This window comes from Lampetra planeri, chromosome 25 (genome assembly GCF_965212315.1).
Source record: "Lampetra planeri chromosome 25, kcLamPlan1.2.h2, whole genome shotgun sequence".
NCBI lineage: Eukaryota > Metazoa > Chordata > Hyperoartia > Petromyzontiformes > Petromyzontidae > Lampetra > Lampetra planeri.
In genome coordinates, this window is record NC_136131.1 from 11,000,879 (window position 1) to 11,072,967 (window position 72,089).

The window sequence follows — 72,089 nt, forward strand, 5'->3', positions numbered from 1 at the left end:
TGATTCTATTAGCCACGAGGCAAGGGTAGCGTATCATTTGATTTATTCGGCCCTTCTCGACCATAACTAACAGCCCCCAGTTTACGGACGACCAAGCATATGAAACACTTACATTTGACGCTTGCTGGAAAGTGTATTAAGTAGCCTGGGCCATATTTCACGACTTTCATTGCCCGGTTCTGGTGAACTCAAAGAATAAACGCGGAACCCCCACTGCATGTAAGAAACGAAATGCGTTTTAAGGTCGCTCTTTTTTTACTTTAAAATGCTTATCCCAGAGCTTGTGCGAGCCGTTGAACATTTAAGCAAACGCTGGGAGAGAATTGCGTTACATACTTGTAAATTCGAGTGGCAGTGTGTCTGGGTAAAAATAAAAAAAAAATGACATGCACGGCCCTGGAATTGCTTGCTCACCCCACTCGCTGGAAGAATGGCCTCTACACGGGAGGGTATTTGGTCTACTCTTCCACACCGGCTAGAGAGGATTCGGAAGAAGAGTACCCACACTTTGCATCACCGCACACGACGTGCTGATCGGCGAACTCTGGTGAACCCATTTATTCTGCTGGGTGGTAAGCAGCGCGGGAGATGTAAGAAACCTCCACCCCGTTGTTTCAACTGCAACACCAGGATATGGCATCGAGGCAAATTGAACTGACCACCTCTGGGCTTGCAGGGCCCCGCGCAATAACCGTTACACCAAGGCAGCTCCGTACGTCCAAACTTGTGTAAACGATTCAACATTTCGGCAAAAAAAAGGAAAAAGATTGGCCAAAAAAATAAAGGAAAAGTACGACAAAGTAGGTTTTTATGTTTTTATTTGTTTTTATGTTAATTGATAAAAAAAAGCCCCTTTATGAACCAAGAAGATTTACACAGCTTAGATCCTTCAAACACAAACACAACTTGTGAAAAACAACTAGTGTATACACTCCAAAAAAGAACAGAACTCAGAAGAAAAGTTTCAAGGCCATCACATACATTGTATGTGAATGTAAAATAAAAATGAAAAACCGGCAATAAAGATACGATACAAAAAATACAAAAAAACAATAACAAAAATAATGACGGAAAACATAACGTATCACAGACGTATGGCAGTACGGTAGGCCGCAGTAGTCTACACTCTTGGCTGAATTTAACTTAGAAAACTAGATTTGGCAGCATAACAGGGACATTCTTAGGGGTCTGGCAAGGGTTTTAGGAACCAAAACTACTCATTACAAAAGTGCAAATAATTTCTTTGGAAGTTGTACATTTATCATGACAAAGAGAAGACTTTTTTTGTTTGTTTTTTGTTTTCATAGTGATGTTATAACTCCATTTTTCTTCGTAGATGTTCATGCCATGCTCACTGTGGAGACAGAAAACAAACAAACAAAACGTTAGCCGTCAAAAATAATTGTTTTCGGTTGAATGTACGCTGATCGACACCCACAAATTCCCCACTCAGGTTTAAAAAATGCATGTATGGTACATATGTTGAACTTCTCTCGCACCGTACGTCGCCAACCGCACTCATCGGAGGTGAGAGGAAAGTACAGTCTGTCCCCGCATGCGCAACCTCTCGCAACCGGTTGCTTGGAAGCGATGATGCAGTTGCAGGGCAACGGGTTGCGTGACCGATCTCTCAAGTTGTGGACCTGGGTTGGCTTAATTAAATTCAGCCCTGTACTGTGAAGGCAATGCCCCCCTCCCCGTATCGAACACATGTGTTAAGAGGTTTAAATTAACGCATTGAGATTGGTTGGGAAGACATGCAGTCGAGGCTTTCCAAGTGAAATTATTTCTGTGTAATGCCTCCCCCCCCCTAACAATAGCAGATAATTTTGGTATATTTCACGGATCAACCTGGTCGTTAAAATCAATGCACATACATACTCTTCGGTTTTTTCGGTAAAGTCACGTAGGTAAAAATAAATAATAAAAGTAAAAATAATAGAAATAATGATAGAAATAAAATTATAAATCACGACGCACTTGATACGGTAAATCTAGCTGTGACGGTCCCACCTGATGACGGAGACTTGTGTTGCCTCCGAAACGTCGTGATTTATAATTTTATTTCTATTATTATTTCTATTACTTTTACTTTTATCATTTACGTTTTACCTACGTGACTTTACCGAAAAAACCTAAGAGTATGAATCCTTGCAGTCACGAAAGCTTCACATCCAGAATGGACGTACACGTGGGCACTATTATGGTGGCGATTCTCTGGTCTACATGTGTGAGAAATGCACCGTAGAAATAACAGTAATGCGATAGTAATGACAATGTGACAACGCGATATTTCATACTGTTGCCCAAGACACATTTGAGTGTCGCGTGTTTGTTTAGCAGCAGTAAATATGTCTCGGGCAGTCCAATTAGTTTAATAAAAAAACTTAACTGCATAACACAGTCACCTTGGGACAAAACCATTAGCATAACTCATTAGATCACACTCGAGTAATAAGATTGATATGGTGCGGCTAACCAATTATGTTGCTTAATTCCCGACGATTTTGCATAGATGTCACTAAGCTGTGGCAAGAAGGAAAAAAAGGTGGTTGGCTCGAGGTATCGGGTTTCCCACAATCCCCAAGGCTGCACTTCGTACCGAACATTTCAGCACACATCTGCCGTGCCAAATGGTTTGAACACGACTCTAATAATGCCTGTTTGTCGGGTATTTTACGAATACTACACACAAGGTCCGAGCTCTCTGGCCCGGTTTTGCGTTGTGCTGCTGGGTGTTCGGCGTGCCGGTCGTTCAGTCCCTGAAGGAGCTTCCCGGGAACGTGGAGCGAAACGTCGGGCGTCGTGTTTGAATGACAGACGGCGCGGCACAACCGGGAAACGCAATTGGGAGAGCCTTGTGGCACGTCCGCGAAAACTCAGGCGGCAATAATAATAATAATCGTCGGTCTTCTGCCAAACGTTATTCCCAGGGAACGTTCTCTCCGGCATCATGACCAGAAACAAAGAATCCATTTGGAAATCTCACGAAGCTGCCCAATCCCATGAGTCCGTGAATGGCTGTGCAAGAGATGTTCACCAAACAGCTTCTGAAAAAACCTCCCAAGTGTGTGGGGTTTTTTTTTATGTACACACCCATATATTGGTTAACTTAAAACGTAGTAGGTTGGATCACAACGTATCGGTGTTAATTGCATGAGAGTACAAGCAATAGTTTAATTCTTAGAGCTAAAATATAGCCAAATTAAGTTAAAAACGTATTTGTCATGTACCTTTTTGGGGTGGGAGAGTGGGGGGCGGGGGAGATTGTTTTTTTTGCAGTTATTATTGGTGACCGGGCAGAGAACGTCAACCTGCTACGCTTGACAAACCGATCTAATTACAGGCGGCTGCCCCAGATAATCGACCACAGGTTCTCAGCGGTGCCGACTCAGCGTATCTGACCTCTCGGCCACCTGGCCACCTCGTGTCAGGTGATGTTTTTTTTTTCTTTACGTCTCAAAACTTTCATGGTTAAAAAAAAATGATGATGATGATCAAGAAAATGGGGAGATTGTGCTGCGCTGCTGCGTTGCTGCACCTCACCCCATTGGGAACCCGTTTATAGACAAATATTCGAATTCTTTCTAAGGTCTCTGGACCCCCCGCAAGAAACCAGTTATCTCCACCCACTCCACAATCCACACTTCAGCAGTTTATACATTGTATATACGTTTGCAGTTATGTGTGTCTGATTTCAAACCTTTAGTCCTGCAGAACTGAGCAAGTCAGGTGATAGGACAGTTAAATTGTTTGGCTTAGCATTATGTGTGTTTGTATGTTGAACTTATTAGGGTGCAATGGCTTGCTGCCCGCCTCCCCGTGATTCCATACACTATCGGAATTCAGGGCCTCAATTTAAGCACCAATTATTATCTTCTAAATATAAATATTGCAGTGAATGTCGCGGCTTCTAGTAGCTGGAATGGGGTCATGTTGGCTACGTACGGTGCGAAAGAAGTCCAACACACATACATGTGAACAACACGGGGCTCAAAACCATGGCTTCTTGGACACGCAATTCTCAATGCTATGCAGGTACCGTGAGGCTTCGGAATCAATGTTAACGATTATCTGGAAGGGATGATGACTGTGGTCGAGACTAATGATGCACTAACAGGCACAAACGGGAGCACACGCGAGAGGACGTCTAACACGGAGATGGAGCGATGAAACCACCTTGCGTGCCGGAGTAAGGTTGACCGTCGCATCTAGGGGATGCCTTCATGCAGCAGTGGATAGATCATGGATGTTCAAGCCCACTTGCTTTTAACAGTTTGACTGTGTTGCCTTTAACGTTTCGAATGCATGTGCTGCTCTTTCTGTCGCTCAGCGAAACTCAAAGCGTGGATCTATCCGTGCTTCTCTAATTCCTACTTTTTTCTTGGCAATGACGTTTCTTATCCATGTATCCTGGAAAAGTAGTACGCTCTATTTAAAAAAAAGAAATACCGTCTCTTCTCTAGGAGCATTGTGCACGTTACTTTTCATGATCAAGTTCGGCTTTGCAGAAAAATCACTCCGAAAAACCCACTCTCTCGAATGCCGTTGGCTGTTCGGAAACTATGCGCAAAATTAAACGTCGCTGCCGGCGAGATAACCTCGCTGTGAACGTCGCCTTCGCAGGATAGGGGCTTCGGCCCGAGCGGAGGCAGCGCAGGTGCAGGGGCTCGCTGGGTGAGACCTTTGTTTTGGTGGTGGGGGGAAAAAAAAAGCATTAGGGGCCTGTGTGGGTTCCTCCGAAACACTGACAGTGAGCTGAGCCTGTCTGTCAATAGGCACATTAAATATGGTTCCCAGGAATGTGTAGTGGCCAAATGCATATGCAGGTGCTTGGAAAGATACACAGTATTACTATTCCTACTCGCTACAGAAGACAGGTGGCTCAGGGGCAGAGCTAGAGGCTCACAATCTGAAGGTTGTGAGTGCAAATCCGGGGTTGGGTTGACTCAGCCTATCGGTCTTCCAGGGTCGATAAATGTGGTACCTCGTTGTGAGGAAGTCTACGGTGGTCATCTTCTCGATGGACTCGCCCCCAACGGTAGTAGAAACAGTGGAACTTCCAACACTCGCTCAGGGCTACGAGCGGGACACGAGCCATCCCTCGACTCTCGTTTGAAACAGGAAAGCCACTTTGGCTTTTGAACAGAAGACAGCATTTCTTTGAATGGCCACACTCGCTGCGTCTTGCGCGTATATAGTCGGGCACTGACAGCGGGCTAACGAAAACATGATACCAATCGGTGTTGTTTTTGTTATTTTATTTAATCGCACGACACGCCAGCGTCGACACTTTGGGGCATGGTGTCGAACTCGCGTCGCGATTGGTCGGAGGCAATAAACAGGATCGTTTGTCCTCCCCTTTTCTTATTTACATTTTTTGTTTTGTTTTATCAAAATATCAGCAGACGCGGCGCAGATAAAGCAATGCGGGCCTTCCTGTTATTTCCGGGCCCGAACGTTAATGTACAAAGTGTGTTGCTTTTCTTCTCACTTTACAGCATCGCTCTCTGTCAGGAATGAAACCTGTCGCGTTTGCCACGGGCCAGGCTCAGCCGCGTGCTGCCTGGCCCAGCGTTCTTTAATACGCGTTTTATAAACACCCGGACATTTTAAATGCACGTACTTCTTTCCCATGTAGCCAACCGTGCTAATCGGAGGCGCGCGGGGGGGACGGACAACAAACTCGACACCCAAAAAGCACAAAAAGCGAACTAAACACAGAAAACAAATGTGTTTCGGTTGCACGGCAACTTCGCTGCATGGAAACCCTTCGGATTGTGATAATTGGGTGTAAGGAATAAGAAACGGAGTTCGCATTGTGGATCCTATTCACGTAGCCGCAAAGTAACCATTGCCGTGTATCTGCGAGAAACCAATGAATGATTGAATGCGAGGGGCTGAAAAACTGGCTTAGTTTCCTCGTCAGCATGAGTAGCCAAAATGTAGACACATGAAATAACTGATGAAATGGAGGGGGTGGAACAATGCTTTGCTTCAAGAATTAATATAAATCCTGATGCTCACATTACAGGCATTGAATAGCGTGTGCAATAGGTGATACGTTTTTCCATTCGTACATATGTTCTATTTAATGACAAGCGACCCCCTGTAGGCACCTCGGGCTGCTGAGATGTACCACAATGATTTAAAAATAAAAAATCTATTCTTACATTTTGTGAAACAGTTTTTGTTAACTTCTTCCCACAATTTGTTCTTCCAAATGTGCTGTCGGCATCATGTCACGAAACGGAAGAACTGCGATGGGACATAATGCCGATCCCTGTGTTGTGGCTCAGAAATCTAAAGACTTCTCAAAGGGCTTCTGAAAAAATCCTTCGAGCCAAGAACCCACAACTTGGATCGAATCACGACCCTAAACGCAACAAAGCACCGTCTTTCGAATCGGTGGTGGATGGGTTCGAGAGAGGTGTGTGCCAAGGGGTGACTTGTCCCACCTCCTAGGAATGAGTGATTTTGGACTCTTGTTAAGAACTGCGAAAGGCAACCGTTGACGTGGCCCACCATTCCTCTACTGGCCCATGCCACATTGCGACATCGGGTAAAACCGAACATAATGATTCTGAGAAATTTGCAAATAAATAATAATAAATATCCATTGCATGATGGATAATTAGCATTAACTCAATATTTAATTTTGCTTGTGCTGGACAGGCTATGAGAAAATGGGTCGGTTTGTGGCATGAAGGGGAGTCGGCGTGCTAAGAGATAAAACAAAATACTTACAGAAAGAATTTGAACCAAATCTTCTGTCAGCCAAGCGCGCATGGCTGGAATAGCCTGTGTTTATAAAAAACAAAGAGAGAGATAATTTAGGGTTCATCGTGTTGACATTTCATCTTTATCTGCTCACGCTGTGTGCTGTACTTGGTCAATTAGGGCTTTTCAGCGTCACGTGTGCTATTTTAGCAAACGGTGGCAAAGCAGTTATGGCGCGGTCCTGTGAAACCGGCGACCCGAGTTTCATTCCCGCTCGTAGCTCAACTTGAGTGGGAGGTGATGTCAGAACTGGTCCTGCCTTCTCTCCCCTTCACCAAACCTGCGCTGACCAGCGTGGTGAAGTATGGCAATAAAACTCCCATGCCCGACATGGCATGGGATTGCTTTCATCCAGCATTCGGTTGATAAAAGGACAGATTTGTTTTTGTCCCAGTAAATTATCAGTGAAAACATGAACGTTATATCGGAAACTGGAAAGTAAATAAAAAGTTGCAGTCCTGAAATAACTTGTTTGAGCCACTGCTGCAACAAGGGCCTCCAATACGGGAAGCTCAAGAGGGTATTTGGCCTAATCTTCCACCCGGGCCAGACATCTTAGAAGACATACTCTTAGGTTTTTTTCGGTAAAGTCACGTAGGAAAAATTTAATAAATAAATAGAATAAATTAATAATATTAATAATGTATCACCTTGATACAGTAAATCTAGCTGTGACGGTCCCACCTGATGACGAAGACTCGTGTTGCCTCCGAAACGTCGTGATTAATAATTGTATTTCTATTATTTTATTTTTACTATTTTATTATTTATTTTTACCTACGTGACTTTACCGAAAAAACATAAGAGTATGAATCCTTGCAGTCACGAAAGCTTCAAATCTGAATCTTAGAAGACCTGAGTTCCCACACTTTACCGCAGACCAATAGACTTCACCCCAACGCACGCAAACTGCCGACTGTGCCGTACCCTTTGACACGGCTGGGTAATTTAGGATGCATACCCCATGTGCACCACGTTGGCGAGATGTTAACTACCTCGCCTGGTACACAGGAGGTCGTCGGTTCGATCCCGACCCTGACGCCTGCTGTATTTGGAGTTTGCGTGTTCTCCCCGTGTCGCGTGGATTTTTCTCTGGGTCCTCCGGTTTTTACATCTACATTTTTAGAATCCACATGCATTTAGAGTATCTGGCTGCTATAAATTTCCACGGGATAAGCCATTTTGCTGAGCTATCATTTGCGGCCAGGTTGCTTCTGACAAAGAGCTACGTAGCTCAGTGGGCCTTACTCGGTAAAATATAAAAATATATTAAACAAAAAAGTTTCAACTGTTGTATTGGGATATCGAACGGGCGACCTCTGGACCACAAGTCCAGTGTGCTGACCATCTCACCCACGCAGCACTAAACGGTGTGAACCTCGGCACCTCCGACCACACGCGCACGCACACGCTGGCCGGGCGTCCCTCACCTTCGTCCCTGCGCACGCCCAGACAGCCCTTCATCTCGGCGAGCGAGATGACCTTGTCGCTGTTGAGGTCGCAGTGCTCCACCAGCTTGCGCGAACACCGCCGCGGCTTGCCCTTGCGCTTGGCCAGGCGCTTGAGCGGCTTGTTCTCGCGACGGTCCACGCGCTCGTCCTCGTCCAGGTCCAGCGTGCCGAAGTACCAGTGCACCACGCGCTCCTCCAGCGTGTGGCTCGGGTTGGGCTCCGAGAACCTGCGTGCGTGCGTGCGCAAAAAAAAACAGAATCGTCGGCGTCTTTATTTTAATGCCGGAGGAATCCGGTGAGCCACCGAGCGCTTTATGGTTTCGTTTTCAGCACGGTCAGAAAGTCGCGGCAACAAATCCGTGGCACCGTAGCCGTAAGGTGAGAGCGCAGGTGGTGCAACTGCGCCGGGACCCATGGGCCCAGAGGGGCGCCACGCTACGAAGAGTTGGGGGATAATGGCAGGGTGAGGCCCCGTTCCGTTTGTCGCACATTGCATGACAGCCACTGCGCTTGTGTCCGTATATGTACGCTGCTCTTCCTGCGTGTCGCTGCTTCCGGAGATCACATTACAGCAATGGATTATTGAATCCATCTGTGTGGAAATTATAATGTTGTCCACACCGTATAAGTCTGTTTGTTTGGGTACTCTGATTGTCTCGAACGCAGAGTAAAACACTTATTCTTGTAATTGGCCAAACATTGAAATGCAACACTTGCCTGAAATAGAGTATTGAGGCTCAGTAAGGTTTTCCTGGTTAAATACATTGCATGATTATTTTTGTTATTATTTTTATGGTTTTAATTTGCCGCTATAATGGCTATCCATCAATCTCTCTTTACCTATGAGAGGTCGCCCCTTCTGCTTTGCCATTCCTATAGTCTAAAAAGACCTTGCTCCAGCTAGTCACGAGGCAGCTTCTTTGTTTACTTACACACAGATCAAGCGTGCATCTCACCTCTATTGTACATCATTGACATTCAATCGCTCTCCTTCATGCGTCGAGATGAACTCACATATATTTGTACATGTGATGTTCAAATGTTCTTGTTCCGTGGAATTCGCTCTTGACATTAAACTCTCTAGTATTTGTGTAGCATTTAAAGGTAATGTAGTATTTTGGGGTCAGCCGTGTATTTTATTTTTTAAACAAATACTCACGTACAATATGTCTGTGTCCTTATATACAAATTTCAGAGTGCAAATAGGCTAGCCTGCTTTCACGTTTATTATTAAATGATTTATTTCCAGGGATGTTACTTTATAATTAATTGACTATCTGTGTGTGTTTTACCCTGACCACCTTTGCAAGTGAGATGTTCAATCTCGAGTGGATGTTCCAAGCTAAATATTAAAAACAAAACATTAAGTTAATTTAATTGCTACGTAGTGCACAATGACCCAGTAATTCTATTACTAGAAGCAAGTCGGATCTATGCGTTACGGGTGACCTCTTTCTAAAAAAAAAAAACGTCACGTAGAGCGCCGTAATATTTGCGTCCCGTGTTTTTATTTCTAGGAGCTTCGCACGGTCACTTCTTGAGACCTGCTGACAAAACGCGGGGGCAGTGGCACAGCCCGGGGACAGCGCCATCGCCGTTTGCTGTGGAGGTTCGCGGCTCGAATCCAGCGGCTGCCCCGATTAATACTGCGGTGTGCAACAACCATGATAAAGTATGAAAAGTATGAATAGGTTTTACCCTTTCTGGCAGTAAAACAGGAGGTGTTACGATGTCCAAACACCGAATAAATACCTTTTGCAATGAATCAAGTCTGCATTAACCACACGAACTTGTGGTGAACATGCAAACAAACATGCTCTTATAATATATGTATTGTCATATCAGAGCAGATTTGATTCCTTGTCAAAGGTAGCTTTTTGGTGTTTGAACATCTTAACACCTGTTTTATTGCCAGAAACGGTATAACCTATTTTTATTTTTCATACTTTGATACATACAAAAAATGTCTCAACCATGATAAAAAATAAACGGAGAAATTGCATGGTGGCCTAGGTCAGCATGTAAACTAAACTAAACAATTTTTATTTTACCAGGTAAGGCCCACTGAGCTATATAGCTCTTTTTTTAGAAGCGACCTCGGCACAAATGATATCCCAATGAAGTGGCTTATCACGTGGAAATGTATTGCAGCCAAATACTTTAAACGCATGTTGATTATAAATGTGGAGGGAAGAAAACAGATGACCTGGAGAAAAATCCACGCGACCACGGGGAGAACATGCAAACCCCAAATATACATACTCTTTGGTTCTTTCGGTAAAGTCACGTAGGTATAAAATAAATTACCTAGTCACGAAAGCTTAAATTAAACTACAGCTGTCAAGGTTGGGATCGAACCCACGACCTCCTGTATATCAGGCAAGGTAGTTAACATCACGGCACCACGGTGCCCCATAAAAATCACACGATGCACCACCTGCTTCACAGTGGACGTTAAAGATCCCCTGACTCATTCCCAAGAGTAGGCCATTTTGTTCCGATGTCATCGTCCATATTTTCCAAATTAGAAAGTTGCACCGCAAAAATTACTCAATTGGGATGATACTCAGTGGCAATCACCCCACCCCCCTCTCACTGACATACTAACGTTCCCAGGTCACTCGTGCAAAATTAGGCTATCCTGATCTCTTGAGATCACAGCCGGTTAAACAACATACATTGTGTGTGCTTGAGGCTCAGTATCATTCAATAAAATACCTGCACCTCCTAGCTCATGCTGGGAGAGTGGGATATAGTGAAGTGCAAATCCCTCAGCGCTGGACTCCCACACAGTGCTGTTGTCAAGATGGCATCAAACCTCGAGCAGCCTCTCGTCTGATTTCCGGTGAGAACGCGTGGTGATTGCTAAGCTCCGTATTTAATTGTCCAAGTCCACCGTGTATTCATACTTGTGCTGCTATTTAGACCAGAATGTCATTCCCTTTGCTGCACCATTTCAAAGACCACTCCCAACTTTTCAAATCTAAAGGCCAATTTATCCATGTACCGTTTTATTGTGTAAATGTTACATTGAATCTGCATCCACGATAATTTCGCTTATATGTACGTACGCTGAACTTCTTTCGCAGTGCACGTAGTCAACTGCGCTAATTGGAGGTGCTTGTGTAAGTGAATAAAGAATGTATGTGCTTCCGGCCATTTAATATTAAACTTAATATGTGCATTATTATCTATTATCCTGTTTTTCAAGTACAGAATGTAGATATATTCAAACGATATGAATTGTTATCTGCTGCTGTATGATGGTCTCCCCACACTGTATCGGCCATGGGGGGTTGTTTGATCATACTTATAAAGGGTGATGGATGGCCTAAGACCGGTTTGGATATGACTTGCCACTGATGTTAACCATGGCTGGAATTCAAACTCAGATCCCTGGGTCTGTTGTGCATTGCCCTAATCACATTGTCCATATATACTCTCACATTTTTACGTGATATAACACCAAATGGAAAGTGCGTTTTACTTTTGGCTAAACCTTCCACGTAACATTTTCTCTGCTGTACATTTGCCAAACGTCTGTAACTGCCAAACCTGAGCTCTCCACAATTGTCGTCAGCTGCATTTACATTCCTGCATAATTCATTTAGCCAGTTTATAAGGAGAAATGAAATGTACATTTTAAATTAATCACATTGAATTCCCGAATAAACAAACCTCGCTTTGGAAACAAAGGCATTTAATGCACGAATTTGTATAATTTAAAATAATTGTACCTATTTATCAATGTCGTTCAGTGTAAAATGGGGCCATTAAAGCGTGTAACAACCATACAAATTCCCTCGCACCCAGGTGATACTTAGCATGGGTTCGCCTCTAACATTAAGCCCAAGATTAATTGTCACATTTTTTAAAATTTCTCTCTCTCCCCTACATTGTTTTACTGCATAACGAGCCGCCAGTCTGTCGGGGTTAGAAACGTGGCCGTGCAGTTTTATTTTTTTGCCACATCTTCTTCACGGAATAGTTGCAAGGGTCGGGCTTTGTACTAACTCTGAAATTTAGGAGATCTTAATTATTCGCTCTGAAAGTCAGGTACACGTACACAGCCCTTTTCTCAATCCACTACTGAAGGAGAACCTCCCCATTTGCGGGTGGAATGAGGAGGGTCGTCTTTGTACCAACGCATTAACATGCTGGCTAGGACGGTGCTGTTGAAGGTGGCAAGCTTAGATGAGGGAACGCGGAAGTATAGTACAACAAGGGATTTTGCTGGACTGCCCACCACATAGCACAGGCCTGCAGCAGCCTATAACAACCAGGCATGCATGATGGTGACCCATGCAAGCATTTTGCAGACTCGAATCTGCTTCTCTTCTGAGATCTGACGAGGCTATGCACATGCCAGGTGATTTGGTTATATTCCCGAAAGTATAAGCCAAGGATAATTAATTTTACTTTATGAACTCTAGCAATGAAAATGAAACCAGTGGGTTTGTAATAGCAGTCGTAAAGTAGCCTTCGCAGTTTATACATTTTATTGCATTCTCTAAGCAAGCACTAACGTCCTTACCTGCCCGCTGTTTTCGAGTTGATGGCATTAACCATGTCCGTGGTGAGAGCATCCAAGAGACTTGTCACGAACTCATTCTTCTTTACTCCTGGGCATCCTGCAATCGTGGTCAGCATGACAATGCGTCAGCGTAATTGTTACAATAACGAAGGTGCGAGATTGTTTCAACACTTAAAAACAAACAATTAGATATCCGTTCAATAAGCTTTACCCGTAATTTGCTGCCAGATCACGGATGCATTCAGATGGGAAATGGCGGTGCCTTTGCATGGGTGCGCACGAGGAAGGACGGCGAGCAGTTTGAGGGTTTTTTTTTTACTAAAGAATAAAGATGCACTGTGGTAACAGCTATAAATCGTGGAGATTTTTTACAAATAGGTTAAACTTCTGCAATAGGGACGTGAGAATTGGTTGTAGGCCTGTGAATGCTTCAAATCCAACCAACATTTATCATATTAAGAGGCTGATTTTGAATGATAAATGAGTAGGAATGAAGCACACACAAGCGGACATAGGTATAGGTGTTGGGAGAGTTCATTCAATAATCCCTTGACAAGTGGAATAAAAAAAACACATGCCCTTGGGGTGCCTAATATGTTAACAGGAGACCACAAAGCCAACACAATGTCTGTTTATTGTGCCTTACTGACCATATTCTGATATGAAGGTCATCAACCTTTTTTTTAATTTACCCTTTACATCCATCAGAAAACATTGCCATAATTAATTTAGCTGTTACCACAAAACAGTTTCGTTCTTCCATCATTTGTCAATGTCAGAAGATGAAACATTTGAAGAAACCGCTCTTTGCTTTTCCAATGTGCAGTCATGCAAGGGCGCCGCCATCTTGATTGCATATGTCTGCCACCTGGTGGCAATTTTTGAAAGCAAAATAATGCACGTACAGGATATCCCACCCACAGTTGCAATTTACTCAAATTGCACTGCGAATCGTTACCGAATCAAATACACTAGTGTAATGGTTAATTTGTAAAGAAATGCAGCAACAAATGGGCCTTCTATTCAGCGTTTACCAGCGATATTTGTTTAGGATAGGCGAACACTGCACCAGTTTTGACTTCACTGAGGCTCATCAGCAGCATGTGTCCTGGATAGGTTGATATTATGGGCGAGAGTGACTTGCAAATGGTCCACCCATAGCAATGCCATCTTCAGAACACTCAACATTATTACCATTTCTGAGCCACATAAATCTCACTGTAGAAATGGGCACAATATATATATTTTAATTGCTGGACTTCTGCTACCTCCTACGATCCCTGCGACCTTGTTCCTTTCCACGCGGGACTGATATTTGGAATATCCTTTGGTCCTGTCACGTATGTAAATGCTTGCTGGGTTATTTTCTCAGCTCAGCGTTTGTAAACAGTCGAAATTCATCGGTGAGCACCTATGTAAAGAAATGACAATACGATTATAAACGTACATGCCAAGCCGCTTGGTGTCAATCCACTTCTGGATGAGGGCCTCCCCACGGCAAGTTGGTTATGGGGCAGTGGTGGGGGAGGGGGGTTGTTTGACAATATTTCATCACGATGGTCAGTGCAAGTTGGTGAAGGAGGTTGTGGGGGAGGACCTGGGACAGGTTGAGATATCGCTCACCACCGATGTTAGCCACGGTCTGCTCGATTCACGGCGCAGTGCGTTAACCGCTGAGCCACCGCTCCACTGCGCAATATATGATTACGGCTCGCAAATATCAAGTGCATTTTGATTAAGTGGACGTGAATGGTTATTAAATTAATATCCTCCCACAAGGCCCACTTTGGTGACGAAATGCATTGTTCGCCCACTATATCCATTCACCTTAAGCATTGTCTCCAGCTTTTATGTCCCATCCTATTAGCAATGCTTGTGTAGGTCCCAAGGCTTTATTCAAACACTCGGGTCGGGTCTGCTGCTTTACAAATCGTCTAACAAAGCGCAGGCAACTCAGTCATGGCGCACGAGCATCCCAGGAGTGAAACAAATCATTTGGACCATTTATACAAATGCATGGAGCCTCCATTCCTTCATGTTCACGCTCTGTTAAGGCTGGACAAGTCTACCATGACCATATGCAGTGGCGCGTCAAGATTGTTACTAAAATTACGGCAGGCCAGCGTGCTTAACCTCTCCAAAGTGTTACATTTCAGACTTGTGAAAAAAAACAAAGTATGACATTATTAAATAATATAACGCACATATATTAAATTGTTTGCAATGGCGTTCAAAAGATAAAGGTGCGGCAATGCAATTGCATTTTCGCGCCACTGCTGTCGGTAGGGAGTTTTAAAGAGCAGCTTTAAAGGATATTTGGCCTACTTTTCCACACTGGCCAGACACCTTGGAAGTGGTGGAGTACCCACAATTCACCCCGCCGCACTCGACTTGCCGGGAGATTATGTTGAGCAAGCGAATTCTTTGTCTATGAGCGTATAGACACTCATGAATGTAACTGGCCGGGCACAAGGAATGTGGTGGAGCACACAACGACAAAGATCCCCCGTATAGCCTCAAAATACTGCTGCGCAAGTGCTGTTGGCGAGCGCCTATGAAGGTCGGCACGGCACACGACGGGGTGGGTGGTCAGCACCACGCCAGACCGCCTTTGTCTCTGCAAGCGGCGATGTTTACACACCGCACCAGGTACTCATTTGAGGCTGAGTCGACCCTAGAGGAGGTCCAGGAACGGTTCATATAATCGTCACTCGTGTTGACCTTGAGCAGAAAATCGAACTCTGGTCGCCGGGTTCGTAGCGTTACTCGCTCACCGCTACAATACCCCAACACAAGACACTGACACACACACCTTTCACACTCAAAGACCACTTTCAGCAACTTAATTAATGGACGGTTACCGGAATCACATTTGCATATGCGTGTGCACGCTGATGAGCGCGCTCGCGCACGTGCTAATAGTGTTTTTGCGGTGTGTGTGTGTGCTCGTGTGTGTGCGTGTGAGTGTGTGTGTGCGTGTGCGCGCGTGTGTGTGAGTGTGTGTGTGCGTGTGTGTGTGTGAGTGTGTGTACGCGTGTGTATGTGTGTGCGTGAGCGCGCGTGTGAGCGCGTGTGTGTGCTGCGTGTGCGTGTGTGTGTGCGCGTGTGCGTGCGCACGCGCACACGCGCACAAAAAAGCGCCCGGTAATTGCATTGCTGCCATCGCTCGCGCCTGATAATTGCCCCACGTGTCAGCATCCGTTCTCGAACGAAGACGCTCGCGTCAAACGCGCACGGGCTTTCTTGTGGATTTACAACGGGGCCCAAACTTAACGAGCGGAGGTACACGTGGCGATTCTCGCGCGCAATTTGCTCGAATTCGACAAGCGTCACTGCGCGTCGCTAAGAACGCGCACGGAGTTGCGTAAGCCGCCCCCTCTTTACGTGGGGGCCTCGATCGTTTGGTTCGCCGAAATGAAGCTTTTGGTTTCGCGCAATTGCACCAAACCAAACCCGCCGACGCTGAGTTCGAGTCCGTGTCCCGGCTAACATCAGTGGCGAGTGACATCTGAACAGAACCCCCCCCACCCACCCCGTCTTCACCAGCCCGCACTGCTCAAGCAACCCTTGTGACGGCAAAACATTAGGATACCTTCATCCAGCAGTGGATCGATAAAGGCTCGGCGCAATACCCATCACAACATTGCATATCCCACTTGGGTTTACGTTGTTGTTGATGTTATTGTTGTTGTTATTTCGTGAAGTAACAGGATTTTGGGCAGTGGCTTTTCTATCTTGTCGTAAAAAACAACAACCTCAACGGATATTCTCAATCCGGCAGCGGATGAAAGGCCGCGTCACATCGTTGTGTGTCTGTTATCGAAGCGAAAATTGTTAAAAAAACAAAACCGCTGCTTGTAGGAAGACTCGACTGACATCTGCGTGCAGACACAGCCGGCGAAACGCTTAAATCGCATCGAGGCGGCGCGCATTTAAACGATCGTTTAAGCAGCCACCGCTCTCAATGTCGTTCTGTGACTCAACGCTTCGTCTGGCCGCGCAAAAAAACGTCGGCCAACTAATTTCGGTTGACACAACGACAAAAAATGTTGCTCTCGACTTCTTTCTCCCCAGACCCTCCCCTCCCCACCCCGAGAAGAACGCACTCGCCAAACCCACTCGTACTCCAACACACACGCGCGCACACATAAACTAAACACGTCTCAACTTGAGCTTTAATTGAAACATCATGCGCCCTCCCTGCCTGCACAATGAGAAGCCTTTCGCGAGAGATCAGCCGGGGGTACACATTCGTGCGGTCCACACTTTTACACACAAGACAGAGACAACGATCCCCCGTGGAGCCTTAACATACTTTTGTGTGAAGTGGGGGCTAGCGCTGTTAGCGAGCACCTATAAAGGCCGGCACGGCACACGAGGCGGTGTATGGCCAACACCACGCCCGGGCTGCCTTTGTCTCCCTAGTGGCGATGTTTACACATCGCACCAGGAACAGATTTGAGGCTGAGTCGACCTAGGGGAGGCCCAGGACCGGTTCAGATAATCGTCACTGTTGGTGGCCGTGAGCGGGAGCGGGAATCGAACCCGGGTCGCCAGGTTCGTAGCGCAGCTTAGTGCTAACCGCTACACTACCGCAATTCACCACCACGGTAGCAAAGTGAAGGCGACGCTGTGTGAATATAACACGCAACGCACCCTCACACGCGCGTGGACGCACGAGATCGCATGAGCACAAGCACAATGGGCAGTTCGGACGCACGCACACTCACACCCATTCGTTTAGCCTCACTCACACACGGCTCACGCCACTAATCTCTTGCACAGCTGGGCAAACCAAAAGCAATTTGTCATGGTTTCGCTGTTAAATGGAATCCTAGCGTGTAGGCCATTTTACATCATCTCTATCCATCCCAGCCGCGTTGACACTTGGTACAAATTGCATTAGTTCTTCTATATTCCAATATGTTGCGCATGACCATCGCTAATTCGAGAAGATTATTACTTAACTCGTCTCCCTCGTCATTCGATGTGCTCGCGAGAGAACGAATGCGGTGGAAGAAATCGATTTGTTTGTTTGAGCACGGTTTAATTTTTTATTTTAAACACTGCAATTGCAAATGTTTTACAGCGTTACTCAAAGATAGTTTTTTTTTCATGCAAACTAGCTTGTAATGTTTAAAACTACAGCGGTTTTCAGTTGTTTATTCGGTTATGTTTTTTTTTTTGCAGGAGGTGCTAGTCCAAGACCGCCTTTATTATCTATCGAGAAAGGACGGAGTGTGCACAGCTGATGAACTATTACAACGAGCCTGCAATTAGGACCTCTCACTGTTTACTGCTGAACAAAATGAGAACGTTCGGCTCATGGCAGCTGCGCATGAGCAGAAGACAGATACCCCGAGTGGACTATAACCCTCTTGCAATAATTCAGCTGGCATAGCAGGCAGGACAAACACAATAAAATAAAACAGAGAGCCGGTAAAGTGGAGAGAGAGAGAGAGATCAGAATTGTGAGGTCAATTATTTATGGAGCCCTAACACACAGCTTTAGAGTGCGTCTCCTCTCAGGGTTGAGCCAGAAAACCTCTGGGAGTAGAAAACGGGCAGATGTTTTGCCACGCCGCACCGTAAACGCTCACAGCAGGGTGCGATTGACGACTGTTGCGAACAAGACCTGCGCTGAGGTGCCACACTTGCCGTGCCATCCCCGTTGTTGCATTCTGGCCAAAGCGACGATCCCGCAAGCGTCCAGTTTCCACTGCGGCGCGACTCGTTAAACGGCACGGATCTAAGTGGCGGTTGTTTTTAAATTCGCGCGTTGTTTTAGTTTTGAGCGGTCTAAGGGAAAAAAAAAACCTCTTTCTTGGAGAAACGATTGTAAGACCCGATTTCAATGTTTACCAATGCATTATGGGACTCGCTATTTACATACACTCTGTCACGATTTGATTGTTCGTGATATGATGAAAATGAAAACAGTTTGTTACCCGCGCAAGCTGAACGAAGTGAACGTTTACGTTGCGAATAAGTCGTTGGCTCTGGCGGAGTTGGGCTTTCAAGCGTGGCTCGCTGGAAATCGCGAGCGACGCGCGCTTCTGTGCGAGCCAATCCTTTTTAAGTATTCATATTCTTAGGTTTTTTCGGTAAAGTCACGTAGGTAAAAACATTAAAATTAATTAAAGTAAAATAAAATAAAAATCACGACGTTTCGGAGGCAACACAAGCTTCCGTCTTCAGGTGGAACCGTCAGTAAATGGTACAGCTGTCGTGGCTGTGACGGTTCCACCTGAAGACGGAAGCTTGTGTTGCCTCCGAAACGTCGTGATTTTTATTTTATTTTACTTTTATTAATTTTAATGTTTTTACCTACGTGACTTTACCGAAAAAACCTAAGAATATGAATCCTTGCAGTCACGAAAGCTTCAAATCTAAGATCCTTTTTAGGCTCAACCCAGGACACGGGAGCGACAGGGAGCACACGTGCGAGTGCGGCCTGAGTCACTTTTTATCGTCTCCGAGTCGAGATGCATCTTCTGCTTGATTTGAGTCAGCCGCCCATGAAAAATGGTGAAAGAGCTGCTGGTTCAGAGCCAATTACCACAGTGGGCCTGCGCATCACCGCATGTGACAACATGCTCTCTGAGACGCGGTTGCTCATTGTTTCCCGTAGCCTAATTTATTCTTGTTTAACTATTCAGGTGAAACGGTTTCAGTCATTGCTTCCAATGGACGTTGATTATTTGACAACTGCTTAACCCGCTAGTTTTGTGTGAACATTTTACCATTTTTTTCTTTTTGACAAACCATAACTTAAAACGAATATTTGCAGCCCTTTATCAATCCACTGCTGAATGAAGGTCTTCCCCATGCAATGACTGTGATGGGGTATTGTTTGCTCGGAGTTTACCGCACTGATTAGTTTGGCTTGGTGAAGGGCAGGGGGGGGGGGCGGTGAACCCGAACATAATCCTGCACCACTCGCCGCTGATGCTCACCATGACTGGGAGGGAATTGAACTCAGGTCGCCGGGTCCACAGCACAGCGCACTGCTGGCAACTACGCCGCTGCTCCACCGCCAAACACCAGTCAGTTCGCCAACAATACAAGTATTCGCTTTCGTTAGCTCTAGTTTTTCTCTAGTTTGGTATTTAATTCACTGGGGAGCTGCAGACACAGCAGTTAGCGCGCCGTGCAATGAACGCACTGACCTGCGTTTGACTCCCAGCCACGGGAAACATCGGCGGAGAGTCATATCTGATATGATCCTGGCCTCTCCAAATCACCAACACGCACTGACTCTGCGTGGCACAGCGTGGCCATACTATCCACAAGACAAATACGCACAGGGAGGCTTTCCATCCAGCAGTGGATTGACAAAGGGCAGTAAATTATGATTATATCGTTTTTTTGTTCATTAAATCTGCACTGAGAAGGCATTCTTCGCTGCAAAACTCTATGAAAGGTTAACATTTGGCATACGCAAGAGCTAATTGAAACCTTGTAAAAATGTCATGCCACGTGTGGTATCTAATTTATAGTTTGGAATACTTCAAAGCCCGCATGAACTGTGTGTTTTTGCTGAAATAATTAAAATACAAACGGCGTGTATAAAAATAACAAAAAAAGGTTTCTCCTCAATGAACGCTTATCAAGAGGCATTCCAAGCAAGGCGAAACGTGAATCCAGCTCAAAATTTCGCCTTCCGATTTTAAATATTTACGCAAAACATTTTTAAAATGCATTTTTTTCTTCTGGAAACGAAATTGTTGTCTTCGAGTTGAAACAGAACACGCGAAGCTGGTGCGCGCGCGGCGTCTCAGCAACTAAAACCCGACGTTGAGCACCGATCCCCTGTCCGGTAATCAATTGTCGCAATTATTAACAAGCCCGATATTTGATATGTACGCAGGGAACGTACACAATCATAGATAGACAGATAAATAGATGACATTCCACATCTGGGCAGGCAATAAGGTTAGGTTAGGGCTCCTGATGACAGCTGTTAACCCTTGGGATCCCCAGCACAGCTGTAACAACACTCACGCATGCAGTCCCCGCCTGGGGATGGCAGGCGGATTTACGGTCACCCTCTGACCCATGACCTACGGGGTCCTTTGAGGACAGGCTGAACGGCTGGGAGAAAATGTCTCCGCCACACACTTGTTGTACGCTTTGTGCCTCGGCTCCCCTGAAGTTTGACCCTGCCACCCGCCGGCTCCCCCCACACCCACCCCACGATTTCCAACCCCCCAACCTCTTGCACCCTCACACGCACACGCACGCTCAACTCCTCCACCCCCAGGGTCCCATCAACTCAACCACCGCATCGGCAACGAAACCCCCCGTCCGCCTCGTGTCGCCTGAACAGACTGTTGGGGCAAGTGCTGTTAGCGAGCACCTATAAAGGTCGGCACGGCGCACGGGGGGGTGGTTGGCCAGCACCATGCCCGGCCGCCTTTTGTCTCCCCAGTGACGATGATTATACATCGCACCAGGTACTCATTTGAGGCTGAGTCGACCTAGGTGAGGGGCCCGGGACCAGTTCAGATAATCATCACCGGTGTTGGCCGTGAACAGGAATCGAACTCGGCTCGCTAGCTCCGTAGCGCAGCGCGCTAAGCGCTACGCTACTGCTCCCACCCACCACGAAGACAGAGATCCCCCGTATAGCCTTAACACACTGTTGGGGCAAGTGCTGTTAGCGAGCACCTCCCAACCACCACACACACACGCACGCGCGCGCCCCACTTTTCATCTCTGTATGGATAGCGGGAGTGGAGGCGAGGGGGAAAGGTCACCGCATTGCAAATCACATGTGGCATCTGATTTTGATGCGTACATACCGACATGATTTAATTGTGTGTGTGTGTGGACGGGGTCCCGCGCCGCTTTCTGATGCGCGTTACAACATGTGTCAGTAATAGACCTCAGTGAACCGCAAAGATGTGGAGCGCTGCTCCGTGCTTAGGTAATGAGTTGCATTCATGGGAACATTACGGCATCGTTTGGTCTCAAATTCCACTTTTGTTGCTCCATAAATGGAAGAGAGCTCGCTTGGAAATGGCGATGCCAGACTTTCACGAAGTTATCAATTGTGCTATCGGCGTCATGGCGTGAGAGAGAAAGGGGTGTTGTTGCGTGCCACTGTTGCAGTAGTGAGCATTGCCCCTCCTCTCTGTGTTCGAGAATGCCCCAGGAAAACGACACTACAGAACTGCTGCTGAATTCGCTTTTTAACCGACGCTCAGGGCACAGCGTGCACATGCCCTGCGGAGAGCGCTTGCCACAAGTCAATGAATAATCATCAGAGCTGAAATCATCTCCGTTAAGTGAGAACTATAATTTAAAACGATGGTATTGTTAAATTTCGATTTAAAGCTTTCGTGACTGCAGGGATTCATCTTCTTGGTTCTTTCGGTAAAATCACGTAGAAGGGAAATAATAAAATAATAAAAATAAAACATAATAAAATACAATTCTCACGACGTTTCGGCCACAGCGTCGGACACTGTCTTCCCGACAGACCTGTTCTTCACCTGAAGACGGCTGCTTGCGTTGTGGCCGAAACGTCGTGAGAATTTTTGTATTATGTTTTATTTTTATTATTTTATTATTTCCCTTCTATGTGACTTTACCGAAAGAACCAAGAAGATGGTATTGTTTTGTTGTCGCGTGAGAAGTCACTGCTGGAGCATGCTGAGACCACCATCAGCTGACTCCACTTGAGAATCTGGTTTCATCACAAGGCGGTGGCTTAAACCGGGACTCAAACCCGGACGTCCAGTTGCGCCCCGGCTCCTTTATCCGAACACCGCCTTGGCAGCATGCGGTGCACCTCGACTTACAGGCGCCCGCGTTTTCCCCAGCGTCTCCGGCATTATCGCCGCCTCTCGTGTCGCGCGTTACGCACGCGCGCTAAGTGGAAAGCCGCTCGCAAAGCCGGGGGGGCCGGGGCGCGGTGGGGGAGCGGGCGGCTTTGGTCTCACGGCCGCCGGGGAAGGAAAGTTGGGAGAGTTAGTCAGCAGTCAGCTGCCAGCTCGAAACGCGGACGGACCCCGTGGCCCCAGGGGTCACCGCAGCTTCTTGGGGTGGCTTCTCAGCCGCCTCGGGGGGGGGGGGGGGTGGGGGGGGGGTAGTAGGCGCGCTCGCCCCAACTGCTCACCCCGACCGGCTCGCCCCGACCGCTCACCCCGGACCGCTCGCCCCGACCGCTCACCCCGACCCGCTCACCCCGTCAAAGTCTCGCTGCTTTGCCTGGCGGAGCTGCAGACAGCGCCCTGGCACGGGGCCAAGGCGAGGGCCTTGGCGCTGACAACGTGGCGAGCGCATTGTGACATCTCGCTCCAGATCTCCGAGGAAGCGTGGCACGAACACCCTTAAAACACCGGTTGAGAGAGTAAAGCGTATCCGTGTGGTGGTTGGGTACAGCACCTGTACCAACAAAGACAAAGATGTCCCGTGTAGCCTTAACAGACTGTTGGGGCAAGTGCTGTTAGCGAGCACCTAAGAAGGCCGGCACGGCACACGAGGGGGTGGGTGGCCAACACCACGCCCGAACGCCTTTGTCTCCCTGGTGGCGATGTTTACACATCGCACCGGGTATTCATTTGAGGCTGAGTCGACCTAGGGAAAGAGGCCCAGGAACGGTGCAGATAATCGTCACTGATATTGGCCGTGAACGGGAATCGAACCCGGGTCATAGGTTCGTAGCGCAGCGCGCTAACCGCTCCACTACAGCTCCCACCTGTGCCAACACACACACACGCACGCACGGGCGGGTGACGCACGTATCCTGCTACTTTAATATTTATTTCCCATGGCAGGTTTGTTTTTACCCCCCCTCTCTCTCTCCTGTGTTAAAGCTTTAAACAGCGGCGGGCTGAGTTGCACGACAAACACCTGACCTGAGACACGACCACTTGGAAGACGTTCGCAAATATGCAACGCGCAAATACGCTCACTTTGCAACGGTTTCTATTAAAGTAAACAAATGTTCAATGTCGGTGCAAATGTTTCCGGACGTTTCCCGACGCTACGGGAGCTGGGATGTCACAACCCGCCTCGCTGAGACCATCTTTTGGGGAAGTTCTTGAGCCGTGTGAAGACGAAGGGAGTTTTGTCTCCAAATCTCCGGTGCATTGGTTTTGAGCGAGAAGTGTCTGGGAGCGTGGTCTCTCGTCTCAGTGTGTGGAGTCGAGGTCTAGTCTCGGTGATTTCCCACTCAAACACGTGTGGGGTGATGCTGATTTCCTCTTCACAGTGCTTAGCCATTTGCGGAAATTCCACATTCTCATGGCAGAAGTGAGACGACTACTGTGCCAGGCTAATACTCTGGATATTTGGTAAAACATACCGCACTGTATATGTATACTAGATTATCCAAAGATATTTCATTGACATGTTTACACTGTTCTTCAAAGGATACTGACGGAGAACAATTTAAAATGAGCATGAAGCCAGTTACGTACACTTGTGCAAGATGTGCGCATGTTGTTCAACCAATTACAGTCATTATTTGCATGATTCAGAAAAGTACGCATTCAATATCAGGCTAATTTAAAATAATAACAATATTACTTTCAGTTGTATTATCACTGAGACTAAAGGAAGCAGACAATCAGTAGGCAGAGACACAGTTTAAAAGAAAGCTGTTAGTTTCATTTAACCGGTTCTATTATTTACAATCATAAGAAAGGAATTTTGGACTGTCATTAGAAACTTCATAAATTGTTACCAGAGCATAATCGTTTGCAGGAATGTAAAAAAAAAGTGCTCGCAACACAGAAAGGAAAGCTAAACTACTCCCTTGGAGGTCTCCACACTTGTGCTGCAGTGTGTAGCACTCCTAACTACTTTCGGATTGCACGATGTCCGATGTTTCACGCCACGTGCTGGAAGCCTCTTGAGGAAACTGTACCCAACAGCCCATCGGCAAGATCAAGTTACCATTATTTATTTAGCGTGTGGCGATCCGACAGAACAGGGTACCCACTGACACTGCTGGCACAACATCGTTGTGGTGAAAGACAAGCGAGATATAGCGCAACGAAAGTTGTGTGCTCACCTGACAATCGGAGTTCGTGCTCTGTCACGTGGCGGTGGCTGTGGCTTGCTCTCTGAACCATTGGCACAGATATCGAATTGTACAGCCGGTGCAACGGGACAGGGTCCCGCAGGTTTGTAATGAGGGAGGTAACGGGACAGAGGGCCCAATTCAATACCTGGCACCAGGAGCCTAACCATGCCAACCACACAGCGCCACCGCCCTGAACCTTAGATTTAGTCTGTGATGAATACCTTTTAGTGCAAAAGTTAAAGTAACGTTAACTTTTGTTGAACTTAGGTGAGAGCTGGAGAGGCCATGAATGTCTAATTTGCAAGAGTGAACTGGACTTGGGTGAGTATATCGTGTTGTTACCCAGGTTACTGAAACTTGTTGTAATTAGGTTATCCGTGTCTTTGTGCAAAGACTATTAAAAATAACTAAATGCTGATAATTATTTTTTTAGGGTGGGGGGGGGTGGGAGAAATAATGAGCAACAATCTCGGGATATTTGTCAGAATCCAGCAATTACAGTGATTCACTGAAACTCCATGGACCCCACCACCATGCATTGCAATGTAAAGTATCACACACGTCAAAGATTACATCAAATCGCGAGTTACGAGTGTGAACACAAAAAATATAATTTGACGGTGCATGGGAAGTAATTTACGCGCCGTGGATTTTTGAACCAGCCGCATAATAAATATCGGTACTTTATAGCCGTGCCGTGAGCGGCAAAAAAAATAACATCAAAAGTTACAAATTTACAACAAAGAAATCGACTACAAGCCCGTATACTCAACGTCCTTCTGCCCTTCAAGAAAGGGTCACCTGGGTTAAGCACTGAAAAAAAATCCTTCACTTTTTTTGTGCCAAAGTGTCAAGTTTTACATCTCTGGGGGCTTTCACTGTTCAAGCCCCCCCCCTTTCCCCAGTTTGACATGCGCCTAAACCCAGCTGTCGTACTTCTAAGTTTCCTATGCCCCAAGGAAGGTCAACTCTACAGCAAGAGAGCAAATTGCCGGTTGACAGCTGACCCAAAAATAAGCGCCGTTTCTTTACTTGCAAAATCATCCCACGCTGCCGCCTCCCCCGACTCCCGTTCCAAAGTCGCCAACCCTCAACGGCAACTTTTGTTCACTTGAACAAGAAGCTCCCTCGATGAGAGATCGACGGCTGTGAACGGTTTTCCCGAAACCTTTGTGTCGTGAAAAATGTACAAACTGACAACGTGGAGAGACTGTTTTTTGTTGTTGTTGTTGTTGTGTCTATAATCTGCGCTTCATGTTTACGTGCTAACGGTTCTCCTAGCTCGCTCGCATGGACGGTCAACTCTCGATCAACCGGAGTAATGTGAGGGAGGGGTAGTGGACCGGGTTAGGGAAAGCAAGCCACGTGTAAATGAAACGCATTTTTATTGTGCATCGATGTCGAATGCGGGTGAAGGAGATGCAGAATGTGCACCAACTCTCTGTTTCCCTCCTTAGAGTAGTGGATGCTTAGTCAATGACCCTCTTGAGCGAGGAGCTGCTAACAATTTAAAGAGTGCATGCGTTCATATAAAAACACCCAGGAATGTCCTTAACGCTCGTGACGTCACTCCACATCTACCAGCCCCCCTAATTAATATTCATGAGTAGGTGACGTCCTCCAAATGGACACACCCCCACCCCTCCTCATTAATAATCATGAGCAGGTGACGTCACTCCACATGGGGGGAGCGAGGCGCCTCCTCCCCCCTCCTCAGCGTCAACTCACAACCCTCACTACAAAGGCAGAACCCTCACGTCACGCGATCTCTGTAACGCTACTGAGACATCGAAGTAAAAAGGACGTCACGATGAACAAGGGATTATAACTTAAAATGAAATAAGTCTGTGTCACCGCGCCCTTACAAACTGCACACGAATTGATGCAATGAATATCACGTCGCGGTCTGATTTTCGCTTGCAAGTTTCAGATGTACTGCAATGCACCCGTCCTTGGGCGGGCAAAAGGCGAGTCTATATTATTAATCGCAACGACTTGCTTAGCCCAGAACGCGGATAGGATAATCCACCCACAGTTAACCAAGAGCCGAAATTTTATTTGATTGGGAAAGTGAATTTGTGTTGTTTGGTTACGGACACAAAACTTGATGAAGGACAAACTTGACGAAGGGAACTTTATGAAACGTCAATTGTCGAAAACCTTGCAGACAAATGTTAAAAAACTGCAACCTGGGCAGCGTGCAGTACAGGGGGGAGAGAGAGAGAGAGAAAGGGTTTGCACTCGAGCTTTGCTATACTGCGACGTGTAAAACAAATACGTTTTGCCGAGATTAGCTCTGTAACGCTGTGTGGCCAGACCAGCATCCATCACAGTTGAGACTCTGGGTGAGAAAGGACGACAGCCCGGTAAACGTACAAAGTTGGGCCACAACAATATGCTTGCCAGCCCCCCCCCCCATCCAAACAACTATCCTGACTCTAAACGTACTTAGCGCCCAAGATCTGATGAGGCCGGGCATATTCGGCCCCGTTTATACATCGACCGTCCGAGCAAAGTGTTACACCGGCTTATGAACGAAACGGGCTCTAAACATCAACTCCACGTTGCGCTCGTGGAAACTAAAAAAACAAACAAACATCCTGCCTTCTTGGTTCTTTCGGTAAAGTCACGTAGAAGGGAAGTAATAAAATAATAAAAATAAAACACAATAAAATAATTCTCACGACGTTTCGGCCACAACGCAAGCATCCGTCCTCAGGTGACGGCTGCTTGCATTGTGGCCGAAACGTCGTGAGAATTATTTTATTATGTTTTATTTTTATTATTTTATTACTTCCCTTCTACGTGGCTTTACCGAAAGAACCAAGAAGATGATTCCCTGCAGTCACGAAAGCTTAAAATCGAAATTTAAACATCCTGCCATGAAGCCAGGCAGGAGCACGCGGCTGCGAGCGCACCGCACTCGTGACCCGGCCGGCCGAGGTTTGACTCCCTCGGCCAGGGACTAATCCGAGCCAATGCCGAGCGCCCCTTCGCCAAACACGCACCCGACCGCCTTCTTCACCCAGCAGCGGATCGACGCACCGCCACGGAAGATTTTTTTTTTATTTTAAAAACCAAAAAGCGTGACTTTGAGCTCCGGAGAAAAAGTGTCGCACTCCTGACTTCAGCCGCAGCTTGCCCTCATCCCAGATTCACCACCCCCCTGTTAAACAAGCACACCTGCACTCGGCGTGACATACCAGGCCGCCCCCTCTGCACCTGTCCCCGAGCAGCAAAGACATAAACTGTCAGATGCATTGAGAATCCCGACAGCTCACGTAGCTGGACAACTGCCACGCGAACACACACACACAGATCAAAGATCCCCACCCCGTATAGCCTTAACAGATTGTTGGGGCAAGTGCTGTTAGCAAGTAGCACCTATAAAGACCAGCACGGCACACGAGAGGGTAGGTGGACAGCATCACGCCAGGTCGCCTTTGTCTCCCTAGTGGCGATGTTTACTACGCACCGCACCAGGTACTCATTTGAGGCTGAGTCGACCTAGGGGAGGCCCAAGACCGGGAATCGAACTCGGCGCGCACAGGTTCGCAGCGCGTCGCGCTACACCGGTCGCACTAGCGCCCCATAGACAAAGGTCCCCCGTGTAGCCTGCTAGGACTGTCGGGGCAAGTGCTGCTAGCGAGCTCCCCACGCGAGCGCACGCACAGATGCACAAACACGCGAGGAGGAGGAGGCGCGCGCACAGTTCACACCCACAGCCTCACAGACAAAACAGCTGCAGTTTGTTTGATTTACTTCGTTATTTATTTAATTGTTTGCCTCTCTTTTTGGGGGTGGGGGAGGGTGGGTTTTTTTTGTCTGCAAATTCCCAGTCTTGTCCAAACCTTTGCCGAAGGGGTTCAGATTTCCAAACACCACGTGTTTGCATTGGGCACCTGCGAATTGGGTGTGAGTCAGTGCGTGCGTGCGCGCGCTCGATCCGTGTGCGTCTGTCTGCCCGCGTGTGACCAACGATCCATGCCGAGTCTCTAGTGTCGACTGTTGCCGCATGCAGGCTTACGGCTTCGTGGAGGTAGAGGCTTAAGAAGTAGGGAATGCAAACGGTGGTATTTTTTTTTTTTAAACCAGCGAGGCCTCGCGGAGCGACGAGCGCTGCGACCACAAGCTATCACGAGGAGCAAAAACGAGTCTCGTCCCAGGTTGCCAGGCCCCCCCCCGCCGCCGCCCCCCGCCGCTCTGCAAAGTCCACTTCGTTAGTAATTATGGTGTCGTCTGCTTTTTATTTTTTTCAAGAGGAGCTCCATTTGTCCGCAATGGCGCGACTTCATCTCGCCATCCTTTCCCTGCTCCTCTTTCTCTCTTCGGGCCACTCTTCTCTCCCTCTTCCCATCTCCTTTGTCCCTCCCCCCTAGAGGGTTACGATTGTGCGCAAGGATCACCCCGGGCCTTGGTTCCACCCTTTCCATTCGTGGTGTTTTGTAACAGAGAAATATACGGAAGGCCAATGTTTCGAGCAATGGCCCTTCCTTAGAGCAGAGGGAAAGGGGTGGAGTGCAGAGAGATTCACTGAACTCACAGTTCAGTATTGCACGTTCCATCTGGCCTCTTTACTTGGGTGTAGTTACTCGCCCAGCATTCAGATATCCAGCATGTGTCCCCCTTTCTTCTTGACAAGTTACCGTGGCGTTGGACATACTCACGGCTGACTGTGTCATCCACTCTTGGAGATCATCATGGGTTATTTATTTTTGAATAATATGGGTCGCGAAAGGCTATGTGTTACATTGACTTATTCCATAATACCTATAGATAACTACCTTTGAATGTATACACCATGTTTCGTGTTAGGATCATACCCCATATCTCTTACTAGGACGATTGCAATTTCTTGACGGTAGATTGCCTCATTAGGTGAGATGCCTGACACCTTAACTTTCACTGCCGAGAACAGGTGTAATAATGACTTTCCCTCCACTCCACCGTGAGTCAATTAATTAACTCCATTAAGCGTTGTGGTTCAATCCGTGACCCAATCATAATTAGCACTGTGGTGGTGCATGGAGCAACGGCGAGTATGCTGCCAACGCAACTTGAATCTCATACACACGGCATATATGAATCGATGACACATCGATTTCGAACCCACGCGATTCCGTGCACGTATCATGAGCTGAACGATCGATATTGATTGACTAATCAATGCACCGTTACTCCTCCGCAGCTGAGACCCACCGCTGTCAATGCGGGCGCCGTCACGCTCGCTGCTCCCAAGAGAACGTTTCTGTCGTGAAGACGCCGGAAACGCATCGCTCGCTTGCCTGACTCCAGGCTCAACCGCCAGCGGAAACGTTCAGCGTTATGCCCTATCCACTGCTGGATCTATCTACCCACCGCGTGCACAAGATGGGGTTTGGAAGGATTTCGACCACACACACACACAATGAATCCGATTCTGGAAAAAAATATTATAATATTCTATAATCGTTGTGCCTAGCCTTTGCAAACTCTAAAGAGGCATATGACTCAGTGGAAATTTACACAATCATCCATGCTCTCACGTAATTCAGAGGCTAAATAAAACAATATTTAGAAATAAGAAAATACCATTTAAAATTGGAATTGATCCCTAATGATTGCCCGTGTCTTTGCGGAGAGCAGTAAAATGCACATTCGAAGAGGAGACAGACAAGAAGGCATGCCTTGTATGTATGTTGAACTTATTTTGCACCGTACGGAGCCAACGGTGCTAATCCGAGGTCCTTTCGTGCAAGTGTAACATTACCTCTACGGCAGAGCTAAATGTGCTCAATAATTCGGGCCGCACAAAATCAGTAGTCTGCCATCAGCTACAGAAACATCTGTGAAAAAACATCTTTGTCGCTCATCGGATTCCTCGAGCGTGAACACACATTCTGATTCTGAAGTTACCCCAAGTGTTGACAACCTGCGAACATTGCGACGACGAACGAGACAGCGCTGTCCTCCCGTGCTCGGTGCAACGCGCTCCACGCCTCTCACCTTCGAGTTCTCGATCTCGGAAGGGGTCTTCGAGCTTGCTGCGCGCCCTCGCGTTCCCATCGCACTCGGGCAGCTTGTAGCTGCCGGTCGAGAAAGCGAAACCGAGCGTTTAAAATCCGCGTGTTGGTGCATTGGTTTACAGACCCACGGCGGCAATTCGCGAGTCTCTGCGTCGAGCCGCCGGTGGTCGACGGCCTTCCCCCGTGTCGTTGTGCGTGACCATACTTCACCACGCTGGTCAGTGCCTCTCGATGAAAATGAGACGGCCGTGGACCCTCGCCACTGATGTTAGCCGTGGCCGGGAATCAAACTCGGGTTGCTGCGTTCATAGCGCAGTGTGTTAACCGCAGCACAGACTCCCCACGCTATGCACATGCATTGCTGGTTATAAGCGCACATCGTTTAAGCGCAGTTCTGATATAAGCAACACATGCTCACGTAACAGTTGTGGGCGAAGGTGGACGAAGCATACTTCTCAAGGGTTAATCACTCTGTGGGGTTTTTTTTCAGCCTTTGTAAATTAATCTTTATGGCTTCATATTTTGCAAGGAAATGTTGCGCTTGGGTTTTGGCATAACACTTGTAACAACCATTATTATATTTTTATTCTCTCATTAAATCTCAATTTCCAATCATCGGCGGCCCCCTAATGAACAACATATATAGACAGACAGACATGTGTGCATCTCTTTTTGTAAACGAGGCAAAGAACCACATTGAGACCAAAAGTATGTTTTCGTATATGATCCAGGGACATCTGGGGCACAAAGTGATAAACTAAATACGTAAACAATCTCTTGAAAATCGAACATCATAAACCTGATGTACAACTATGATCGTTGAGTGATGATTCTCGAAGTAAATGTATAATTAAGCATTGATGAATTAGACAATGCAAATGAGTAGAACGGTGGTGCCGTGGTTAGTGCGTTGTGCTTTGAAGCAGGTGACCTGAGTCCAATTCCCAGTTCATGGCTAACATCGGCGGCGAGTGATGTCTGAACTCGGAATCAGAATATGTATTTATACTGGAGGAATCCGATGAGCTGTAAAGCTCTTCTTCACAGATATCCAGTAGTCTGGTCCTGGGTCCTCCACTGTCCACCAACCCACAATGATAAGCTTGGTCACAACAACTCTAATTACAAAAGGGCTTGCACATTATCTTAAATAATTATCCATGAGTCATACGTTTGCCCACATTGCTTTCCAAAATTGTCATTTGCAGATATATATATATATATTTATTCCACATAACAATTCTGACAGAATGAGAGATAAGAAAACAACATAGATTGCACATCTTAAAACACTGGACCTCTTTAATAGTCTATCTAATTCTTTGCAATATTATTTGGGGCATCCGTGTAATTTTTCGAAGCAGCTGCGTTGACACTTCACTGGTAATTGTAAGTGCATGGCCCGGTTATCTTTAGGGCAGTAAACATGCTTGGGATCATTAAAAGTACCAGCTGGTTGGCACATTTGGATTGAGGGAGATACTCCACAGTTCAATATAAATGTTAATGTGTAATATTCTTCAGGCTTAATTTCAGGAATTGATGTCGAAATTGAGAATTAATTCTCTTTTTTTTCCAAGTGGCTGTGGTGTCTTTTCTTCCTCTATTCTGTTTACTAACCTTAATTTATTCAAATGTTAGGCGAAACTGCTGTCATTTCATTTCTGCAGATACTAATATCCATATTTCATCATCATCATCATCATCTACATGATCTATCCACTGCTGGATGAAGGTATAGCTCCAAGCCGGTGCCATCGCTCATGGTCTTGCAATGTCAATTCCATCTCCACGAGCAGATTCCTTCTCCGTGGCGTGTTCCCTACTTTGGCCATCGTTCATCTCATCCACAGATCATCGTCCCGTCTCGTCACGTGTCCTGCCAAACACATTTTTCTGATTGTGTTCCGTTTTCTCTGTCCACTGTCCATGCGTCTGATCCACATGTCAAAGGCAGGAAATAAGTAATCCGATTTTGTTGTTGTTAATATATAAGTGTTTATCTCGACCAAATAATACATTTTGCATGACAATGCAGCGATAAATACAGATAATAGGATGAGTTTTGTTTCACCTCCAGGTCACTCCTCTTAACCGTATGCGGGTTCAGATAACAGGATGAAATTCGTGCTTTCGGGAAATCATTAAATGGTTGACTCAGCCAAGTCAAGGCTCTATACCAAGGTTGATCTTTTGTCATTTATGGACCCCTTCTCTCATCCGCGCATCGGCCAAAACAAGTATCGTCACTGACTTACGGATAACACGTGTTTGCATGGATCAATTACGGCGCGCGGATCACAGCACGCTCGTGTAATAGCTCCGTAGCTCATTGGACTCCTCCAGTCTAAAGGAAGAGTCCGAATGGGTTCACAGATAAATAGGGGACACCGTGAACGAGTGCCAGTTCTTACCACACAATAGGTTTTGGCTAACTTTCAAACAAAGCCATTTGTGTAAAATATATCAAAAAGACTACGGTTTTTTTTATCAATAGCTGTGCAGCATGCCACTGTACAGTATATGCTTCTAAAGACACATTAGCAAACAAGTCTGTCGTCACGCGAGTTTTTGTTTAAAAAAAATGTAACAATGGGCTTAACTGTGTTGGTTGGACTGTGAACTATACAGCTTCTAAATTGTATGCGTAGGCCTTTATAGCATGTACGATACAAATCCGGTTGTGTGTTAAGGTTATTGATGATGATGGTAATAATAACGGTAAAGACAATTATTGTAATGCGAATGGCAATGGCAGTGATACTGCTGCTGATGGTAATATGAAAGTAAAAAAAAAACATTTCCCAGTACTCCACCAATCCACCGCTGTATGAAGGCTTACACATGTTGGACATGGGGGCTGTTTGACCATACTTCACCACTCTTCTGAGTGGTAATGGGTTTAGGGTTGTGCCCAAGGACTGCTCCAGTTTTTCCTCGCCACTCACGTGAGCCATGGTTAGGATCCGAACCGTGGGGTCACCGAGTCTGCCGCGCTATGTGCCGCAGCTCCACTTCATGCAAGAGCTCACGAATTTAACAACGTCTGTTCAGAGTTTAGCGAAGCTATTCGCCGTCGAACGGTCTCACTTGCGTCATCACCGATGCACTCGCGGATCGAATGAATCCCCATTTGGAAACCACCGCGACCTCGGGTTCCGCAGGGCAATGCGCCAGCCATTTCGCCCGCCGTTCAAACCCAACGCAAGATACCGGTCACGACGACGGTGACGGTCACCACAACGGAGTTGATGGCGTGGCCGTGGCAATTCTCACCGTGCGGACGTTCCGGGAATGGGCCTCCCCGTGTCCACATACACGCACCAGCAGTAGCCCGTCGACTGGTGGCACTGCACGGCCCTGTAGACTCCGCCGGCCGCACACTCGGGCACGAAGATGCCCTCCCGCGGGTTCTTGCGCACCTCCTCCGTAGCGATCTGCCTCTCCTGATCGCACGACGGGTTCTTGTCTGCGTGCGCAAAGGGGCAGCCGAGAGTATTTGTCACCTGGTAAGGGTTGTTCGCGTCTGCATGTATAAGGGCGCTTGCTTAACCTTTTCCTGTTCCGATGACGTACGTGTACATCATCAGAACGAAACCGGAAGAAAAACTAAAATAAAATAACTTCATCGGTACCGAGGCTACCGCAAGGCCATGCAGGGAGCGTGCGTGGCATATTTTGGCGTCAGCTATCATAGAGTGCGGTCGTGTCGCCACGGTTCTCTGCGGTGAGTACAATGTCTTTAAAAACAATGGTGCTACGCCTCTCTAAAATACAAAATTAACCCTGAGACGCTTGCACTTTCCTGAGATTTAGCGTTGAACATAGACGCCCTCCCTGCAACTTGCAGACGTCTCAGGACAGGAAAGGGTTAAATGCTCCAGCATTTCAAAACACCTCACAGGAGTACATCTCATCTTAGTTTTGCTTAACATTTGTTTGAGCCTAGGGAACCCTTCCTTCTGCTCACAGCCGTCCCTGTGTGGCACGAAGTGGTGCGTCACCGGCCTGCAAGTGAGCATTAGTCTGCCATTAGGAGGGCGGTGCTGCTCTGTGGTTTGTCCCAATCAAGCAAATCTTTCCGTAATTCTTAATATTTGGCGAATTTTGATGACGGCTGCGGCACACACACAGCCTACTCGTGATTCGTCAAATGCTATTGGATATTTAGTGTCCACCGCGATACAGACGGTGCGTGACGATAGCTAACACTTCCACAGTAATAACCAGGGCTGCCCGGGGTCTTGGACCGCAAACCTTCGTAGCAGGTGGCGAACGCACACGCGATGCGAATTCAAATCGCTCGGATTTCCCGTGATCACGTCAAGATTAGGGGCTCAATCACCGTTCTTGAGTCCCATCTACCATCGAGAAGTCCTTTGGGCTTGGCTCGCATCTATGACGATGCCTACTATTTCCTTGCCTCGATATTTAACAACAAAAACAGCAACAGTTTTGATTTAAAGCTTTCATGACTGCAGGGATTCATATTCTTGGTTCTTTCGGTAAAGTCACGTAGATGGGAAATAATAAAATAATAGAAATATAAAACAATAAAAATTCTCACGATGATGATTGCTTGTGTTGCAGTCGAAACGTCGTGAGAAGTTTTATTGTTTTATATTCATATTATTTTATTATTTCCCTTCTACTTGACTTTATCGAAAGAACCAAGAATATAACAGCAACAGTATTCAGGAGCATAATCTTGAAGTGAATATTTTCTGAGTCGCTACTAGACTGGAGTAGACAGCACGTGACACGTAGCCACAGCCATATAACTACCGTAGGCTTACGACACTGAATGTGTCGCCCATCTATGCTGCGTTGACCGCCCTCCCGCAAGTCACACTGCTCAACATGTATGTGTGTCTGCATGTTGAACTTATTTCGCACCGTACGTAGCCAGCCACGCTAATCGGAGGTACATCGGAAGGACAACAAACTACACACACAAAGCAGTTCCAAAGAAATCAGTTTTCAATTTAGGTGATTTAAGAGTGCATAGCTCCAGTGGCTTCCTAATATCAGAAAAAAGAGCGTTCCAGACGGCCACAGAAGCGCATCTGAAAGTGCGCGATGTGGTGACCATCTTTGTTCGATGGCCGAGATCAGCGAGGTATTGTGGTTCATTTGTGGAAGCATCAAAATTCCCTTCCATCACCTCATTTCCCAAGCTCTCATAATATTAATAACAATAACCTCACTCTATTCAAGATACGTGTTGAAACTTCCATACTGCTGTTTGGGCCTGTGAGAGAGTAGTGTACTGGATGTGGTGTGCCGGGTACGCTCGCTCACCCCCACACACTCGGCTTAAGTTGACCCTTCAGCGGTCGGGGCGTGGTCTCTATTTTGGGCCAGGTTGACCTCGGGAGAGAGCAGGTCCTCGCTTGGTGGGTCTGATAAAGATTAATCGTTTATACCAGAGTATGGATCACTGCCCATTATGCTCGCAATAACCGTAACAGCGGGGGAGGAAGGAGGGGGGGGGCGACTTTACAGGCACTTTCACGGGGCTTAAAAAGAACCATTTCAGTGCTGGGAAAAATGAAATTGTCTTCAGCACGGTCATTTTCAAATTGTTATTTCTATTACGAGATGTAAGAGGGGAGTTTTTATGGGTTTTTTTTCTGCAAACGTGGAGAAAGTGAAAGCCGCACAGAAATAGATGTTGATATGTGCGAATGTAACGGCGAGTTTTTGTTTGTATTGATGCGTGCGTGTGACATGCGAGCGGTGTGACGGAAAATCCGTGGCTCACAGCGCACAATGGAAGCCGCAGTTACACCTGATGACGGAGGCTTCTGTTGCCTCCGAAACGTCGTCATTTAATTTAGTTATTTTCACTTATTATTATTTTATCATTATTATTATTATTATTTTTACCCTCGTGACTTTACCGAAAAAACCTAAGAGTATGAATCCTTGCAGTCACGAAAGCTTCAAATCTAGAACAATGGAACCTCTTCGCGAGAGATGCATTTTTCTTATTTCCGACCCGTTCAAATTGAGCTCTTCACTTGGCGACGATCGGTTCCGCGACGAGTCATGAACCCTTTTGGAGAGAGCACCTTGGAGGGAGGTGGTCGTGGTGGTGGTGGTGCTTCTCCTCTAGGCATAACTAACTCACGGACGCACTCCAATTGTGTTTTTGTTTACGAAAAAATAACAAGCGGAGCATTCTTCCTTTGTTCTAAATCAGTGTCCAATCACTCGTGAATGGAAAGACACTTGATAAATTCCCCTTTAGCTTTGATCTCTCTTAAACGGTGGAAAGTCTTGAGGGTATTTATGTCTGCCTCCTGTCCTCCAGCGAAGAAAAGCCGGGCAGTTTTTCCCCGTCTCGGTTTATTTTATCCTTTTGTGCTTGAGCTTGATTTTTATTCTTGAAGAAGGGGGAAAATAAATATATATATATATGAGGCTGCCTTGCCACGGAGCGAATACTTTCTCGCTTTATGTGGGTCGCACCAAATTCGACAGAGTCAGCCAAGCAGTTTGATGTCTTCAAAAGAATGTGTATACGTGGACAATTCAAAAAAGTAATTCGGGTGAAGAAAAAAAAACACACAAGCGGCGAATCGTTTAGATTCGTAGGAAATATCACGATGTCAGATGCCACACACACACAGGCAGCCCTTCTAAATTACCTGCGCGCATAAAAAAATTACTTCGAAGCGTGCATGAGTTAAACAAACCATCACAAGTGCACGCAGGGTATGGAATGAACCTCTCAGTTTGCCAAGACTGCATTTAGCCCAATCTACTTCCAAAGAAACGCCGCGTCTGTATTTGAGGTCAAAATAATATCTTTGATCATTCCAAGTGAGTGATTTATCGCACCTGTTTTTAACCTGAATCAATACCGGGGTAGCGTTGGCGCAGCTGTTTGTGCACTGCCGCTGCCTAACCCGGTGGACCTGAGCTCAATCCCTGGCCATGGCCAACATCGGTGGCCAGCGATATTTAAAGAGGCCCCTCCTTCACCGATAAGCACTGACCAGCATGGTGAAGTACGGTCACAGAACCCCCGTCACTAACGCGGTGTGGGGGAGACCCTCGTCCACCAGAGGCTTGGCACACATGGCTACGTACGGTGCGAAAGAAGCTCAACATACGTACGTACATATAGTATTACTGTTGCAATTATTAAACACTCTCGACATGGCAACTAATTAAACATTTTAAAGCGGCTAATTGTCACAGTGGCAGAATTCAGCTGTGCGTGGTGAGCCTAGTTCAGGTGGTGGGTGAATATGAAGGGATACATTCGCCGTAAACACGTGCACTATGGCTGTGGGTTTAATGGAGTTGCTCTCAATTGTAAAGGCACGTGCTGCGGTACAGAGCGCACACGTTTCAACGATGAAACTCACACGCAGGCAGGGTGCATCAACTCCCCTCTGACAACGGTCCGTAAATTGCATGCACAGGCGGAGAGTTAAAAAATATTTCGTTTGGGCCGCCAAAATTGTTTGTTTAGAGGAGTCAAACATACAGGGTGCTTCGAAAAAGATGTCAACACTTTTGAGACTTTGCAACGATACCACGCGAAATGTGCCTCGGGGCTTTGGAGGCCACGTGGAAAAGATTCCAGGAGTGTGTTGAAAATGATGGCGAACAAATGGAGAGACTCTTTGACTTTTTGAAGCTATTAACATACATTTGTTATCATGCTACAGTGTATTATCAGTTCTTTTTCCATTACAAACAGATAGTCCCACTTACGTGTTAACATTTTTTTGAAGCACGCTGTATTTATTTAAATGAAACGCTATTCTTTTCATAGATATAAATGAAATATTTCTGTTTCTTTTTCAGAAAAATGAATGTTCACCAAGGTGAGAGGGTCAGCAGCTTGCAACAAGCAGAGCACATGGACCGGATGTCTCCCAGCAGCACGAGTTCACCCATTGTGTCAGTCTCGCACTCTCCTTCTCGTGCTGACCTCTCTCTCTCTCTCGTGTTTGGACGTGAATTGTCTCAATCCCAGAGGTGCACTGCTTTTCACAACCTGATGACCACTGTCAAACTTTACAAGGAAAAAAAAGTGTGTGGACAGCCATACACCGAGAGCATATTTTGCGAAACTAAAATTGCTCTGAAAGCATTTTTAAATGTTATTTCAAAAGCCCCCAAAAAATATACAAGTTATGTTTGTGCAATGGGCAGTTAAAAAAATGGTGTTTAGTAAAAACACAAAAAATGTGAATTCTCTATGTGCAACAGTTTCACGTACCACAGGTTGGGAAAGAGTGATCTTAATAAATGTAAGACCAAGGCTGTCGAAGTCGAGTCCAGCTATGAGAGGTTAAACTACATCGGCATGTGTTTGCATACTTATAATAATAATCATTTCAACTTGTAAAATGTGCGCGGTGTTCACTCACTCTCAACGAGAGAGAAAACGACATCAGAGGCGCGAGGAACCACAGACAAGCGGCCAGGGCAGCAGCCAGGCGTTAAGCCACACACCAACAATTGCCCGAGTTCTGCGATCCTCTATATATTAAGGTATTAACGGAAGCTGCTGCATAGGTTTGACAGTGGGAAATCCCCGTTAGCCGGAGCCAACCTCCGCCTAAACAAAAAACATACTTTTTGTGCTTAGTTTGTTGTCCATCCCCCGCACCTCCGATTAGCACCGGTTGGCTATGTGCAGTGCGAAAGAAGTTCAAAGAAGGTCATACCTGGGCTCCTGTGCGCTGTGCCGTTCGGCTTCATTTCCCGTCCTCTCTGGAGATGATTTCGCCAAATGGTGGGACCGCTAATGGTCTCTGATTGCCCGGCAGGTCGCGTCCAAAGGAAACACAGTCATTCGGGGAAAAGCAAATGCACGCAATTAATTACAGAGCAGTGTCGCATGAGATGGATTCATATTTTCTTAACGAATAACTGCAATTTAAATCTTTCATATTCAGAGTCAACTTCACTCGCATTGCTTTTGAAAATGTCAACTTCCATGCAGTGCACTTCTTGGAACGAGGATTGCTTAGCACGTAACGCCGTTTGAAGTGAAGTGTGCTCTCCCGTTCACGTTCAGAATGTCCTCTCTCAAGCTTTCGTAACTCAAGACGCCCGCGGTCGTGCGTGGCGAGAAGGCTCGACAGAAGAAATGCTCAACGTGCGGCTGAACCCGGAAGACCATGCGCAGATCACGAGTGGCAGCCAAACCTACATTTGAAACCCTCGTTGAATGAAGTTATGTTTTTATTTAATCAATTTTGATCTTGATCAGTATAGAAATTTTTTTTATTCAATAACATAACGAAGTAATATCATCAATCGATCAATTTATGTTTACTTGTTACACGGAAATTATCATTCAGCCAGTTACCCAGCTAGCTTGCAGTGGAGATCTGTGGTGCCATCAGCACAGAGCAAAACAACAACGCTGAAGCGATCTGTGCGGCAAAGAAGAACAATTAACAACATTACAACATTAACCCTTTCCCATTCCATCACGTTGGATCAAAGGCCATGCAGGAGGGCGTGTGACACAGTTTGGCGCCAGCTACCATGGAGTGCGGCGGTCGTGTCGCCACAGTTCTCTGCGGTGAGCAACAATTGGTTTAAAAAGGCTCTGCGCCTCTCCAAATAAAATTACCGCTGGACCACTTGCTCGCACGTTTCGAGATTGAGCGGTGAACGGGACACCCCCCCCCCCCCCCCCTGCAACTCGCAGATGCCTCGGAACGGGAAAGGGTTCAGCAATTGGCTAAAAACGCTAGGACAATAAAATGCCATAAAAGCCTTCAAGGAACAAAAGCGCTATTTTTGTTTAAGAAGCACGCAAGCTGGGTCCAGATAAGCGTTGGCACATTTCTTTCAGTTCATACTTCTTACCGCTCAAGGCTGTAAAAAACAATGGTTTACACCAAAAAAAAAACCCGCATTGGTTTACATTACAAAAACAATACAAAATGACAAAGACAAAGCTCCCCCATTAGCCGTGCATGGCACTGTTGGGGGCTGGTGCTGTGACGAGAGCCTACTGAGGCTATCACGGCACCAAGCTCGGCTGCCTTCGCTTCCACTGTGATCATGTTGACCACAGCTCCAGCCGAAGCTTGGCGACGGTAGAAAACCGCACGGAAGCACAGTTCTGATATAAGCAACATATGCTTACGCTATACTTACATTCATGCGCGCATCATTGCACACATGGGTATAGTATAAGAGGTTCCTGGCGCAATAAGCTAACCACTACGCTACCACTCCACGCTTCTCTATAAAAAAGAAAAGTCAAAGTGATTTCCTGTTCAATAAGCATGGAGGCCGCGTTACCTCATGATGATAGGCCTGAGCCAGCGGTGGAAATTCCACATTCCTATGGCTTTGGCGAGTCTACCCATAGGTCAACCAATCATTTCATCGACCGTGGAGGGATTATGATGCAATCTCAACACCCCCACCCAGGATGTGAACTCGCAACCTCCCAGTTGTCCATTTGGCTGAACCACCCGGACAGACACACACCGCGCACATGCGAATATCAACCATTGAATAGCTTGGACAAAGGGGGCCCCGGTTCGAACGAGGTGTACGCGAATAGGATCGTCGTGCCGATGGGCCTACCTTCTTCCTCTAAGGGTAGCTGGGACTCAGAGGTGGGAGTCGGCCTTGATCCGTCTTCTGGGTGGAGAAGGACAAAGAAGCGAAAAGAATCTGCCATTATAGGGGTAAACGGTGTCTACCCTTAGAACAGAGGACAGATCTAAACGTTACGCTTTGCATGAGTGTGTTTGAACACAGCTGCCAAATCACCGCTGATAAATAAGCAAAATTCAAGTGTTGTGCGCGTGCGTGTGACTGCGTGTGTGCGCGCGTGCGTGCGACTGCGTGCGTGCGCGCGTGTGTGCGCGCGTGTGTGTGAGTAAAGCGTCCGCCGCATGCACGCAGCAAAGCTGCACCAAGATGTTGCTTATTTGGGTAATAAATTACGACTATAATTGATCAATTATCTTTTCTGCCAAAGGCAAAGGATATCGTATATCACGCATTTGCCGTCTGCCCAGTGCACGAGCTTAAAGCACAGGCGAGCATATTTCAATGTAATGTATCAATTTAATTTTTTGAAAGTGAATAGCCAGCAACCCACATTGGTTTATAAATGATAAACAGAATGATGATGATGATAATGGTTAAAAGAAAATGTAATAATTTCTCACCTTCTTTGCCAGGTTTTTCATGAGCGGTTGATCGAGCCTGAGAGCCTGCGGGGAAAGGGATTTTAACTCCGCTCCGTTAGCCGAAAAAACATTTTTTTTCTCTCGTTGTGCTTTGCATTTAATTAGCTATGATTCACCTTTAAAAATAAATGTTTCCACGGAAAAGGCAAGTGTCTTGAGTCACCATTTAAAAATAAATAGCTACTTGGGAATTCGTACAAAATTTCCCCGTAGTGATTTTTTTGTGTGCACTTTCCAACGGAATATATCACCTTTAAAGTGTACACATTATTCAAAATAAAGCATAAACCCTCACGGCTGCTTTGTCAAACGAGGCCGGTGTGACTTTTATCACAAAGCACATTATGGCTTTCTCGGCCACGTGGGGCACGTTAATTCGACGCGCGAGAAACATTTTCACGACGCCACGAACCAGACAGCCACGTTCCCATGGCAGTCAATTATCTCCGAGCGCAGACACTCACGTCATGATATACTGAGCGCAACAAACAGCATGCGCGGCTGCGGCTGGGATTATAATTGCACTGAGGTTCTTGTGTTCGTGACTTTGTGTGACCCGTCAAAACGGAACACAATAGCAATCTTTGACTTAATGATTTTCTTTTTTTACGCGGGTCTGTTTTTTTGTTGTTAGGCGGTGGGGGGTGGGGGGGAGAGGGTGGGGCGGGTGGTGTAGATTTTGGTCCAATTTGTCGATTGAGGAATGTTTCAGTGTACAAGCGAACTGCCATTGCCCAGAGAAATCCTGCACATTCGAGGGGCTACAACAGGTGGTTGAAGAGTGGGACTGCGACCTTGATCATGGCGGTGGTGACTCTCGCCCCCTTCGAACCACGTGGTTGTGTTTCTCCAGCTACCGGGAATGAAATTGGCCAAACATCCCAAATGCGGGACCGTCCTGAATAAGACTCCTGAGACTCGACGAGCCTGTTCTGGTTTACAATCAAATTGGCACGGATAGGTCGGAGGTCAGATTGGTTTCCATCCTTCTGCTGACCCCCCCCCCCCCCTCAAAGCCCTACAGGTGGTGAGAATCCCACACACCATGACTTCAGCACGATCCACGACTCCTACTTGCCGGGTACCGGACTCTGCGTGCATGTTTCTCCTTCTCATTGGGGTCTACTCCTCGGATTTCCTTTCTCTTTTGCACTTCTACTCTGTGCCGATGTAATTTGACATCTGCTGTCCTTACACAGAAATCCATAGGCTTACATTTCAGACCCAGACTCGTATACACTTACACGAGCAATAGGCTTACATATACAGACCCCATAGACTTTCGTCTGATTCTAAGATGGAAGTCTCATTACTCGATGGGCTGCTCGGATTTTCTCCCTCCACAGTCCATCTACCCTGTGCCTCTTCTCTCGTCACATCCCTTCCACCGTCCTCACATCCTCCAAGCTCAACGTCGGTCTCCCTCTGCTCCTTCCATCCTGCACGGGTGGCTTCCCTACGGCCCCTTCTCATTACAACCTCTTTGCCTCTTCTCTACACGTGACCAAAGTATCCACTCCCTTGCCCTCTCGAGAATATCAGTAACCCCTGCCGCCATGACTCTAACTTCGTCGCTGGACACCAGGCGCTGTACCGCGTAAAAACCCCCACCGTGCCAAGAGGACAGCGCCAATGTCTTGCCCGATGTGTGCGCTCGGTGATTCCCGGCGGGCGCAAAACTACTCACCCCGATTCCGCTCGACACCTGTGCACTTAGGGAGGGTGTTGCGCACAGAGGTGCCACTGATGGGCCTCCCCTCGGACGTCACGCACCAGCAGTAGCCCGTCGAGCTGTGACACTGCACCTGCGCGCCGCGCGGCAAGGGCCAGACAAACGTCGATGCAGGCAGGAGAGTCAACGTCGGAGCACATGGTCGCGCCTCCACGATCTTGTGGACAGTGAGGTGGGACTTCGTGTCCACTGGTGGCCCTGAGCCCACTGGTTGATGTTCCACATTCGAACAAAGACGGCCGCCGCATCGCACGGCGCTTGCAGATGCGCCTCCGCAGCCGTCTGGAACGCTCTTCCTTCCGATATTAGGATGCCACTGGAGCTACGCACGTTTACATAATCAAGATTGAAAACGTATTTCTTTAGAACTGCTCTTTGTGTCAAGTTTGTTGTCGTTCCCCCGCACCTCCCATTAGCGCAGTTGGCTACGTACGGTGCGAGAGAAATTCAGCATACAAACATTGCTTTGGCAGGGCTCCACAGTACAACTACCCTTGACTTCCCCACAAAGTGGTACTCGTCTAGTTGACACCAGCGACATTTTGGGGGTGAGTAAGGCAAGTACATGCATGGACATGTATGAAGTCAATCCGCTGCTGGATGATGGCCTCCACTTGCACTGTGCACGTGGTACGGGTTACTTGACTCTACCTCACCAAACTGGTCAGTGTGGGAAAGTGAAGGTTTGGAACACAGACTTGGACGCATATAGATAACGGTACAACATTGGATTTTTCTGCACTCCGCTTTCCTGTGCACCACGTAGCCCCATGGTGGGCACCCATCAGAGCCCGAGGCAGTCTCAGGCCTGCTTAGCTTGCGAGATCTGATGAGATCAGAAGCCTTTCGGGTGATATGGCCATAGGTAAGGCAATCCAAGCAAAAAAAATAAAAAATGGTCGATACTCTGCGTGATGAAACAAAATGCAACTTGAAAACCTTGGTCCTGAAGGGATACCGTCATAAGTCTTAATCACTCCATTGCTGAATGAAGGCCTCTCTAAACCGCGACCTCTCTCAGGATCCTGTGAAGCAGCAATCAACGTAGCTCCTGCACCACGGCTGATCTAATCGTTTCCCTCCCTTGGCTAATAAAAATAGAATGAATTGTTCTCATGTGAAGTGAAAGAGCCTCACAAAAATGTATTTATCGGGTGAGTAAACAACAGTCACGATTAACAAAGCACCATCGCTTTGGAAGAGTGCGATATGCTAGTGTGTGTAAGTGGTACAGTATAAACAAACTGGAATTAACTATATTTTACCAATTGCATTCCAAGTGTCTTATCCGTGTTCAGTCAACAGTTAATGCATTTGGAACGCCGCAGCTATCAGTGAACCACCCCGAGTGAGACAGTGTCGCAGACTTGCTCCTCAAATCAACAGGGCCCCTTAACCCACACTTTCAGATTCCCTGACCATTAGTCACATGTCAATCGAACCAACATCTCCGGTCGTAAAGCTAGAATTTCACCAAATTGAGCGAAAACCGAATTTGAGTATTTTATTTTGCTGCGGTCGTTGGTGGCCAGGCCAAGTGAGACCATCACCTCGCTGCACTCGCAAACACGGCCACATCACAGCAAATCCCCGAGTTCCCCGGCGACTACGCGGCTGTGAGTGGATAACGTGGTGACAAGAGCTCACGCTGCCAACCGCGACGGCAACATCAGTGGCCGCAACTCGGCACCGCTAACCTCTGCGTATGTTCCGTCTTCCTTGCATTCCGGGATGAAACTGTTCTTGTCTTGCCGTTCCTGCGCCCTGGCACGATCTTGCTGGCAACTGGACATTTCTATTCAGCAAAGGGAGAACGTGCGCATGAGGGTCGACACGAGGAATTAAAACCATCCGTACAGCCATCCCTTGAGAGGCTTAGTGGGGGTGAGGAATAGAAGGAATGCCCCTGCCTCCCTCCCTCGTACGTGTTGCCACAAGCACAATTTTTAGCACAGCTACCGCTGTTGTTTCGATATCAGCGATTCGTACAGCGGTGGAGGCTTTCGCGTATGTGCTGTATTGCTCTCTTTCGGGTTATGCCGCGTGCCATTCAGTGCGGTGTCCGGCCTGTCGCTCTGCAACCCAACGAAGCTCTCAGCACGTGAAGCGAAACGTCAGATGTTGTGCCGAGTGCAGCACGCGCTACAGCCTCCAACAATGCTGTGAAGAGCCGTGATGTGTAGGGGGCTTTAGGTGGGCTAGATTCATAGGTGGACTAGGTTCATAGGTGGGCGAGCTTCATAGGTTAGCTAAATTCATAGTTATGCTAGATTCATCGGTGGGCTAGGTTCATAGGTGGGTTAGATCAATCGATGGGTTAGATTCATCGATGGGTTAGATTCATAGGTGGGCCAGATTAATAGCTGGGCTAGACTCATAGCTGGACTAGATTCGGCGTACTGATGTACATTGTATGTTAACGTGTAAAGTCCATGTGAGCTGTCGTGCAGTATTGTGTGTAACAAATAAATGATTAGCAAATTAAAAGTGAATCTCACCACGTTAAATAATATCATGATTGTTCCCCTCCCTTCATTTATGGGTCTTCTGGGACAATGCTGTCCAGCAGAACGTTCTTAGTCTATGCACCAATGGACTAAAATATGTTTCTTCGATGTGGAAATACAGTAAAGACATTTTGTTGGCCATTTACATGTAAAAATCAGTGTTGCATATTTCATATTCACAATTATCACAATAGATACTCTTTGGTCCTTTCGGTAAAGTCGCGTAGGTATAAAATAAAGAACCAAAGCGTATGGATTCCTGCAGTTACGAAAGCTTCAAATCAAGATATCACAATAGACTGACTGTCCCCTGTTAGTCTACTGCTGGAAGGTGTTGGCCCATGTGGGTTGTCTGACCATAACTCCACCACGACTGGTCGATGCAGATTGGTGAAGGAGACTAATCCAGGATGAGTTCAACTATCGCTTACCACTGACATGAACCGTGGCCAAGAATCAACTCAGCTTGCTGGGTTCGACAATCTGTTCACCCTGGGGGACTTCCCCACCTTTCTCCAAGGCGTTTGGCCATCCTAGAAGAGCAGACGTCAGCAAGCTCCCTCTCTGTCTCCCCGACAGACCTGGTCTTCACCTGAGGACGGCTGCTTGCGTTGTAGCCGAAACTTCGTGAAAATTATTTTATTATGTTTTATTTTTTATTATTTTATTATTTCCCTTCTACGTGACTTTACCGAAAGAACCAAGAAGATGAATCCCTGCAGTCACGAAAGCTTTAAATCGAAACTTTTTGTACACGTTGTCCACTCATAAGAGTACGCGTAGCCGCGTTTCAAAATTCCACCCCGAGGATTAACGACGTCCACCCGCCCGCCCGCCTTTGCGCGCCCATCATCCCCTCTGCTCACCGGGGCAGCGACCCCTCCTCGTCACCTCCAGCTGCGGCTCCTTGCACTTGGCTCTCTGGAACTCGCAGCGCGACTCGTACGTGCGCCCGTTGGAGGCGCACAGCGGCTTGGGCAGCGCGCCCACGCACGGCGCGCTGCACTTGCTCTCGCGGTCGTCGATCAGGAACTAGGAGGGGAGGGGGGGGGGACAGAGGGGAGGGGGCGAGGCGCGGCGGGGGATGTTACAGGCGGCGGTGATGGTCAGGAGGTGCCAGCCGGGTGGCTCCCTGTATCGTTCTGCTGCTGAGTTTTCGTGGCGACACCAATGATGATGGTGATGATGGTTTCGCTGCTTCGCTCTCTACGATGTTGTGCTTTGATATCACTTTGCGATACCCTCCGCCCGGTTACTGCCTAGGCTTCCAACTTGGGCGCTGTGTGTGTGTGTATGTTGAACTTCTTTCGCACCGTGCGTAGCTAGCCATGCTAATCGGAGGTGTGGGGGGAAGGACAACATACTAAACACAAAAAACAGTTCTAAAGAAATTACTTTTCAATCTAGATTTAAAAGTGCATAGCTCCTTTAGCTTCCGAATATCGGAAGGAAAAGCGTTCCAGACGGCAGTGGAAGCTGTGTGCCGCTAATTAATTTTCCTTGCACTTAACCGAACATTGACAGCTTCACCAAGCTTTCCCCCATCACACATGCAGCTGTATGTCCAATATACTTGAGTTTCTCTCTTTCACTGATGATGTGGCCGAGCTTCTTCCCCAATCTCTTTGGAGTGCTACACTTCCGTTTGGTTCTTCTTGATGTCCATGCGCGACACAAAATTCTGGTCCCTGGCACCATAGTTCAAAAGCTACTGCTACATTGGTCAAAACAAAGACAAAGATCCCCGTATAGCCTTTAACAGACTGTTGGGGCAAGTGGGTGGGTGGCCAACATATTTACACACCACACCAGGTACTGGGTCGACCCAGTGGGAGGCCCATGACCGGTTCAAAAAATCGTCGCCGGTGTTGGCCGTGAGCGGGAATCGAACTCGGGTCGCCGAGTTCCTTCTGTGGCGCGCTAACTACTGCGCCACCGCTCCCCCGTTGGACACACGGGTGTGCAAATACATGACATCGGCATGGGAGACAGAAACAAAAACGCCCAATGCTTTCACTCGCTGCTTGCCAGGACTCTACGGAGACTTAGTAAAACCTTATATTTGATAATCCAACAGTTTATATATACACATGCACACAATGCACACCAGGTGTATGTTAGAAAATGCCAAAGTTGAACGGATTGCAAAGGCACAAGCAATGAATGCCAGACATACACGTGTATGCCTTTCATATCTTTGCCAAGGTCTGTAACTAAACATAATTTTCTGGCAGATGTCAAATATGTTTAACATGTTTAATCATTCACTGCATTTTCAAGTGTGTGACAGTCTGCGCTCTTAAACGCATTCCTTCGTTGCAATTTATTACATTTCTTGGCAATGATATAGCTGATATGGGATAGATTTGAAACCTAAAAGCATGAAGTGGCTAAGCCAAAGCCTTTAACATTAATTTGGAAATGACTCATGCGCAAAGCAATGTTTTGCAATGGATATGCAGTGCTGGACTTATAAAGTACACGCTGTGTCAAGTCATGAAACGCGTTTCTATGATCCCGATTTACGACATAGAATAATTTAAACGGCATAATAATAAAGACTATCATGTCCTGCATTTTTCCATGAGCGGTGGCCATAGTGGTTATTGCGCCGCATTATGAACTTGATAACCTGAGCTCGATTCCTGGCCATGGCTAACACGAGTGCCAAGTAATTTCTGAGTCTACGCTGGGCTCCCGGTCCTTCCAACAGCCTTCGCTAACCGGCGCGGTGAAGTATGGTCAAACAGCTCCCGTCACCTAAAGTCCGTGCGGATGCCCTTAATCCAGCAGGGTATGTGACAAAGGGCTGGGAATGATATCATTATTCAAATTTTCAAGAAAAACTTTCGGGCGTTCAGAAGTCTAGTTTCAGCAGGATTCTGCATTTGGGATGTTGATCCCATTTCATCGCTGAGTGTTTGGCACGTGGGAGGAAAGCAGAGTACCCAGAAGGGGAAAAAATCCTCATTTGCAACGGAGTACCACTCAAAGTTCTGTCTACACAGTTTGAGTGTCGAGTTTATTTGATTTGTTACACGGATGATAGACCCGTTTAGCCAAATCCCGACAATATTATGCGGTAGAGATCTGCGGTGTGTGGGCACAGCAGCAGCAGAAACGGAAACAAAATACAAAAAAACAACGAAATTCCAGAGAACGCGTACAGGGTCCGTAAGGCACACAGCATTGAGAAATCAAGAAGGTAGATTCAAGGATTACAGATAGATTCAAGAAGACATCCATTTTTTTTCTTTAACAATCACGAATAGCTTGCCACCTTGAGAATGACCGCGTGATTTTTTTGGGCTGGCGATCGAACAAAGACGGTCACCGCATCGCACGCTTTCAGATGCGCTTCGGTGGCCGTCTGGAACGCTCTGCCGTCCGATATTAGGAAGCCACTGGGAGCCATGCACTTTGAAATCTAAGTTGAAAACTAATTTCTTTAGAACTACTTTTTGTGTTCAGATTGTTGTCCTCCCCCCACCGCATCTCCGAGTAGCACAGTTGGCTACGTACGGTGCAAAAGAAGTTCAACACAAATACATTCATCCTCACATAAAGACCTCTATGGCATAGCACGGTTGGTAAGGAGCTGGGTGCCGCCTGACCAATTCCCTCCTCCCTTCTTTCTAGCTCAGGGCCTGGTCCCCCTCCAGCCTGTGTGCCCCGGTGCAGTCTCACCGCCTGCACACTCGATCGCTACGCCACTTGCGGGGAGCGGTGTGTGCCCCGCGCGAGATGCACGAAACAGAACGCGGCCTTTGTGTGAGCCGTTCTACATCCGAACACGACCCACTAAACTTTCACAAGTGAAAGTTTGCCAAAGAATTCATGGCATTGACTCTGTGGGTCATGCTACCACGTGACTCCGCATTTCAGCGCGGGCGTCATGCGTGGCTTACGTCGGCGTCGCCCATACGAGGGCAATCTTCGGTCTATGTTATGAAACAACGAAAAGGACGTTGCAAATGGGGTTATATTGGAAATTATATGTAATTTGAGCAAATGCACATGCAGAGCATTGCCTGTGATGTGGTCGAAGACGAAGAGACGTTAGGTCCAGCAAGGCTCTCTGGGTGACCAGTGAAATCTCTTTCAGGTGATCAAAAGGTTTTTTTTTATCGTTTTCCGTGCCTATGCTTGGGCCCCCACGACCTTGTGCGAATCGCCGGTGGGCACGCTTTTGCGTACCATTAACGCAAATAAAAGAATAACCATCGAGTTGCTCCGTAACGTAAGCTCGGATCAATTTACGATTCAAATACATTAGGACGCCTGTGGTCTACTTCCAAACGGGTTGCAGATGTAAGTCCGTCTCAGCACATCGTATAATAAATACCATTACATCATAATCACTGCCACTACGACTATTATCAAGCCTGTGTTTTTTTTATATGCAACACTGCCTTTGGTGTGCTGAACGTGGTCTTACCATTAACATCTGGCAATCTATCACTCACTCTATGTTTACCAAGCCACACCGCTGGTGAGATGCAACGTGTCAAAACTGCTCTTCACTAATATATATACAGTGTATACCTTGAAGTTTTCGTGACAGCATGGATCCATACTCTTTGGTTGTTTCGGTAAAGTCACGTAGGTGAAAAAAAATATATATATAAATAACTAAATTAAATCACGACGTTTCGGAAGCAACACCACCTGATGACGGAAGCTTGTGTTGCTTCCGAAATGTCGTGATTTAATTTAATTATTTCTATTTTTTATTTGTATTCTTATTTTTTTGCACCTACGTGACTTTACCGAAATAACTAAAGAGTATAGTGTATACCATATTATCCAGAGTACAAGATGCTCTGAAAAGTAAGACGCTATCCATACTTGAGCCCGGTTTCAATTATGGTATGCAAACCTGGTCACACACAGACACAGAAGGAACGTCTTATCATCCAGAAATGATTGTGTAAATCTTTGATTTATTCACGTATTTTCCCCGTAATGCATGGCCCACTGAGAAGCAATTGCATTAAGGTGGTATGTAAATCCAAACGGCATTGCCCTGGATGAAGAACGACCACTCACTGGATTATATCGACACTGATGAATGAAAGCCTCAAAGCGAAATTAAGTAATTGATCAACATCATATTCATTTTGTGTTTGCGATGACACCTATATTCATAGGGTGCACACATCCAACTCCAACTGTTTATGTCTTCCAATACAAAGGGGATTATGAACATTTTCAACAATCAGTCTATGTATTTGTAACATTATCTATGTTTTCAACTAAAAGCACAACACTGAAAAAAAATATCTGTAATTTGTAAGAGAAACATCCTATAGTGCACCATCTAAGCGGTGGGAAATGCAACCCAAGGCAGCGTTCACTTTCGATATAATTTGATCAAGAGTGCCTGCTCTGAGCCACAATGCCATAAACTGTTGTTTACGTTACTGCAACAACAGCTAAAAGACGGCGAGAGAGAGAGAGACTTTGTAATGCATGCGTCATGTTAATCGGCTTACAGCGTGGAAGGAGATCAAAGTGTGGCAGAGTGGTTCGATGCAAAGGGCTGATAATTCCGCTGCACGCAAAAACCGCTCCGGTGGAAATGACCCCGTAAGGGGCGGCTTTCCAACGATAGGGATTAGGAGCCAAGCAGGAGGGGCTGCATAGCCGGGTGGGGTGGGGGGGGCTCTATCCTCTGCGTCCGAGTCTCCCTCTCGCGACGCGTTGACAGCAAACGAGAGACGCGCCAGCGACGACCTCGATGGGAGCCACGAGAGCGAACCGCGCAGCCCCCCAAATAAAATATTTGAAGAAAAAGTACGTCCCAAACTCGACTCTTTGGGCGCTCCTGTGCCATCACTAACTCTATATAATATTGGTTTCGGGTTGGACCGCGCGTTGTGCGGCACGGCGAACGACGTTTCGCTCCGGGAGCTTCTTCAGGGAGCTCGGTAACTACAGAAGCTCTTGCTTGCACGCGGAGCCGATAAACAAACGGTACACGCCGAAAATGGGAGAGCTTTGCTGGCGAATGTTTTGCACAGCCTTCAGTTCCGTAAGTGCTTGAAGAAGTTTCCAGCACACGAAGTTAAATATCATGTCAAACATTACGCGGTATGACCTGAATACAGTACACATCGCAGGACTGTACACCACAACTGTAGGCACAAGAAGGGGTCATGTCATCTCGAGATGCAATGAAATGTTGGGATTCCTGTTTATTAGCTGTTAAATATAACGTTTTGTACATATGCAGCATCATCAGCACCCTCGAAATGGCTTGCCACGTCACGGTACTGTATACGTTTTCTTTTGGGTCTTTCGGTAAAGTCACGTAGATTGGTTCAAAGGAAAGAACAAAAAACTACGACGTTTCGATCGCAACACAAGCGGTCGTCATCCTTTTTTCCTGAATGATAGATAAAAAAAAGTGTCACGTTTACATGTCGAGTGCTACTTCACGACATGAAAGTACACCCATGACCAGCACTTTACCCGACGTTAGAGAGATGTCACACAACCACATAGCCACACTAGGAGGACACTTTCTAAGACACTCTGCTTTTTAAAAAAAACTAGTATTTGGTCATACTGCATTGGCAGTGGTGCACAAGCACAAATAACGAAATAAAAATGCCACGCTTTCATGACCAGCACTGTGTCCTTTAAAGGAAATATAATAAGTGACTTTTTGGGCAATGGCACGTGGATTTATGTTCTGCGAAGGAGGGCCATCGCACGAAATATCACCGATTTACGCTTCCTTTAAAGGCCACAGTGTTATTGGCGAATTTGCCGAGTTTTCTGCTCGAGAAAATGGTCGTCGCATGGAAGTCGAATGTGATGGGGGGGTGTTTTTAATCTTTTAAATCTCGCAGCTGATATTTTGCTAAAGTAAGCGACAAAAACCGCGTGAGTCATCATCAACTCGCTACACTTGGAAACCCGAATCGCGCGCCGATCCCACAAAACCGGGATTTGAACTCTCAACTGTACCGACTCAGCGTTTCTGATGCTGGAGCCAACACTCACCCACGATTATGTGATCATGACTCCCGTCTTGGGTTCATATTTGGGAGTTTATTCATTTGTTTTGTGAAGCCGCACAGGCAATAAAAGAACTCGCTCAGAGCGCGATGAACGTGTCACATTGACGGTTCGTACGTAACCTATTGGGAAACAGATTGTATGCACGATCATCTTCATCAGCCATGATCATTCCACTGCTGGATGAAGGCCTCCTTCAAAGCCATCGGCGTCGCTCGCTTTCCCACCATGCAAACAATCCATCGTGGGCCTAAAACACCACTTTATAATAATATACGCGTATGGTGCTGTCCTGTGGAACAGTCTACCCCCAAACATTGCAATGCCGCGCAGTCGCGATCACGACCAAGTACAGCAGAGTTAAGTACGAATAAATAGGACGCCAGAGTGGCGAAATAAGCTTCGCGTCATCCGTGAAGGATGGTTTGCTCCGTGCGCGCGTACACGCACGCGTCATAGCATCGGGCTAAAGTCAACCAAGCGGTCGAATTGTCCTCGGACTGTCACACGATCGTCCCGATTCTGCTGAGTAGCCACGTTCATCAACATTTCGTCATTGTTATATAACTAAAACTTATCGGGCACAGTAACAGAGAGGGGTCTACGTTTGCGGATAGATGCGCAGCCGTAGGTGGTGTGGACTCGTACGGCAGACTTCGCTCAAACCCAAAATGCGACGATGGACTTCCCGTCGAGGCGAATAACGGAGAGGCAGCCAAGGTAGAGAGAACGCGTCCGAAGAGATCGGCCACCGCAGAGAGATGGAGCGATGAAAATCCGCTCTTGCCAGGACGTTAGCTGCAGGTATTGTGAACCATCGCAACGTGGCGGGATGATAAGATGTGACCACGGCGGCTTGGGGGAGTGGGGGCTTCATCCAGCAGTGGATTGACCGAGGTTGATGGTGACGACGACGATTAATGTGGCTATCGGGCTTATAAGCCTGGCACGTGGCAATGCCGAGTCAGCGGAAAGTGAAGATCAAAACTCTTACCCGGAGTCCCACTTGACGATGCGCGCTGCACATCACAATGGGCAGCAGCAGGAGCAGCAGCATCAGGAGCAGCGGGAGGAGGTGCACAGCTGCAGAGCCCATCGTCGCCATCGTCATCAGCGGAGGGGTAGGTGGGGGGGGACCTTGTTCACGTGCAAGACGAGGTACAGGCGCAGCCCTGCAATTGCCTGCTTGTGTGTAACTTTCAAGAAACAAAAAAAAAACCTTGGAACCACACGGCCGGTGATGCTCGGGTGGGTAAGGTGAGGTGGGTTAGCTCGGACTGCTGATAGAGAAAATCCAACCGCTGTTTGCCGTGACGCGAGTGCGAGACGCCCGACGTCAAAAGCGCCACCCGAATTAATTCGAAAACGAAGTAAACGAATTAGCAAAACGAACAAAAAACGAACACGCTGCGTTACGCAAGTCGACTCTGGCTTCGTACGGAGTGATCAACATCGCGCGCGTATCGATGTGCGCGTGTTGCGCGTCCTCGTGTGTCCGCGCGTGCGTGCGCGCGCGTGCGTGCGCGTGCGCGCGTAACTTGTGGACGCAGTCGCTGCTGAGCAAGGAGCGGAGGGAGGCTGTGGGTGAGAGAGATTCTTTTGCTAAACACCGCAAAAGGCGCCCGGCTTTTAAGAGGCGCTGTCGCCCCAGAGCTACGCATTGGCCTCGCCCCCCGTCCTTGGTTGGCTCCAGGGGCTACCCCCTTTGTTTCTCTGTTTTCCTCTCTCTCTCTCTCTTTTCTCTCTCCCTCAACCTCTTCCTCTGTCTTGCTCCTCTCCCTTCGCTGACTTTGCTCTCCCTTCTCTCTCTCTCTCTACTCTCCCCACTCTCCTCGTTCTGCTCCCTCCCTCCTCTTCATACTCTCCCGTTTCTCTTCTCTCCACTCCCCTCTCTCTCTAAATCTCTGCACTCTCACTCATCTCTCTCTCGTTCCTCTCCTCTCTGTCTCTCTGTGCGCGGTGCTTTTAGCGTCACAGCGCGTCGATTTGTAGCGTTTATTTTCATTTGTTTGCTGGTGACTTTGTGTATTTCATATTGAAATCGCCTCTAGTGCTTTTGCTGCTGGCGGCAATAAAAGTTGTTAAAAGTCAAAAGTCTGTCTCTCTTTCTCTCATCTCTCTCCCTGTACTCTCCCTGATCGCTCTCGATCTTCTTCCTCAACCCTGTCTACTCTCCCTCCTTGCTCTCCTCTCTGATTCTCTCTCTCTCCTCAGCTCTGTAACTCTCCTCTTTCTACTCTCCCTATTGTGTCCCTTCGCTCCTCGCCCTTCCCTCTCTCCTCTCCGTAACGCGCAGAAGGCATCGAACGACTTAGACAGAGGAGTTGGACATCCCCCACTCGGGTAGCGATTGCAGAGTGAAGGGCGTGAGTGCTAACTTGGTAATCGTACTCGCTCTCTTGACAATGTCATATCCACATAAAGTACAAACCGTTGTCAATCCACCACTGGATACAGGTCACACTTACGCGGGCTGTTTGACCATACTTCCCCGCGCTGGTCATTGCGGTTTCGTGAAGGGGGCGGGAGGTGGGTGCGAGGTTGTGCCCAGGATATCACCCGCCACTGATGGTAGCCGTGGCCTGCAATCCAAACTCAGGACGCCAGGTTGTACACTGCTAAACCACTGCCCCGCTCAGCACTCCACCGTGCAAGGGGTTTAAGCGGTGTGTGTGTGTGTGCATGCCGTTTAGGGAAGAATTTGGGGGTTCAGCTTGAATGGCCACGTTTGCGTCTCACTGATTCAGTCTCACGGAATTACTCCTCGTTCCCAAGGGAATCAAACCGCGACGATGTCGGGTCCCCAGTCCAGCAACTCGCAACCACCGCGACAACTGCTAAATGCAGTCAAGCAATAGCCTCATCATCATCATCAGCCTTGGTCAACCCACTTCTGGATGAAGGGAATATATGTATATACACACAGCATTGTCACCATTATCAGACGCACATTTTATCACCCGCTAGCTATTTTAAATGAAACGTTTGGTGGCGCGTCGTATAATCCGCTGTGTGCGTGTGTGTGGCATTCGAAGTTTTGTGGGGAGCGCTGTGCGCAATGAGTAGCGCACTGCGTTACGAACGCGACGAGCTGAGTTTGATTCCCGCTCACGAGCAATAACAGTGGCGAATGTTTGAACCGGTCATGTGCCTCTCCTAGGTCGACTCAGCCTCAAATGAGCACCTGGTGTCTAAGCATCGCCACTAACGAGACAAAGGCTTCCTCGTGTACCGCAATGGCCTTCGTAGTTGCTCGCTAACAACACTTGCCCCAACAGTTTATTTAGGCTATACGGGAGACCTTTGTCTTTGTTCACACACTGTTGGACTTTTATTGACACCGGACAAAGGGGCTGCGTGGGGCGCGTGTTACTTTCCGGAGCGTCTTATAATCCGTCGAGAGCGGCACGCATATGTGTCAGACCTTGCTCGATCCACAGCTGGGTTGAAAGCCCCCTCCCCCCCCCAGTCTTGCTTGGCTGGCTTGGCTGGCTGCACACGTCGAGTGCATGGGGATTTGTGTGCCGTTTGGGGAGGAGGAGGTGGTGGAGCAGAACGGACTCGCGTGGCTGGGAGCCCAGCAGACACGCAGCGCTCGCTCCTGCTACACACACACACGCGATAATATACACACTCTTATTGTAACAACTGGCCTCTTATACACCAGCCACAAGCTGGATATATACACACACAGCACACACACACAGCACACACACACACACTGCCAGACAGTCTCCCCGGGCACGGGTGGGAAGAAGAAAAAAAATGACCAGGCCTCGTTACGCTTCGCAGACGTGAATTTATCGATCTGGGTTTTTTTTTTACGCGGCTCTTTTTTAATAACTTACATCGCCCCCCCGATGTTTGCTCGTATTACAGGCACGCCGCAGTCGACTTTGTATGTGTGTGTGTATGTGTGTATATGTGTGTCAGTGTGCGTGTGTGTAAGTATGTGTGTCAGTGTGTGTGTGTCAGTGTGTGTGTCATTGTGTGTGTGTGTGTGTCGGTGTGTGTGTCAGTGTGTGTGTCTGTGTGTGTGTGTCTGTGTGTGTCAGTGTGTGTGTGTTAGTGTGTGTGTCAGTGTGGGTCTGCCCCGTGACCTCCTGCCAGCGGGCGTTCGACACTTCACGTGGCTTCAAGGTGCACATGGCCTGGCACAAGCGTCGTGGTGACGTCACCGCCACTTAGTGGCGAATGGCGGTTGTCGTTGTTGTATGTGTGCGTGTATGTGTTTGGGGAGGGGTCGTGTCGCGGTTAGTGCTCTGCGCTACGAACCCGGCGACCCGAGTTCGATTCCTGTTGATGGCCAACACCAGTGGCGATTTTTTAACCGGTCATGGGCCTCCCCTAGGTCGACTCAGCCTCAAAATGAGTCCCTGGTGTGGTGTGTCAACATGATCACTGGGCAGACAAAGGCGGCCGGGCGTGGCGTTGGCCACCCACCCCCTCGTGTGCCGTGCCGGCCTTCATAGGTGCTACTCGCAAACATCACTTGCCCCAACAACCCGTGTAGGCTACACGATAAACTTTGTGTTATTGTGTTTTTCCCATGTAACGTTGCACTGTGTTCGCGCTCAGCTTTCCCCCACGGGCTTCTCGCGTGCCCAACGGGTTTTTTTTCGGTTTTTTTTTTCGGGTTTTTTTTCGGTTTTTTTTTCGTTTTTTTTTGCCAAATGCCTGATTTATTTCATGGCTCCGTCTCGATTTGCGACTAGGTCGACGTTGGCGACCCACGTCAACTCGCGTCGTTGGGCCAACGTATCTGGGTGGGTTACTCCCAACTCGAGACGGCGTTGAAGAGGAGGCCAACGTGCCCTCTCGGTGGACATTCTAGCGCCCCCTCTCGTTGAGGCCCTTTTGTTGTATCGCCAGCAGTGGCGTGAGCAGGCAACTTGCAGGGCCGCGCCTTTACCTCGTCGCTGTATCGTATTGCGAGCAGCGAGTAATGTTGTAGCGATGTGAGTTCACTCGAGCTTGCGCAGTGAGACAGAATGACCTTACGTCTCGCGAACGCGTGTCCGACTGTATGCGCGCGCGTGTGTGTAACACCGCAAGTGTAGCGGTTAGCGCTACGCTGCGCTACGAATCCGGCGACCTGAGTTGGATTCCCGCTCACGGCCACCAACACCAATGACGATTATTTGAACCGGTCCTGGGCATTCCATAGTTCGACTCAGCCGCAAATGAGCACCTGGTGCGATGTGTAAACATCGCCACTGGGGAGACAAAGGCGGCCGGGCGTGGTGCTGGAAACCGACCCCCTCGTGTGCAGTGCCGACCTTCATAGGTTCTGGCTAAGAGCACTTAGCGAGAAGCTATGAAGGCTACACGGGGGATCGTTGTCTTTGTCGTTTGTGTCAGACCATGATTAATAACGATCGTTTAATTAATGCTAAAGGTGCGGCATTTATGGATTCGGGGGGAGCAAGATCATACATCTTGATTTTTTTTTTCACTTTGTAAAGGGCTCCTCAATGTTGTTGTTGTTGTTAATCAAAATAAACGAGAATACGGGGACGGACTCCTTGCGAATGCGTTTTCAAAAATCAATTACGGCCAACGCGTCCCTAAAGCAGTGCACAATCGCGCTCCGCGTAGCACGCGTGCCGTGCTGGGCGTCTGCACGTGTCACCTACTTGTGCCACGGTGACCAGATGTTTACAGAAGGTCGTGGGTTTGATCCCGACCCTGACGCCTGTTTTGTATGTTTGGAGTTTGCGTCTGTGTCTCTCTCTCTCCTACCTGGTCGCGTGGACTTGTCTCCGGGTCCATCCTCCGGGTTTGTTTTCCTCCGCAGTTAGAAGCACGCGGTTTCGAGTATTTGGCTGATCTACATTTGCACGTGATACGCCACTTCGTTGAGCTATCATCTGTGGCCAGGTCGCTTCTGAATAAAGAGCTACATAGCTCAGTGGGTCTTCCTCCTACATTTTAAATATATAGATTAGTTTAGCTGTACGTATTTATTGTGCTGCGGCTGATAAGATCGCTTGGAGCGGTGGCGCAGTGGTTAGCGCCTCGCACTATATGAACCCGGCGAGCGGAGTTCAACGTCCCGAACACAGCTGGCATCAGTGGCGAGTGAAATCTGAACCGGCCGCGTGACTCTCCCCTCCCCTTTGCCTAACGCGCACCGAACGGCGTGGCGAAGCGTGGACAAAGCAAACCCCGTGGCCGATACGGCGTGGGGAGCCCTTCATCCAGCAGTGGATGGACAGAGGCCTGTACTGTCACGTTGTTATACTACTTTGTAAAATGCACAATGGATTATGCATCCCGTTCCAAGACAGTTGGGATGCTTTTGTTAATGTACACGAGCAGCCTCTTATGATTCCCGTGTCGGACGAGCGCCTACCCACACTTTGCGAGTCGCGAGGGTTATCTGACCATACTTCACCACCCCGGTTCGTCTGGTATTGGTGCCAGCTAGACCCAGACCGGTTGAGATTTCGTTCGCCATTGACTGTGGACGCGTTCGGGAGTTGAACTCAGGCTGGCCCGGTCCATAGTGCAGCCAGCGTTGTGTTAACTCGCTGGTCCACACGGCTGCACGCCGTTAGCACGCACGTGGTTATTTGACCATACTTCACCACGCTGGTATCGTCAAGTAAAGGTGAATGCAAGGAGCGGTGGCGGTGGGAGCATATAAAGTACATCACAGCAATCGGCATTTTTCTTACTGCACTGCCCTCTCTGCTTTTCATCGGCGTTCTCAATAAAACGCGTTGATCGGTTAATTAAAGTTGCCGATTTTGAAAGCGGCCTTTGTCAGAGTCACGTTCGCCCATGTAACCGAAGCCACGCGTTAGCGCTGCACAAAGACCTCCGTTTACAAACACGATATGCCTGCCAGTGTGCGCGCACGTGTAATGATGCCACTCGTATAGGGGTCATAACACCTCCAACTACGCTCGCCACGCATGCGCTGAAACACAAGATCCGTGTGTGCGCGCGGAGGGCATGTTTTAATCAGAAGGGGGCGGGGAAAATCAAATCAATATCTGATTTTGCTCGACTGAAATAGAATATGGGTCATCATCATCAGCAGCGGTCTTGATCTATCCACTGCTGGATGAAGGACATCGTGGTCACTCGATGCAACAACCTGTCGAGCTTTCGCCACGAGGGCTGGTTTCGTTGCGCTGTTTCGTCAGTCGGTGTCATTTTCAGGCGCGCCAACTCCTTCCCGTGGCTACTTCTCATGCGTCAGTCTCGACCACGCGGTCATCCCCCTCCTCCTCCCTTCGAGAGACAAGCCCTGCCCAGTCCCACTGTGCTCTTCTTAACGGTCGATGGTGATTATTCTCAGTTTGAGAAATACCTCCAGATTCGGGGCGTGATCACCAGAGCCAGAGGAAGAGATCTGATGGCACCCCCATCCTGTAGAAATAAAATGGCTCCAATCAGATGAAGGAGATGTACAAACTGAGGCGCACCGGCTTCTGCTCTCTGGGAGGAACGGCGGACGAACTCAGACCGGAGCGCGATGGAATCAAATAGCGAATCGGCCGATCCCCAACAAGACATGGACCCAGATTTGAAATTTCACCTCCCAAGGGGGCAGATCCCTCCCCCTGATAACTATCTCAATTCAAACTTGATTTGAAGCTTTCCTGACTGCAGGAATCCATACTCTTTGGTTCTTTGGGTAAAGTCACAAGCGTCCGTCTGATAACGGATACTTGTGTTGCGCCCGAAACGTCGTGATTTATTTTATTTTAAACCTACGTTACTTTACCGAAAGAACCAAAGAGTATGGATCCCAATTCAAACTTCTGCACGGGGCCCACGCGGCCAATCAGAGGAGGGCCAAGTTTGGTGCAGCCTCATCTCCGGACATGCGTTCTGGTCATGTCTGACTATTGCTGAATTTCTGTGAACATACAATGGGGGTATGTATTGATGTTAACAATACATCTGTAAAAATAAGCGTAAAAACTACCCTGTGGGGCCTAAGAGAAATGGGACTGACTCGAGAACGGAACATTTTGTTACGGACTTTCAATATAGCAGCCAGAAAAAAACCACAGTGGAAGGATCACGAACCCACCCTCCCATACTCAATGGTTGTATTCATTAGGGCCCAATCTCAGCACTGGAGCATCTGAGCTATGAGCTATAAGCTCAGAGACAAGAAAGACGAATACAACACGTCCATGGGGTCCATTTATAAACCTTAGAACATTCTTAAATACCTGAGCCAAAAATATTTAATATAAAAAACAGTCAACGGTGATGCCGCTAACTTGCAGCTGTCTCTCCGATCCACGTATGTGTCGATGCGCGACTCGGTGTAGTAATAATAACACTGGTAGAAACCACCTGGTTCCACCAGCCCACAGGGGATTATTGTGTCCGTCCGTCCGTCCGTCGTGCATCCAAAAATGAGAGGGGTGGGGCTGGGTGGAGAGGGGAGGGTGGGGATGGCTGGGTGGGGAGGGTGGGGAGGGTGGGGAGGGGAGGGTGGGGCTGGGTGGGGGGTGGGAGAGGTGGGGCTGGGTGGGGAGAGGCTGGTCACCCCGTGGTGCCCTTATAAAACTCAACGTTTAACCTACTCACGCCGGTTTGTGCCCGCCCTCACAGTCGGCCATATTTGTGGAATACACCACGCCGCCGTTGACCCTGGCCATTTTGACCGAGCAACCCAACGTTCCTACCAGCTCCCCCCGCAGGAGGAATGTGTTAATAAGCGTGCACGTCTCCTCGCATGCTTCTTTGGACACTTTCCTCGCTTTTGTTCCACACTGTCTTTGTCAATGTCTACGTTTCTAATCCACGCGACAGGAGGCAATGTAAGTAAATAATGTAATTCACATGGGTTTTTTTTCTGTGCACATCTATCCTTTATTGCGTGATCAAACACCAAATAGCCACGGATGATGAGTTCGCTCATCGTTCAAGCGGTGGGTGCCCCACATACCTTCTCGCACAATTGCTACAAAACGTGTTGCGCGGTGCAAAATTATTAATCCTGATCCGTAAAAAAAAAAACCCCCAACAGATAAAAAAAAATGAACCCCAAACATTTGAGCGATGGCCCAAGAATGCCCGTTAGACCCCGACATCTGCCCGAGTCGCTGACTGCGAGGGTATTTAAATGCACTCTGCACTCTTTAAGCCACGATGCCTGCAATCCCACACTCGAGGATCATCAAAGGGCCATGACTTATTCAACGTTTACCCGCAACGTCCAGTGTCAATATCTCGGGTCGTGCATGATTTATTTATATCCAGTCTATATATATATTTAAACAACCGCGGCTCCGTTTAAACGCATGAGAAGAGGCGAGGCTGCAGTGGCACGGCATGCGTTTGCATTAATAACTGCAGGCGACTTCTGATGAAGGCTTGTCAACCGAATCGTTGAATAATTTATTGCACTTTGTGTTTTTTGCGTTTCCCCCTGGGTGTAAATGTAACACCCATAATCGAATTATTCTGCTGTGTGTGTGTTTATAAAAATATACTAACGTGGGGAACGGTGACATAATGGTTACCACATGGCCAACTTGCAGTGGTGATGATCTGAAACGGTCCTGGGTATCCTCCTAGGTAGACTCAGTCATAAATTAGTACCTGGTGTGGTTGTGTAAACATTACCACTGGGGGGGCGGGGCGGGTGTGGGTCCTAGCCGCACCACCCCGTTGTGTGTCATCACAGTACTTCCTTCACAGCTGCTTGCAAACAGCACTTGCTCCAACAACAGCGCGAACCTCCATACGGGCAGCTTTGTCTGTTTTTATACGTGCGTGCGTGTGTATGTGTATGTAGAGCGATAGTGTAGCGGTTAGCGCGCTGCGCTATGAACCCGGCAACATGGGTTAGATATCCGCTCACGGCCAACACCAGTGACGATTATCTGAACCGGTCCCGGGCCTCCCCTAGGTCGACTCAGCCTCAAATGAGTATCTGGTGCGGTGTGTAAACATCGCCACTAGGGAGCCAAAGGCGGTCGGGCGTGGTGCTGGCCACTCACCCCCTCGTGTATCGTTCTGGCCTTCATAGGTGGTCGCTAACAACACTTGCCCCTACAGTCTGTTAAAGCTATACGGGGGATCTTTGTCTTTATCTTTGTCTTTTACAGAGATCTAAACACAGCACACGCGCGCTTGTGCAGATCGCATTAAGGCACGCGTCATGACATTTTGCTAAATAAATATACACTTGCGTCGAGTTGCTGAGTTTGGCTTCCAAAAATGCAACACAATTTGATTCACGTTCAATGCGGCTGGATTCGGTGATGAAGAAAAATATTTTCTCCGGAGCGGAGAGCCAAGAGTCAGTCTTCTACTCGCCTGAAACTCACGGTAGACCAGAGACAGCGAATCATTCAACTTTTCCACCAAACAATCGCCTACTGATAATAATAATATAATAATATTTTCCAGCCCTGGGTCAATCAACTTTTGGATGGAGGTCGACTCACGCCATGTCCGTCACGGAGGCTGTGTGATCATACTTCGCCGCGCTGGTAAGTGCCAATTGATGGAGGTAGAGAGAGTCTGAGACCGCTTCACGTGTCACTTACCGCTGGTAACCAGAACACGTGGTGGTGTTATGAGGCATAGCATCGTTGATTGATATGTTAAGGCCACATTCAAAAAGAAAAGTATCTAACCGTATCTGTAATATTGTATTTCGATATGTATACGTTAGATGTAATTGGCTTACGTGAAACCATCTAGGCACTAGAGGCCGCTACATATTCACACCAATAATTGAAAATAGAATCGATTCGTGAGACAAATCGCAATCCTGAATTTCGCGAGCTGGACGAATCATTAGAGCTACCACACGAGAGCACGTGGAATTATTGTGCAACAGAGTCATGTAGATAGAGACACTATCATCATCATCATCAGCCATGATCAACCCACTGCTGGATGAAGGCCTCCCCGAGCCTACACTTCAGTTCAACGTATTCTTTCAATCGTATTTTACCCACGATGTGTAGTGATTGTAGTCATATGTCTGCAACGTACACTATAGACCGCAGGGCGCTTTGGCAAGGCCTTATCGGGCCAACGGATCAGTGTCAGGCCGGCTATGATCACCTTCCTGACCATCCCACTGCTGCCTTCATACGACTCCTGAGTTTACACCATACAGAGGTCATTGGAAAGGGACATCGCTCGACAGCTTTATTCACAGATTCAAAAACAAGGTATTGTCGCCCATCTCCTGCGATGCAGTATTGCTCTTTGATGGGAGATGGAGAGAGGACGGATATCAGCGGTGATTAATTTCAGTCGTAACAGCCACCGAACGCTGTTCCGGGAATTTATTTTTGGCACCCGGCCACATCCATCTCGCAAAATTCTGCCTCGCGATGCTGCGATGGTGCGTGCAAATGCAGGGTACAATAATATATAGTTATTGTGGATAGGCGTACAATGTACTCTGGTGGTAGTGCCTTATGCCAATTACACATTTTACCCCAAGCCAGCCTCACAGCGTTCTGGAAAATATCGAGTTGGATGTAAATCATTGGAAGGCACCCATACCAGGCAGGTAGTCAGCGAGAAGCATGACTTTAAAATACATTTGTCACAAATATTCCCTTAAAACCCTTTCAAGTCGTACTGACCAGCGTGGTGAAGTATGTCCAAACAACCCCTCGTGACTGTCACGCACAAACCACGGCTGCGAGTCCCAACCTGCTCCGGATTCACCAACCAAAGCATCGCACCAGCTCGCACAGGGGATCGGAAATCAAAGCAACAAGAAGATCCATTTTTTTTATTTAAAATTCTGTATTTTAAAAAATAAAACCTCAATAATTTCAAGAGGAGTCGCAATGCACGTGATGAATACCAAGACGGCGGTCGTCCTTCATAAGCAACGTCAAGGAGTGGTCATCAAAGAGCCGTCGCACGTGGCTACGTGGCCGGAGGTTGCCGAACCCCTGGGCTGGGGTGACGAACGGTGAACCAAAGAAGGAGCAGGGTGCTGCTGCTGCTGCTAAGAATAGCTGGGAACGAGGAGGACAACCACCCATCCACCCAAGTTGTTTGGTCATTCAGTAGGCTCCAGGTTACAAGTAGACCACGACAACATTCTAAGTTTAAAACAATATTATTGCAAGCCTATTCTTTGGTTCTTTAGGTAAACTCACGTATGTATAAAATACAATGAATTTAATCACAAATCTAGATTGCAAGCCTACTTAATCGTATATTTGTAATGTACGTTTTACATTGTAAGTTGCTGTTGTTGTTGTTGTTCTAGCGATACGTCAATACCCTGTTTTCTCTCCGGTTGGCTGAGTGGAAAGTGGTCGTGCTATGCCCTCGCGCAGCGCTGGCCCAGCCTGGACCCAAGAGAACTCAAACAAACGACAGCATTCACAGAGGCGCTATCGGACCACGGCGCAGTTCAAACGCCGCTCTCCGTGCGGCTCATATGAGCAGAGGGGAGGGAGCTCAACACAACGTACACACCACGTGGCGTCGTTGTGGACCCACGACACGACGTACACAACACGTGGCGTCGCTGCCGACTCTCAGCGGCGGATTACAGCCGCTGTGGGGGGGGGGGGAGACCCCATGGTGCGAGCCGGTTACGCTTTAAACCCCTTTGAGGTGACGGTGGTGTGACGTGGCCCCGCAGGAGTGACTCCCACAGTCTAAACCGCGTGGCACCGCGCGTGTTAATGCTGGCTCATTCGTTGCCTTTGATTTCGCATCGTCCCTCTGCACACGTGCGCCGCGTGTTGTCTGTGTGTGTCTATTGTGCGGTGCTCGTGACTTCAGTGGGAACAGAACGAAGCCCTGGCTCTTGAAATTAGTGTGGCACTCCACATTTGTCTCGCCTTATGTTGCCCGGATGGTTATGAAGTCGTGTGTGCCAGGCTAGGTGCAGCTAGCGGCCACACGAGTTCGAATCCCGCTCACCCGTGACGATTATCTGAACCGGTCCTGGGCTTCTCCTAGGTCGACGCAGCCTCAAATGAGTACCTATTTCGTGGATGTTGCCCCGTTCTTCCTCTCCCTGTGCCACCCCTCAATGATGCTGACAAGCTTAAGGAGCTTTGTGCAAACGCTGTAAGGATGATTTAATCTTGATTTGAAGCTTTCGTGACTGCAGGAACCCATCTCTTTGGTTCTTTCGGTAAAGTCACGTAGTTAGAAATGAAATGAATCACGACGTTTCGGGCGCAACACAAGCGTCCGACGTGACTTTACCGCAAGAACCAAAGAGACTTTCAGGATGATACATCTCTGTGCGCGTAAACCATCTCGACCCCATTATTTTTGGAGATTCAGTCATTCGTGTTCACTTTCCTCGTCGCGTGGCTCCACGTCTCCCAAGTAGCATTGGCCTCCACGCGTGTGCGATGCAATTGGAATATACATGTAATTGTGTGGTTCCTTAGCAAGGGGAAGTATGGTTAAAAAAAAAAACCCGTGACCGACACGCCACAGGGAGGCTTTCACCCAGCGATGGAATGCCACGGAGCGAAAGAGCTGGCAATTATTTTTTTAATGAATTCTTAATGCTAAGTTGTACTCTTTAATGATCGCGCACTTAGCAGTGTGCTTTGAGATGAATTGCAGGCCACACGTTGCGTGAGTTGCACGTTTGGAGCGGTGGCGCAGTGGTTAGCGGAGTTGCAGTCCCGTTTCACCCGCGACTATTACTTGAACCGGTCCAGGGCATCCCCTAGGTCGACTCGTCCTCAAATTAGTACCTGGGGCGGTGAATAAACATCGCCACTGGGGAGACAAAAGCGGCCGGACGTTGCGTTGGCCACCCTTCGGTGGTGCTCGCTAACAGCACTTGCCCCAAGTATGTGAAGGTTATAGGAGTGGGGGGATCTTTGTCTTAACTTTACGTGGCCCCAAAGTGCACTTAGCGTGGCACAATCGCTATGCTGACGTCACTTCACTTCAGCATTTCGTGGCCAATAACGCCTGCTGTTGTGTATGTGCGTATTTATTGAATGCTGACAGTGTTGGCTGTATTGGACATGTATGTCGTGACGAACGCCTGAATCACGTGGTTCTACCATACACTCAGCTCACGCCGGTCATCCTTGCAGCAGCACCTTTTTGGCTCAGCCATCGAACGAAGACGGCCACTGCATCGCGCGCTTTCAGATGCGCTTCTGCGACCGCCTGGAACGCTCTCTTCCTTCTGACATTTACGAAGCCACTGGAGCTATGATTTTTTTTTTTATATTCGAGTTTGAAAACTCATTTTTTAGAGACGCTTTTTGTGTTTAGTCTATTGTCGCACTTCCGATTAGCACGTTTGACTGCTTACGGTGCGAAAGAAGTTCACACAAACAAACACAATCCAAGAGTTGGCCACTCATTGTTTCGTTGGCAACACTGAACACCAGGGCCGTATTACCCAGCGGGCACTGTGCCTATTGGGCTATACTGTGCCTAGGGCCCACGAAAACTAAATGGGCTGCGATACAAATAAATGTAAGAATGAACGTATCTGGAACGACATCTGTCCAGCGGCTTGACGAAGCACCGCGTGAACCAAGCGAGTGACAGCGGCGGTAGTAACACGGGGAAGCCTCACTACCGACTGGAAAGCGTTATCACCTAATGCCGACGAAACAGACGTGCCTAGGGCCGACAAGGACCCTAATCCGGCCCTGCTGAGAACACGGCCTGCGGTTTGAGAGCTTTGAGAGATTTGGAAGGCAGGAGGAGCGATCCTCACCATACCCACGCACGTTCTCATACAACTCAACGCTGCCGAGGCGGTTCGTCTGTCTGTGCAGGGTATGGTCGTGGTTTATTGGCAGTGGGGCGCCACGGTGTGGTCATTGTGTGTGTGGAGATGCGTTCCATGCGAATTTCCTCGATTTGAATGCTTCCCCCGTAACTAAGAGGTTTTAAGCCATTTATTTACATTCGCTCTGTCCGTACGCTAGAACTCGCGTAAATATGAACAAAATGTGAATTTTGTTTAACTTTGTTTACGATTTTAGGGACTTTTACCCGATGGAAACCCGTGCGCATTCGTCAAATTGTTGCCAAAAAGCTTTGTCACAATATCCAATGCGTAAAAAATAAAAAATCTTACGCATTTCTTAATTAGTAAATATGCAAACTCCTTTTGCCCGGAAAGCTACCGGTGGGTTTCCGTAATGTTAATTAAATAAATCCGAAGACAAACACGCGTTGGGGGGGGGGCGATACATAATCCACGGCGGTGATTTTAGGCTCGAAGCCACGTTCCCAAGAAAGCTATCGTCACAGTGACTCGCCTATTGGTTGTTACGGTCCAAATCACCGCGAATTCGTCCGAGTCTTAGCCTGGTTAGTGCTCGTAGGGGTGACAATGCCAGGTGGTATAAGGCGTGGAGACGCAATTCGACCACGGGGCGGCAGTGGTGTCGTGCCACCCCCTCGTATTGCGTGGGCTTTCTCCATGGACACCGCTTTCCGTCCACACGTAGTCAAAAAACACTCGACGAATCAAATTGGCCAAAAACACCCCAATGCAGGTCCCTCCTGATAAAGAGACCAGAGGATTGCCTTGGCAAATTATATTATTCCTTAATAATGTTCGAAGAATATTGGAACAATATTTTCTATAGGGAAGAAGCGAAATACAGATGACAAATTATCTAAATTATGTATCTTCGACAGACCTCTCCCACCCTGTTATATAATAATCGTGTTCTTATGGACGTAAACGTGAAGTAAAATGGGACTTTATATGTAATCGGGACAAAATATGGCATTGCAGTAAATTTGCACAGGAGCATGTTATGTAATAAATAGGATTACATTGTCACTCGATATTTTTCAGGAACGTGTCTATTGCTGCCTTGGTATTTGGATTATCAGCGTAATGCAACCCCACCAGAGTTATACGCCGAATTATAATAATACTCTTATATTTCCGTACTGTGTATTCCCTATAACCCTATGAACTGGATTAAAAAACAACTCTTCATAGGATGTGACGTGGCGTGCCAAATATATTTTCCCAAAAACAACAGCAGTGGAAATGAGTACGAGGGATACATGTCTGGTACAATATCGTTTTCTGGTCGGGATGTGTTGTATAAAAAATATATATTGCTTCATATTCAATGAGGCCGTTTCACTGCGTTATCCTTTGACAAATGTATCATTAAAACAAAAACAATAAACTTTACTAGAAAATCTGGAGCAGTGGAACACTGATCGCCTGTTAATGTGTTGAATTTATCCTGTTGGTAATATGCGTGTTGCTCCAAGGCATTAGAACAACACTTAACGCATCCTATGAAACACAAATACAAAACATCTCTCACCAAAGTAGCTGACTGGTATTTATCCTCCGTCATACTCCAGTGAGTTTGACTCACATCAGTGGCATGTTGACATCTGAACCGGTCCTGTGCAAGATTATCTCACCAAACCTTCACTGACTTCATCTAGCATCAGATTGATAATAGTTATTACTGTATTAGATGAATAATAGTTATTAGTATTGTTATGTTGGACGAGGCAGGGCGACAGTAAACACTTAAACACAACAGAGAAACTCCAGGGAAATACAAACACGAAGTTGTCCAAAGCAGTGGTCCCTGGAGGTCCCATCAGCTGCTCACACCAGCCAGGATTATGACTCTCTCGACCCCGTTGTTATTGGCATTAACAAAACGAGCAATAATGTAACAATTGGAAACAAAAATTGCACTCGGGATAATCGTCGTTGTAATAACAAATCCGTTTTTGACATTCAAAACTGTTCACTTGGAAAATGTCTTTTAAAAATTTCGCTCTTTTCCCAACTACAGTGCGTCGATGAGACAGTCAACATTTTTTGCCTCTCCAATATTGTTCCGAAGGGTTATTACCCAACATGTCAGCCCACTACTGTGTCGATATTTTATATTATGTTGTAAAAAGGCAAAGGTGCAGCGCTGACGTGTCTTGTTCACACCACTGCAGGCAGAAGGGCCTCAACTCGAGGAAGCTCTAGAGAGCCCGTCTCGAGGTGACTTGGCCTTCTCTTTCACGCAGGCCAGGCGTCTGGGAGGGGTGGGAGCGCCCACACTGTACCCCACCACACACTACCTGCCGATCGACTGCGCTGTACACATTATTGCTGCTGAGCGGACAGCTATTTTACCTCGCTGATCTCGTAGAAACCATCACGTGAACTCCGGTCATCCTTTTAGCAGCGGCTTTTGGCTAACGATCGAACAAAGACGGTCACTGCATCGCGCGCTTTCAGGTGCACTTCTGTGGCCGTCTGGAACGTTCTTCCTTCCGATATTAGGAAGTCACTGGAACGGTGTACTTGTAAATCTAGATGTGCAAACTCAGTTCCTTAGAAGTGCTTTTTGTGTTAAGTTCGTTGTCCTTCCTGCGCACCTCCGATGAGCAAGGTTGGCTACGTACGGCGCGAAAAAAGTCGACCACCTGAGCCCAGACTCAAACCTGCCATCATCCCCTGATTTTGTCAGATCCTCGCGTGCTTTCCTCCACACAGCTTCGCAGGCTAATATTGAACAGCACAGAATCAGTGTGGTCAGACACAGCAAGGGAGGTATGACTCTCATCGCACATTGCACGGATGTCACGTGACCATCACGTTGCACGTACAAATGCTCTCAGCCTTGTCGAGGCCACCGGCTCAAACAAGAGCTGAAAGTGTGGCCGCATCATTGTACTTCCATCCAGCCTGCACGCACTTCCCTGTTGTGACGGGGTTTCTCATTGGTCGAGAGAAAGTGTTGGATTAGAATTCAAGTCAATGTGTACACGAATGTGCTCTCACCCAGAGTTTAAATCCACAAAAAAGTCACGCGGGTATTTAATATTCCAGAGTGTCTCCAAGCCATTACGGTTGCATTGAGGCAGCTAATTTGGCGTTGTGCTCTTAGTGAGATTGTGCCGCGTGAGATGGCAAGTCTGGAGAGGTCATTGCTTTGAGGTCAAAACATAAAGATTACGTGCAATTTGCTGTGCATGTTACAATTTCTTTATCTATATTGGAACAAGTAAAACAAACATAACGGCCCAGTGGACAACGATGTGTGAAAGATGCCAGGGAAAGTTCATAATGCACGTTGATCCATCTATACATATCCCACTGATTTTTCATAATCCACTGACGTTTTCCTGCAAACAGGTGATTGACTCTTGATTTGAAGCTTTCGTGACTGCAGGAATCCATACTCTTTGGATCTTTCGGTAAAGTCACGTAGGTAGAAAAATAAATAAATAAAAACAACAAAATAATCAACCACGACGTTTCGATCGCAACACAAGCGGTCGTCCTCAGGTGGAGAAAAACATAAATGACCTCTCGTTGTAAGAGCTCTCTCGCTGATTCAGCAGCTCCACTGCTGGATATATTTTTTCCGCCTGAGGACGACCGCTTGTGTTGCGATCGAAACGTCGTGATATATATATTTTGTTTAATTTTATTTATCTTTCTACCTACGTGACTTTACCGAAAGAATCAAAGAGTAGGTGATTGAATATCGTGAAAGCGATGGCCCCATACCTTAAACATGATAGTTTTTAAATGTAGAATAAGTGTACAAGTGTACTGAAATTGCTGGAAAACATCTAGAAGATTTAAAAAAATATGTTATCTTATGTCCGTGGCTATCGGTAAATGGATCACCTTGTATTGTATAACCCCGAATATTTCCGGAGCCGTCCCTACGATTATGGCAAAACGGGGTGACTGCCCCGGGCCCCGCACTTTGGGGGGGGGGCGCACTTTGACGTCACGTTGTCGGATGCAATACTTCCCGGTTTAGTTTAAAGGGGGGTGACTCACATGGTGGTATTTGCCCGAGCCCGGCATCCCCAAAGGACGACCGTGCATCTTGCCATGAAGTCATT

The 72,089-nt window shown here is 47.5% G+C and overlaps 1 protein-coding gene across 12 annotated transcripts; it reads right to left on the reverse strand.

The window, feature by feature from the left end:
* Window positions 1–801: 801 nt before the first annotated feature.
* SMOC1 (SPARC related modular calcium binding 1) lies at window positions 802–56,027 on the reverse strand. Of its 12 annotated transcripts, none has more exons than XM_078606287.1 (14): window positions 54,262–55,312; window positions 47,108–47,273; window positions 45,432–45,529; window positions 43,690–43,807; window positions 41,982–42,026; window positions 41,389–41,478; window positions 39,501–39,587; window positions 34,084–34,276; window positions 30,788–30,867; window positions 12,766–12,862; window positions 8,211–8,458; window positions 6,748–6,801; window positions 4,602–4,684; window positions 802–1,354 (listed from the first exon to the last, which is right to left on the reverse strand). In XM_078606287.1, the coding sequence occupies exons 1-14, from the start codon at window positions 54,376–54,378 to the stop codon at window positions 1,352–1,354; spliced, it is 1,479 nt and encodes a 492-aa protein (XP_078462413.1). In that variant the 5' UTR covers window positions 54,379–55,312; the 3' UTR covers window positions 802–1,351. The 12 variants fall into 12 exon arrangements, 10 of the variants coding, with proteins under 10 accessions (XP_078462413.1, XP_078462415.1, XP_078462414.1 ...); XM_078606289.1 differs by having other exon boundaries at window positions 41,389–41,442; window positions 54,262–55,311; XM_078606288.1 differs by having other exon boundaries at window positions 41,389–41,445; window positions 54,262–55,307.
* Window positions 56,028–72,089: the final 16,062 nt, after the last annotated feature.

Excerpts from the sequence above, each read along its gene's own strand:
- SMOC1 (XM_078606287.1), bottom strand. The coding sequence starts at position 54,378 with ATGACGATGGCGACGATGGGCTCTGCAGCTGTGCACCTCCTCCCGCTG. Across the intron at positions 43,808-45,431 it reads AAGACGGAACATACGCAGAG|GTGCAGTGTCACAGCTCGAC; the intron begins GTTAGCGGTGCC and ends CGCGGCGCGCAG. Across the intron at positions 41,479-41,981 it reads TGAAAAACCTGGCAAAGAAG|ATTCTTTTCGCTTCTTTGTC; the intron begins GTGAGAAATTAT and ends CTATAATGGCAG.